The sequence below is a fragment of the Mytilinidion resinicola genome, assembly GCF_010093595.1.
Source record: "Mytilinidion resinicola strain CBS 304.34 unplaced genomic scaffold BDZ99scaffold_36, whole genome shotgun sequence".
Taxonomy (NCBI): domain Eukaryota; kingdom Fungi; phylum Ascomycota; class Dothideomycetes; order Mytilinidiales; family Mytilinidiaceae; genus Mytilinidion; species Mytilinidion resinicola.
The window spans coordinates 71,882-139,046 of record NW_022985472.1 but is presented as its reverse complement, the minus strand read 5'-3'; the positions used below and the strand labels follow the sequence as shown (position 1 = coordinate 139,046).

Sequence of the window (67,165 nt, the reverse complement as noted above, 5' to 3'; positions counted from 1 at the left end):
TAAGGCCGTATATAATACTATATATAAGGCCGTATATAATACTATATATAAGGCCGTACGTAAGGCTATATATAAGCTTATATATAAGCTCGTATATAAGGCTATATAAATTTAGTATAATATAATTGCTTATATTATATATAGTCGCATTTAGAGAAAGTATTCGGAATTAGTAAGCGTATTAAGCGAGCGAATTAAAGGCTACGTAGCAGTGCTCTAAGCTAATTAGAAGGTGGTAAAGCGCTAAAAAGGGGAGGTATATATAGAGTAAAAAAGAGGTGTATATAGAGTTAAAAGAGGGTGTATAATTAGTAGCCCCTAATATTAAAGCCTGTATAAATACTATTTTCCTTAACTAACTTAACGTGTAATATAAGCGAGCCGGCTACCTAAGTAAACCGGCTATTTTATTAACTTTTAATAGCTTTAAATATATATTACTCTATAATACTAATAGATATTAACTTAATTTAACTTATAGTCTATTCTATAATAACTTCCTTATCTTTTTAATATATATAAGTATTATATTCTATCTTACTGCAGCGCCTATAGCGTGCTTACTACTATATACTTCTACCCGGGCGCCTTCTATTTTAACGCATTTCGCCCTTAATTTATTTATTAGCTTCCTTTTAAGCGATTATATTAGACCTCTATACCTTTATTAGGACTTTTTACCTCTAAATTCGCTTTTTTTTACGCTCTCTACGCTTTATAGCGGCCTTATTCGCCTTTTAAAGGCTTATAACCTAATCGCGTAATAATACTACCCTATATATCTGCATTTTAGCGCCTCTAATAAGTAAATTAAGCAACTTAAAAATTATAGTAAAAGAGCTATTTTAATATATTTAAATGCAATTATAAATTAAAGCTAATTAAGAGCCTAGCTTAAAAGTATTGCTTAGTGTTTTTAATTCCTATTAAGCCTCTACTATAGCAAAAGGTAATAGTATATAAAGTATAATATTAAGCTTTAAAAGCACTGCCTCTAGATTAAGCAGTATAAGGCCGGCGCTTTAAAAGCTTGCGTAAATATTGCTTTTTATAAATAAGTTGTTAAATACTGCTTTAAAAGCTAGTAGGAACTTAAGCTTTATAATATAGTTAATATAGTTGCGCGCTAGATCCTTAATTTAGCGACCGTACGCTTTTTTTAACGGCGCAAAACAGCCTATATTAAGCGGCTGTAATAGATATAAGGCGTGCGGTAGTATATATAGCGTGATAATATTATTCTCCTTATAAAGCTCTTTAAATTTAAGCGAGTTATAGCTTTTATAACTATCTAAAATAAGCAAGCAATATACGCCTATAGTGCGGTCCTTTATATACGTATTAAAATATTATAGCTATATAATACTAAGCTTATTTATTATCTAGCTATTATTACTTACTGCTATAGCCTAGTCTAGCAGTATATTGCTGCCCTTATACTATATAGAGAGGTAGTACTTACCTATAAGGATAATAAACGGCGGGATTACCTATTTATATATATTAATAGCTTTAATTATAGTAGCCTACTCGCAATTACCTAGTTATATAGCATTTAGTTAATTTTATCTCTTAGAGCCTATAATAACTACTCCTGTTAAAATAACACCTATCTAAAAGCCGGTTTTATTAAAGTTATAGAAGTTATTATCTATAATACTATACTTTGCCTTTATATTACGCATAAGCTTAAACTATAGCGTAATAATCCTTAGATCTTTATATAGAGCTCTCTAGCAATTATACTTTTAATTAAACTATATTTAAAGCTTATTAGTCCGCTTAATAAAGTTATATAGCTAGTTTTTACTAACTTAGCCGGCACCGCGCTCTCTAAGTAACTTATTAGCTATATCTTTTACAGCGTTTAAGCTAGGTATAAACCCTTATAAATCCAGATTAAGTATATATTTAATAATAACTAATTCCTCTAGCTTTATAAGCTTTTTTAAATTAGGCTTATAATTGCGTTAAGTAGTAGTTCCAGCGCGTTGGTCTTAGAGCGTGCTTTTAGGGATATTATACGTTATAATAGCGCGTTATTCGCTTTAAAGTTAATTTTTATTAATTGCTAAAATAGCTAGGCAGATTCGGCCTTTTTTTAGATTAATTATATATTATATTATTAAGATATAGTAGTTAAAAGCTAATAGAGCGCGTTTTAGTAATAAGGTGGCCGGCTTACTTAGGTGGCCGGCTTACTTATATTATATATTAACTCTAGTTGCCCTTTATATATTAATACCTTTTTTATTTAATCCTGCAGTAATATTAACCCTACTTTCTATACTACTTACCTATGCCGCCTTTACCTTTTTACTAAGTACCGGTCTATATAAGGAGCTTAAGAAGCCTGCTATAGAAATTATAAGTAGAGGGATTATAGTATAAGGTGTAATATTAAGGATATTATAGATAAGCCGGATAAAAGTAAAAATAGTAGTAGGAAGGTTCTTTTAGATAATAAAAATAATAGAAATAATAGTACCTCTAATACCCCTCTAATAATTACTATAGTTTAAAATATAGTTTAGATAATAAATAGGGACTACTAATCGTACACCCCTTAATTCCTAGACGTATACCCCCTTTTCACTCTATATACACCCCCTTTTCTTAGCGCTTTACTACCTTCTAATTAGCTCGGAGAGCTTGGAGCTTCCTCTAGGTATTTACCCTTACGTCTCTCTATATATAATACTATACGTAAGGCTATACGTAATACTATATATAAAGCCGTATATAATACTATACGCGAGGCCGTATATAAGCTTATATATAAGACTATATAAATTAGTATAGCTATACAGCCTCTCTATACTACAGCGTATTTTTTCTAATTTATACAGCCGTATATATAGCTATATATAAGCTTATATATAAGCTTATATATAAGGCTATATATAAGGCTATATAAATTAGTATAATATAATTACTTATATTGTATATAGCCGCATTTAGAAAAAGTATTCGGAATTAATAAGTAAGTTAAGCGAGCGAATTAGAGGCTATAGAGCAGCCCTCTAAGCTAATTAGAAGGTAGTAAAGTAATAGAAAGGGGAGGGGGTATATATATAGTAAAAAGGGGGTGTATATCTAGGAATTAGGGGGTGTATAATTAGTAGTCCCCTAATAAATACCCCTTAAAAGTTAATATAAAATTTAAAATCTTTTTTTTTTTCTTTTTATAAAGTCCTTATTATATAATATACCTGTTATTCTCCCTCTTCTATTTTAGAAGGGCCTATTCCCTTTCTATTTCCTTTTTTTTTTAGCGCATCTAGTAGAGGCTTTTTTTTTTCCTTTTCCTTTAGTATAAAGGTATAAAGGAGAAAAAAAATAGCTTTAGTCTGCTATAGTAAAGTAATAAAATATAATTATTATAGATACTAGTATAATAGTATAAAGAGAAAAGTAGGGGTTTCTTTTCTATATAGGGCGCCGATATCCTATTAGTAGGGTTTTATTAGCTTTTTATATACTTGCTATTAGGGCTTTCTGGCAGTTTAATACTTTAGTTTCCTGTATATTTTTAGTATTAGTTTTAAATAGCTAGGTATAGCCTATCTACTTAACTATATAGGTTATATACTAACCTTTTTCTTTTTTTTCTAAATCTTTTATATAATATTCTTAACCTTTTATTTTTCTTTTTTATCTATAACTAGGGCTGCTAGTTAAGAGTTATCTACTAACTAGCTAGAAAGGGGGTTAGTAGAGGCTAGCCTTAGCCGGTTAATATAGAAGATATTTTCTACTTTTCTAGGCGTGTTAAGTTAAATATTATAGGGGCTAATTACTTTAATTACTATATACTTAGTATTTTTCTAGTTTAGCTTTTTATTTAGGCGGCCTAAAAATATATATTTCCCTAGCTATAGCTATACTTTATCCTCTACTCTTAGCCTTATAATAGGTATATAATATTTATTTACCTATTTTTTCTACTCTTACTAGGCTTCTACTATACTAGCCTAAGCTAGCTTAAACGCCGATTTTAGGGCTTAGGTAATTACTTTACCTTATTTTTTTAGATTTCTTAGCGGCAGTTCTATTAGGCAGGGTTTTTAGCTAAATAATAGTAGCTTAAGGTGGAAACTATAGTATAACGGGTCGTTTCTTCTATACCTTCCAGTGTCTTACACTAAAGCAGGGTATAGGCAAGTCGTCGTCGGGGCGCAATAGTCTTTAAAAGGTAAGGCAATAATTAATTAAGGTATAAAACGGGGTTATTACTTCTAATAGGTAGTATTAAAGTCTTAAGTTAAACATAAGGTTCTTATTTATATAAAGGAGCGTCCCTATATATAAAAGCTCTGTCCTAAGAAATCTATAGCTTAGTCTAGATTATTGCACTCGGGCACTAATCCTCTAGTGCTTACTCTCGCGACCTTACTTCTAAGAATTACTCTCTAATCCTTCTAATCCGTCTAATCTATCGCGTGACTTCTATTCTTAGATTGTTCCTATCTACTAGCAGTCCGTAGGGGAATCTAAGATACTAATACGTTCTATATATAACTCTTTTAGTCCTGTAACCTAGTTCTGTATAATTAGTCTTATCTGCTTTTTTATTTCCGTAAGTGCCTCTGCGCTCGGGTGGTTTATATTACAGGTTATAACACTCGCTCCCCCTTCTAAGGCTTTCGGCCCGAAAGTAATTCTATAGTAGGGTTTCGGATAAATAGCTGGCAATACCCTATCTGCTAGGTTATTATTATACTGTTCTATTTCTTCCTTTATAATACCTAAAGTTCTAAAATCTAAGAAGTCCCTGCAACGTAACCTTTTGTCTAATTGCTCTATAAAGCTTAGAATTAAAATACTATTCTATTCTTGCTATTCTACTAATAGCCTGCTCTATAAGGTTCTTAAAGGCAATACTTAGTATAGGGAATATATAAAGGTTAGTAGGGTATATAATATTTTTAGTATTAGTGCTTCTATTTATAGATATCTTATTCTATCCTATAGAATTTCCTAACTTATTAGTATTAAAGCTAGATTGTAATATTCGCCGTTTTAAGGAGAAGAAAAAGGCTGCAGCCGAGGCGGCGCGCAAGCTTCTAGCTAAATCCTTCCGTCTGCAAAAGCAGAAGCGTTTACTAACTAAATATTGTTCTAAAATACTTTATTATAGGTTTTCCAACTTAGAGGAAATAGAAAAGGAAGACCGGAAAGAGGCTAAGCAAAAAGAATAAGAGCGTGCCGAGCTGGAAGGCTTACCTTCTGCCTCAGGGACTGTCGGGTATTCTTCTTTCTTTTCGGGTGTGCCGGGCACTCCTAGTTGTCTCTTTCGAAGCTATATATTCTAATTATATAACAGTCGCAATCTGTTTTTAGATCCCCTTAATCCTTTCTAGTTAAACAGTGCGCTATTACTGTCTTTTTAGGCTGCTCTAGATTCTAGCGGTAAAACTACTGCAGGAGTTCCTAACAGTTTACTAAACTTTTAACCGGTTCCTATATATTCTTAAAGGTGCTGTATCCTTTCTACTTAATTAGGTACTCCTTTTGCTAACTATATTACCGGGAATCTAGGATTTACTTAACCTTATATTTATTATTATTATTAACCTCTATATTGTTTTCTAGCTTAGTATTAGGTAGTGCGGGTTCTAGTAGCAATATATAGAAGACCAGGTGTATTTTCATCCTGTTAGGTAGCCTAAGCTTATAGTTTACTAGGCTAATAACATCCTATATTTCGAATAGTCTAATTTTAATATAGTCTAACTTTGTGCTTAGTTGTTTTATTTTAATATTTTTATAGAGTAGGTAGACTCTATCCCCTCTTTTATAGGTTAGTGCAACACTCCGGTGTTAATTATAATATCTTGCTAACCTTAGCATTAGGAATTAGATATCTATTAAGAGCTGTCTCTATAGCTCTTTAATATTTTTAACTAATAGCAGTGCCCTCTAGGCCCTTATACTATTAAGTTAGGGTTTTTAATATACCTCTAGATTAAAACTATAGTTTATAAAAAAGGGTAATACCTTTATTATCTCTATAGATACACTATTATAGGCGAATTGGGCTATTAGTAGTAGTAATACCTAATTATCCTGCCTATAATTAATATAGTATTATAGGTACTATTCTAAAGTCTAATTAAGCCTTTCTATTTACCCGTCCGTCTAAGGGTAAAACACCGTGGAAAGCTTATACTTTGTTCCTAGTTGTGCAGTAAGGGTCTGCCAGAATTTTAATATAAAGAGCTTATCTCGGTCTAAAATTATTTCCTAGGGTAGCCCGTGGTTGCTAACAACGTACTTTAAAAAAGCGTAGGCCAGATCTTCTGCTGTTAATACTTCTTAGTAAGGGATAAAGTATGCGTATTTAGTTAGTTAGTCCGTAACTACTAATATTGCGTTATACTTTATACCTGTTATAGGTTTAATAGACTATAGTAGCTTAACTATAAAGTCCTATATAATAGATTTCTATGCTTTTTCCGGTGTAGAGGAACTCTTTATTAGTCCGTACAGTACGTGTTATACCGACTTATTCTTTATACACTCGCATTTATATACAATTTTCTCCGTTACTTTCCGAAGTCCGGGGAAATAGAATGTTCTTACAATTCTTTCCCGTATCTTTTCCACTCCCTAGTGCCCGTGTATTAGTATACTATAGAATTCCTTAATAAGCTTTTTTTATAAGGTTTTAGGCACAAATATCTTATCCTATAAGGTAATAATACCGTTCTAGATTTCTTTGTGTTTTTAGTTTATAGGTTCTGGGCGCAAACTTTACCAGTTATAACCTGCTAAATCCCGGCTCTTTTAATCTAGTTTCTAAGCTGCCTTAATTTATCTATACTACTTATTGTCCTCGGACCTATAAGAAGCTGCTGCTTATACGTGGTTAAATTTAAGGGTTCCTGGACTTCTCTCCCTAAGTATAGACTACCTGGTCTTTCCGGCTCCTTCTATATAGTCCGGCCTTCGGCTAAGTACGTCTATATAAGCGTTTTTAGATCCTTTTTAGTATATAATCCTAAAATTAAAGGTTCCTAGTTTTTCTAACTATTTTACCTGTCTTCTATTCAACTCCTTAGTTATTATAAAGTATATTAGGTTTTTATAGTCTATATACACCTATATTATATATACTGCTCCTTTAAGATAAACTCTCTATTAACTAAATACTTCTACTATAGCTAGCAGTTCCTTATTATAGATATTATAGTTTAGCTTAGCTAGGCTTAGCTTCTGTAAGTAGAACGCTATAGGGTGTAGTTTCCCTTATTTATTTAGTTAGTTAAGTATTGCTCCTAATACTTTATTTAACGCATTACTTTTAATAGTAACTGGTTTCTGTAGATTAAAGATTACTAACACTGGTTTTAAGGCGAATTATACTTTTAACTTATTAAATACGCTCTGCGCTTCTAAGGTCTATCTATATTTAATATCCTTCCTAGTAAGTTCTATAAGTAGCTCTGTAATTTTCGAGTAGCCCTTAATAAACTGCCTATAGTAATTAGCTAACCCTAGAAACAACTATAGTTCCTTTAAATTCGCGGGCTCTGGCTATTCTTAGATAGAGGACACCTTGCCTTCTTTTATCTTAATCTGTCCTGGACTAATAACGCATCCTAGGAATCTAACTTTCTGCTTATAGAACTTATACTTATCCGGGTTTACCGCAAGGTTGTATTCCTTAAGTTTTTTAAGCACTTTTCGCACGTATATCCTGTATTTACTTAGCGTTTCTAAGTATATAAGGATATTATTAAGGTATACTACTATAAACCGATTTAAGTAGCCTCTTAGCGCTAAGTTAACTACTGCTTAGAATATTACTAGCGCGTTAGTAAGCCCGAACAGTATTACTATATACTTAAAGTATCTGTATTAAGTTCTAAAAGCCGTCTTCTACTCTTCTCCTTCTCTTATTCTAATTAGATAGTACCCTTCGCGTAGGTCTATCTTTGTAAAATACTTAGCCTTATATAGTTAGTTTTTAAGTTCGGAGATTAAAGGTAATAGATAGCGGTTTTTAATTATAATCTTATTTAGTTGCCTGTAGTTTATATAAAGGCGTAGCTTACTATTTAGTTTTAGGACGAATATTATAGGGTAACCTGCGGGCAATTCTAATAGTCTAATAAATCCTTGCTTTAGGTTCTTTTCCAGGTATTTTTCCAGCACTTCCAGTTTGCTCTAGGCTAGTAAGTAGATTAGTCCGAACTGCAGTTATTTGCCTAGTACTAGGGGAATATAGTAATCCTAAGGTTAGTGCTTTAGTAATATATCCTAAACCTTTTCTATAAAAATTCCTTTAAATTTATTATATTCTTCTAGCACGTTTAGTGCTTTTACTGCCTTAGCTAACTGCCGGCTGCTTAGGGGTCTAGGCTACTATTAGCTCGCTGCCCTGTCTTCTCCTTAGGCCTTCTTGCCTCTTAAGATATCTATATTAATATCTTATTTTTGCTTAGGCTTATTTTAGCGCGGGGTGCTTTTTAGTCCGCTTTCTAATTAAATCCTTACTTTACTAGACTTCTAATTAACTTAGGGGTTATGCTGCTTTAGCTATAGTATACCTAAGATTATATTATATCTCGCTGTATTAGTTATATCCATGCTAATAGTTTCTCTATATTCTTTAATCTATATAACACCTAGTTAAGTTTCTATAGTTACCTGCCTATTACCGTGTTGTATAGATATACTATCTACTGTATATAGTTTATAAGGTCTATTTTTCTATTGCTAAGGGATCTAGTTTCTCTTAATAAAGTTATAGAATATAAAATTTCCCTGCGCGCTACTGTTTAGTAGTACTCTTACCGGGTTTCTACTAATCTTAACCGATAGGATTACGTGTTTATAGTTCTGAATAGGAATAGAGTTAGGCTGCGTTGCCGGGTTTCTTCCTTTTTCTGCGATATAGGCTTTTCCCACCAGAGTGGCGATAGTCGCGGTTTGCGTTCCTTTGTCCGTGGCTGCTCTATAGAACCTTGTTCTTAGCTGCTCTAGCTATTCTATTACTTAAGCGCCTGCTCGTTTTTTAGCTATTCTTATAGCTAATAGTTTATATGTTTTGTTTTGCAATATACTAGATATAAGTCCTAGTAGTATATTTACTAGTTTTTACCTTTCCTATATTCTATTAGGTACTAAGGGTCTAGAACTATAGTAGCTACTCCTATAAATTTATCTTTCTTACCTCTAATATAGTGCTTTGTTTTCTTAAACAGTACTAGTTGCATAATAATATAATATCTTATCTAATATAGGTACTATTCTCGATATTTCTTATATATTACGTGCTTATCGTATTTATCTTTAATATATAATACCTAAGATATCTGTTTATAAAGTAGGTAGTTTCTATCCAGCCGTTTATTTTCCTTACTATAGATACCTATTTTACTAATAGGGTGTAAAGCTCTATAGATCTCGATCTTAGTTTGTTTTTTATATAGCTCTAGCGGTTCCCGCTCTAGTCCTATACTAAATTCTCTGTTACTAAACTACTTTTCTAGTTCGCGATTTTTATTACTATTATAGTACTTCTTACTGTCTTTAACAGGTAATTTATTATCTAGTTCTTGCCTAATATTGCGGCTTAGGCCTTCTAATATATCTAATCCTGCGCGGGTTCCTGCGCTAATAGTTGCTATTGTTAATATTCCTGCGGCTGCAGCTATTTTCACTTCTTCTTCTCTGGCAAGCTATTCTGTAACTCTTCCTATAGCTTTTAGGAATTAGTAACTAGCTAGTGCTCTTAGCTCTGCGCCCGCTATAGCGTTTTTAGCCTCTTGCGCTTTTTATCCTTTATTAAAGCGTGCAAGAATTTCTCTTGCGCTTTATTTATACGTGGCTACAACTTTATTAACCTGTGCTTCCGTGTCTAGTAACTTAGTTTCGCTGTTGTCCTGTAGCTCGGGTACGCCGGTTCGGGGTTTTAATCGCGGTTTAATTATCTAGAACACCTTATCCGTCTCTAATAGGTAGTTAATCTCTATACTTTTAACTTCTATATCGGCGTAGTAGTTATCTATAAGGTTGCTATTATACTCTTCGTTTCTTATTATAGCAATAGTATATCCTTTTATCCTCTGTATTAGATAGTGCCCTATTACCTACTTATCTAACTAATAGGTAAAGCAGTTGTTATTATAGCACGCGGTCTATAATATAGAATTGTAGCAGTCTATATTTAGCTTTACTATAACTGCTGCTGTTCGGGTATTCCTAGAGCACTTATTCGCGAAGTGTCCCTGTTCTCTGCACAATAGGTATACGCTATTGCGCCTTTTTTCTTGCCTCTTTTTATTAGTAATTAGTCTACCCTTCTAGTTATTGCGTTGTTTTATAATATTAATTTCTATGCAATCTCCGTAGTTGCGGTTGGTTACTCTTAGTTTTGGTCTAGCTAGTTAGGCGTAGGGACGAAGTCCTTTTTTATCCGCTTGTTCTAGTTGTTGTTTATACTGTCGACTATTAATCTATATTACTATTTCTTCGAGTTTATAGAGTATTAGAGGCCTCTCGCCTTATATAATTTTATTCTTAATATTTTCTTTAAGACCTCTGTAGTACTATACTTGTAGAGCTTTATCTCCCTATAATAGCTTAGACGCGATTTATATAAATTCTAAAGTATAGCGGCTGGTTAAGCCCTTCTGCTTTAAAACTGCAATTTTCTGTTCTGCGGTCCGTTCTTTATTAGTGTCTCCGAAAGTTATTTATAGTGCTAACTCGAAGTATCTATAGTTGCTAAATATAATATTAGTTTCTAGTTTCTAATTATCTGCGTCGGCGTTGCTAAGCCAGTCTGTAAGTATTAGGTTAAACTAGTTAAAAGCTTTTTTCTTTAAGAAGGTGGCTGCTATATAGACCTTATCCGATTCGAATTTAAGGTTGCTTTAGTTTATGCGCAGGTATAGCCTTATCTACGTTATAAACGCTCGCAAAGGTCCTTTTTCCCTAGTAAACTCTTCGGGTTTATTTATTTTATAGCCTTTATAGCTAACTACTCTAGTAGTAGTAAGCTCTTTTTAAACAGTCTAGAGATTTCCCTATAGGGCTATAATCTCCTTATTCTTAGTATTACTAGCTTCTTCTAGTGTTTATATTCGTGTAAGCAACACCTGTATATATATTGCTACTTCGGTTATAGTTAGGGTTAGTCCAGCAGTTGTGCTGCCCGAAGGGGTTAGTAGGGCTATTTTAATTAATCGTCCGTATACAACTTCTTTAATATAGCGGTGTTTAAAGTATAACAGGTCGTTTCTTCTATACCTTCCAGTGTTTTACACTAAAGCAGGGTATAGGCAAGTTGTTATTAGGGCGCAATAGTTTTTAAAAGGTAAGGTAATAATTAATTAAGGTATAAAACGGGGTTGTTACTTCTAATAGGTAGTATTAAAGTCTTAAGTTAAATATAAGGTTCCTATTTATGCAAAGGAGCGTCCCTATATATAAAAGCTCTATCCTAAGAAATCTATAGCTTAGTCTAGATTATTGCACTCGGGCACTAATCCTCTAGTGCTTGCTCTCGCAACCTTACTTCTAAGAATTACTCTCTAATCCTTCTAATCCGTCTAATCTATCGCATAACTTCTATTCTTAGATCGTTCCTATCTACTAGCAGTCTGTGGGGGAATCTAAGATACTAATACGTCCTATACGTAACCCTTTTAGTCCCGTAACCTAGTTCTGCGTAATTAGTCTTATCTGCTTTCTTATCTCCGCAAGTGCTTCTGCGCTCGGGTGGTTCGTGTTACGGGTTATAATATATAGCTTAGGAAGAACGGGCTTACTTCTATAGTTATAGCTTTTTATCTATTAATTACTAATTAGGCTATAGGGTAGAAGTTAGCCTAGTTATTTTATTAGTAGTTTACTTAGGTATATAAGTAGGTTTCTACTATACTATTTATATATTCTATAGCTCTATTTATTTAGGGGTAGTAGGCTGTTAATAACTATTATTTAATTTTAATAATTTTATAAACTTTTTTCTAGAGGTTGCCTATAAACTATATCCCCTAGTTAGATATTATAGCTAATAGAAAGCTATAGTTAGCAAAAACTAGTTATATAAACGCCTATACTACTATCTCCGCTTTTATATATAGTAGAGGTTTAAGAATTATTCCTTTTCCTAGGCGGTTAGTAATTACTATTAAGTTTATATATTTTTTACTTTTAGGTAGCTTTATTATAAAATTAGGGGGCTACTAATTGCACACCCCCTTTTTACTAATCGTATACCCCCTTTTTACTAATCGTATACCCCTTTCTTTTCTATTGCTTTACTATATTCTAATTAGCCCGGAGGGGTGCTCTAAGGCCTCCGATTCGCTTGTTTAAGTCGCTTACTAATTCCAAATACTCTCTCTAAATACGGCCTTAATTGCAATTAATTACATCCTTTTTCTCTCCTTCTATAATACACTTACTATAGCCCTCCACCCGCTATAGCTAGCGTACTACGCTATAGCAGAGGTATCGCATATTGCTCTATAAGCGCACGTATTAGCGCAGGGCTACGGCCTAGTAAAATACTGTAGTAAACCAGATAGAATAGATATATAAGCATACCTTTAGAACGCATACTAATAGCTCCGCCGCTAGCACCGCCTATTTCTATAGTCCCTTATCCAGCTTCTATTACTCGGAATACCTATTAGTTAACAGCTACACCGGCTAATCTTTTTTATATTAATCTAGCCTTTCTTAGGCCTATAGCTATATTTATAGCAATATCTACGGCAGCGTATATAGCAGCGCATATAGCAGCGTATATAGCAGCGCATATAGCAACACCTATAGCTAAAAAGCGCGGCCGGCCGCCTAGTGCAAAGGATAAGGTACTATAGAAAAAAGTAGGAGCTTAAAAGTAAGATAGTGCTTAGCCTTAACCTTATATAGAATAAGAAGATAACTGTATAAATATTCTACGACAGATTACAGCTCTAAAAGTATATCTAAAAGGGTTTTAGCGTCTAGCAGGTATTAAAAAGGGCACTGCTAAGTTATTAAGCCGGCCGCTAAGCTATAGAAATATTATAGCGCCTGCAGAGTATAACTATAAAAAGGAGACTAAAAAGTATATAGATTAGTATATAGAGTAGGTATAGGTAGTAATATAGAGGAGCCAGGCTTAATATAAAGGAGCTATAATAAGGTAAAGTTTTAATAGGTTTAGTATACTTATAGGTATATAGGCACTTCTAGAATAGAACTTCTATTCTATACTTAGACTTAGGCTTATATATAAGGCTATATAAATCGGTATATATTCTTTCTAATTTGTATAGCTATATATATAGCCGTACGTAAGGCTGTACGGCCTTATATATAGTATTATATATAGATAGACGTATAGGTAAATACCCGGAGGAAGCTCCGCGTTAATCCGAGCTAATTATAAGGTAGTAAAGCGATAGAAGGGGAGGGGGTGTGCGATTAGTAAGAAGAAGGTGTACGATTAGTAAAAAGAAGGTGTGCGATTAGTAGCCCCCTAAAATTAATAAATAGCTTTTTCTAGATATAGTTAGGAACTAGTAGTAGCTTTAGTAGGCTATATTTCTATTTCTTTTATAGCTTAGTTTATTTATATATATTATAGTTTTATATATACTATCTAATATTCTATAATATACCTAGCTAAAAAAAGTTCCTTACTAGTATAGAATAGAAAAGGTTTTTTCTAAAATATTCTGCTAGTAGGAATATATAAGTTTTATATATTAACTTAGTTTAAAGAGGTTTATATACTAGTACCTAGAACTATTTCCTAAAGGCTAGTACTTCTTTAGCTAATAGTAAGCACTTAGTAATTAATACTTTTAACTTTAATTTAGAAGGAAAAGCTTATTTTTTATTCTATACAGCCTTAATATAGGCCTAGTAGTTTTTATCTGCCTGCAGGCCCTATTACTAGAATACTTTAAGGCTTTTTAATAGGGTAGTAACTTAGGCTAGCCCGGCTACTACGTAGCTAGCTATTATAAAGGGAAGTAGCTAAAATACTTAGTACTTAAGGCGTTCGTTCTAATAATCCTATAGTATATTTTGCTCCCGCTGTAAAAGGGCGCTAGCCCTTTTATTTACCTTGCCCGGGCGGTACTAGATATCTATATTATAGCGGCTAAGAATAAAAAACTATTATATATACTATTCGCTTAACTTTTAGGGTTATATAAAGTATTTAAGGTTTTTATAGTTAGTAAGTACTATAAACTTTTATATAGATTATAGCTTAGAGTTCTATTTTTCTAGGCACTAGATAATTACTAGTATTTCCTTATTATAGATCTTATAGTTATATTTAGCCGGTAGGTTTTTTTTAGAAAAATAAGCGCATGCTTTTAGAATACCTTTATTATCTACTTATAAAAGGGTTCCCCTAACTATATAGCTAGAGAAGTTTGTTTCTAATACTATTATCTAGTTAAAGTTAAAATTTACTAGCATTAGTTTAGTTATAAAGGCTTTTTTTAGTTAGTTAAATACTTTTTATTTTTTTTCTATCTATTAAAAGGTATTATTCTTTCTAGTAAGCTAAATAAGAGGTATTATAATTTTAGAAAAGTCCTTAATAAAGTAGTAGTAGAAGTTAGTAAATTTAATAAAACTCTATACTTCCTTTACTAATATAGGCGCTTACTATTCCTATACTACTTTTACTTTATCTAGGTCTATTTAGGTACCCTTTTTAACCTTAATAATAAACCTAAGGTACTTTATATATATTATTTTAAATTTACACTTCCTAATATCTAGCTAGAGGCCGGCTTTATCTAGCCTACTTAGCACTTAGCGCACTTACTTATAGTACTCCTTTTAGGATCTATTTATATATATTAGTATATTATCTATATATACTAAGTAGAACTTATTTAATAGCTTTTATAGGGCCTAGTTAATATACTTCTAGAAGGTGCTTAGGGCCCCTATAAAACTAAACAGGGTTACTATCTACTTATATAATCTATACTATATATAGAATATAGTTTTCTATTTATTTTTTACTTTAATATAAATCTAGTAGAAAGTTATAGAGATATCTAGCTTAGTAAACTATTTAGCCTTACTAATCTAGGTAAGGATCTCTTAAATAAGTAGTAGTAGGTAGTAATTCTTTTTTATAATTTAGTTTAGGGCCTAGTAGTCTATATAAAATTATAGGCCTTTTTCTAGCTTATAGATAAAAAGCACTAGTGCAGTAGTAGTAAAATTACTTACCTATATAAAGTTTTTATTTAGCAGGTTAGTTAGTATATAATATAGAACTAAGAGTTCTTTTTTTAATATACTATATAAAAGGCTTTAAAAAACCTCTACTTTTTTACCTTTTACTGTATATTTTAGGTTAATTATATATTTAATTCCGGGGCCTTATAGTAGGGGCAGTTTATTAGCTTTCCTTAGCGTATATTACGGCTTAAACGGTAAAGCTTACTATACAGCGTAACATGTAATATTAGGACCCGGCGAGAGGCCTTATTATAAGGGCCTATGCGAGCCTTAGCAGGAGTATACCTGCTAACCGCCGCCCTGCCTTTTTATAGCTCTTTAAGCTACGTCTTATTATTTAACCCGCCTGCCTGCCGTATATTATAGAACACGTAGTAAATTTAGTTATTACTTCTACCTACCTGCCCGAGCTAGCTAGGGTAATTCTACCGCCTAAGACTGTAACAGCGTAAATATAAGGTATTTATTTCTAGTTTAAGTAGGTAGCTTCTTCTAGATCTTTTTATTGCTAAGCTTTTTCTTTAGTTAAAGTGCCTTAGTAATATCTACTAGGCTAGCTATAAAAACCTTAATTTTACTATTTTTTTTAGCTCTTCGGTTCTATTATATATAAGCAGCTGCTAATATAACCTAGTAGTTATAGCAGGATATAGCTTTCCTTTTATTACTCTATAAATTACACCCAGATCTTAACCTTACTAGAGTCTACGTCTATTTCTCCGAGTAAGCGTGGCCGCTTTAAGGGTAAGCAATAGGTAAGGCGAAAGTAAGCAGGGTAAGGTAAGGGTGAGCTAGATAAAGCAAGGGTGAGCGATAGCAGCACCGGTATTAATACTAGCCGCTTATTCGCTAGGACTAAAGCATAGCCCCCGGGTATACTTACTATAATATACGCGGCTAGGCCCTTTTCCGGGCACTATTCCTAAATTAAATGCCTTTCTAGAAGAGAATACCGAAATATATTGCCTTTACCACGTCTATAGCTTCCCCCTATTTTCTACCTTAGCTTTACTTGCTAAAATAGCAACTCCTCCTCTATCTATTACGGGCAAGGCATTACCAGGAACCGCTTATAAACGGGGTGCCTTTTCTATCTTACGGAGTTCCGGCCCCTAAGCCTTAAGTAAACTTGCCCTCTATTCTAAGGTTATAACTAAAGGCCGACGTTTCTACAGCACTTATTAGCGTTTCTAATACACCTCTAACCCTTTATAACGGAACTACTTATAAAGGGTTCTATCCCCTTTTTTCTAGTATTATAGCCCTTTTTTATAATAGAGCGTGCCCCTTTAGAGCCTATATAGGCTAGCTAAGCCTACTGCTCTCTATTACCTTAAAACTCCGCCTTAACTAGGGCTAAATCCTCTATAGTATAGCACTACTGTATTACAGCCTAGAGCATGCGCCTTTAGAACAGGCTCCTATTTAGAGCTAGCTAAAGCTAAGCCGGAACAGCCGACCTTATACAACGGTATAATATTACAGGAGCAGAAGGTGTTAAAATTATTAAGTAGGAAAGCTTATATAGCGTAGACTTAATATAAACCCTAATAGCAGGGTTCTAAAGTAGTAATAAAATAGTATAAAAAGACCGGTCCGGTATAGATTTTCCTAAATAGCTTATAGGTATTAATAACTCCACACCTTACCCTAGCAGACTAGACTACGCGGCGCAGCTTACTATTACTAGGAGAATCTATAATCGAAGGGATAGATATTATATTTATTATCTATTAATATTCCTGAAAACTAACAGGGTAACAGGTTCCTTTATAATGCGGGTCTATGCAAGCACTGCTAAATCCTACGGATTAATCCCCGGAGTCTATAGGCTCTAGTACTAGCTACTTACGGAGATACTCTCGCGGGTTTATTAATAGCTCCGATAGCCTATAATTGGATATAGAAAGGGAGGGTAGTAAACTTGCACCTAGACTACTGTTTACCGCAGGCACTAGGTAGCGTTAAGGTTGGGCGGATATACGGACTATAAGTTCCTATAAAAGGATAAGCCTATAAACACTACTATCTCGAGAATACGCAGTAATAGACGTAGACGGAAGTTAAAAAGAATTTTTCCTAGGTTTCTATAAGTTAAAAAGGTAATAGGAAGTAATAAAGTTAATTTACTAAGCTCGACAGATATATCTTTATCTAAATTAGGGTAACTTCTAAGGGGTTATATCGTCGTCGCAGGCTAGGATCTAATCCTGCTTTCTTAGACCAAGGACTAAGTTATATAAAAACCTTAGACTAGTTCCGGGGCGGAGTAGCAATAAGGGCTTTAATTAGCTAAAAACACATCCGAGCTATATTAGCATCGGAGTGCCAAGGTTATACCCTTCCTGCTGCAACTCTCCCAACGTTTATATAAGATATATCTCCTCTCCCCTCCACTTCTATTAATATAGCTCGCGATTACAAATAGCAACAGTTTATATAAAAGGATTAGGGTATATCTTATCCTAATACACCTAATACGCGCTACTAATCTATTAATAGGGAAACACTAAGGTGTTACTAAGTAAAAACCGCTTTACAGGAACCTTGCCAAAGCGTACCGAGAATAATTATGCCGAGAACAATTGTGGACGTGTCCTCTAAACATACTTGCACCCGTGCAAGAACGGAAGCAACCGCTACCTAAAGATTCGACGAAACCCCTCCGAAAGCAACCCTAAAACACTAAGCCTACCTCTTACAACTAAGCAGATTATTTATCTAACTTTAGCAAGTCGGATTTAGTTAAGGCTTAGCTAAACTCTTTACTAAAAATATACACTAAAAGTATAGATATAGGGTTAAATACTTTTTTAAGAAGTAGTAGAAAGCGGATATAGGCTTCTAGTAGGGTATTATAAAGTTAGTCGCGGCGTTCTTTATTAAGTCGAAGCACAGCAATTAATAACTAAGAAACGTCGACGCAGATATTTTAGAAGACAACCTGTACCGCTGCAAACCATCGCTTTACAGATCTTAAAAGGGCAGGAATATTTGTTAAGAATATGCCTTTAAGTAAAATTTAAGAATAAATTAACTTAGTAGTAGAACGTGAAATTCCCTAAAATAGGGAGAAAACCGTAGCCTATCTTGCCGGCCAATTCTGCCACAACTTTTCATATATTCTACCTAGAGCAGCCGGTAAAGATAACTGCGTGGAACTTCTCTATAAGACTCTTTCTACTATATTTCCTCTAGATAAGATTATATATATAAGGAAAGCAGGTATAGCATAATTCTCCTCTTATAATATTAGTGGCAATTTATTTAGTTCTATAACCCGCTAATTTATAATATCTATATAAAGATTAGCAACTAAGCCTTAAGCCTTATAATTGTTCTACCTAGGGCTTTAGTTTCCTGGATAAGCCTAAAGATAAACCCAAGAATAAACCCGAGAACGAACCCGGGAATAAGCCTAACAACGCTTATAACACTTCTAATCCTTCCTCTTAAAAAGTTATTCTAAGAAAGCAACCGCAGGCTAAGTACCTTTCCCTATAATATTCTAATAACTTAGACAATATATTTATAACAGGCGAGGTATATTTGTTATTATACTTATTTAAGACTGTTAGCTAAGTCCTGCAAGGTAAATAAAGCTATACCGCCACCCTAACTCCCCTGTTTACAGCCGGAGGCAGATACAGATAACTTTTATATTAAAACGCCTTATCCGGATATTACTATTAGCATTTCCTACAACGCATTAGTGCAAGGATTATATTGTACCTATAGTTTTAACCCTAATTAGGCAAGCTTTTTCCTTAAGAACCTTTAAGAAAAGACTATATAGCAATAGAAATAGGAAGAACCTATACTCTGCAATAAGCCAACTTAAAAATTACTTTAAATTCGATTTCTATTTTTAATAGTAGAGGGCAAATTATATACTACCGGCAAACATATTTTTAATACAGAGAACTAAGCCGCAACTGCAGGCGCCTGCGCCCTTAAAATCCAGCGCAATCTTAATAATCTAGTTAAACGGGCATCTAAAGGTATCCTTCTATAGAGGGCTCTCGTCTTTTCTATCTATACGCAAGAACCTTATTATAAGCTTTAGGCTTACTATACTATTGTTAAAGGTACTATCCGTAAGTTCTATATAGTACCTATTAAAACGTGCCGTGCGCCTATAGTTAAGGAAGTTAAATAATAGCTACTTTTAGTTAATAATATTATAAAATAGGGGACTGGTAAGTTCTTAGAAACTGTAGTAGAATAACTAGGAAAGTTAGCTAGTCGGGCAGATAAAGTGGCTTAGCTGCGGCTGCTAGTTGGTTTTAGTCGACTGCTTAGGTTTATTAGGCGCTTGCTTATAATAGAGAGAAGCTAAAGATATTTAAATATCTAAGCCAGAGGCAGCACTATTTTAAGCTTAATTATACTGCTATCTATATAGACCGATCTTTTATAAACGCGCTTTATTTTCCTAAATAAATATTACTATACTCTAGTCTACTTCCTTGCAATTCTCCCTACGAGCGCAATACTAAGTTGCTAGCGTTGCGATACCGGCAGTTAGGTACGGCCGCTATAGAAGCCTACTTCTCGTCCTGCAAACGCTAGCATAAGCTGTAGACTTTAAGAGTCTAGGTTTTTAAAGTTTTTGGCACAGTATTCTATAGTTAATAGTAAAGGTACGGCAAAAGCTTACTTCTGTATAATAGAAACGTGTTTTTAAATATCCAGGTAGAAACTAAGTAGGAAAGCCTGGACGGATATAGTACGCACTTCTTTAAAAATTCTTAATACTCTGTACTACTCTATTTGCGCTATTCGCAATACTGCGTTGCAACCCCTATTCTTATCTAATACTCTTTACACTTGCAGCCCTGCTGCCTAACCACCTTATATATAACCTTTTATTCCAACTTCTCTATATAATACTTTTATTCCCTACGCGCGGTAATATTACCCTAAATAATAGTAATATTTAGATGCATAATTTGGTAACAGAGAAAGCTATTCTATCTATATCTTTTCTATTAATAACTAGTTTATAATTAAACGCGCTAATGCTAGTATTGCTGCTTATATAGGGCTAGAAGAGGTATAGTAGGAGCAGGTGGACCGGAGCGGGTTTACGCCTAGTATAAACTGGCTGTAGGGTGGTATTTAGGTCTATAATATCCTCTAGTACCGGCGCTTTTACTTATATTCTCTGCCTTTCTTACTATAATTCTGCTTAATATCTTTAATAGCAACTGTGGGGCCTGTAATACAATAGGTAGATGTATTTACTTATTATTGCTTGCGCGAGCGCGGATTATTTAGAGGGTTAATTTCTGCAAGTAGTATACCTTTAGTTAGGTTGGAAAAGAATACGGGTAGAAAAGGAAAATAGGAGAATAGAAGTTAGGTTTACTTAGATAATACCTTTAAGGCTTTTAGAGGCAGTCTGCGGAGATTTAGTTTAATAAAAGTAGAAGCGTTAGGAAGGAGTAAAATAGGTTTGCGACGGCCTTAACAAGAGATATTAGATAAGTTAGGGTCCGCTAAGCGCGCTAGGCCCACCAGTTATTCCGCGCCGGAATACCTAATTTTAGCAACTTACCTAATTACTAGGTTAGTTTTATATAAGCTATTCGGTAGAAGGCGCAGTAAGTAAGGTGTGCGTTGCCGTATTAATAGTTTCGGATTAAAGGGCGGAGCGGAAAATACAGCTTAGTAGCGAGTGCTTTTATAGCGTGGTAACCTTGGAAAGAATTCTAACCTATAGGCGTTGTATCGGGGTATATAGATACCGGCCTTAGCTGCCCGAGCTTATTTTGCAACATGCTTATTTATCTAATATAACTACGTCTCTAACCTTTAATTATTCCTTAAAATAACTTATTTACTCCGCCTTTTAAAAGGGAGCATTATACTAAAGAAAGCACTTAATAAAGAAACTAATATCCTTTATAAGCTATTATACCTATAAAAACAGCTTAACTTTTTCTCCTACCTTTTAGACTATTATAAAGATTTTAAGAAACTTATTTTATTTTACCTAGAAGTTCCTGTAGAGACCTGTAAAACTGCAAAAGATTATTAAAAGTAGGTTTATAGCACCTTTAATGCCTATATACCTGTCTATATTAATAATAACTCCTATTCTACCTTCTCTTCTAATAACCCTCCCGGCGACCCTTTTAATAACGCCCATCTCAACAATATATATCCTAACTCCCCTCCCCGCGACACGGCCAGGAATAGTGTTAAGAAGGTATTTATTAGATTCCCTCTGCTATATAAGGTTGGAGAATTAACATATCCCGGTAATATAGAGGAAAAGCTCCGCTGTAAAGTTGCTACCTATATCTAGATTAAGAGTAACTATCCTAATATTCCTATACTATATCTTAGAGGGTTCGGCTTTCCTAATAGTTAAAGTATATATCTACTTAGTAATATGCCTTCTTCTATAGAACAAGCTAATATAACTCCGCTTAGTTTATCGTGTCGGAAAACGCGTCCCTTTTTGCGTAAATTGTATAGTCCTTTCAACGCGCAGTATTATAGCTATTTAGATATCCTACTCTATCCCGATATATCCGCTAATAATCACCAGTTTCTATAAACGCTAGATATCTAATTATAGACTATATTATAGAGGGTAAGATGCTCTCTATATTTTAGGACTTACTGTATAATAATAAGAACTAAAGAGCTAACCTTTTTACTAGCCTATTTTAAATTATACTTTTATTAGCTTAGGTATAACTTCCGTATATTAGATCCTTTATAATTAATAACTATAGCGTCCTAAGCCTTACTAACCGGCCCCTAATATATAACCTATAGCAGTTAAAGAACTACAGTATCCTAATAAAGATCCTAAGAAACCTAATATATACTACTACTAACGCGTACTTACTAGATTTCCTTATATGCTATAATAACCGGATTTAGTATATGCCAAATTCTATACTCTATACAGCGGACGGCTAACAGCAGCTTTTGGCTTTAATAATAATGCGAGCTCTTTATCGGTATTTTACTAATCGCAATTTCTAAAGTAGACTATTCTTTCTAATACTTACTAACCTATATTAAAGTAATATTTTCGTTAACAGTAACTAGTATATTACAGCGATTATTAACCTTAAGTAGGCCTGTGCTCTGCTAATAGAAATGCAATATCCACTATTTTAGTTAACTAGGGTATTAATAAATAGGCTTATTAGAAAGGAACTTAAAGCTTTTAGAAGTATATATACTAAGTTTATAGCGGCCTTTAAAAAAGAAGAGCGCTTATTTATAAAGGACAGTAATTTACGTTCTTAGATTATGCGCAAAGGCTGGGAATCTGGAAATTTCTAGTACTTTTTTACCTTAGACTATTTAAACGGGCTCTACAGTCTCTATATATTATATATTTAGGGTATATTCACGCCCCTTAAAGATCCTAGCCCTAAATTTAACCGGACTGTGTTGGCGTTTTAGACCTCTAAAGCAGCTAAGTTTATTAAAATAAAATTAAGGAATAAGGAGGTGTATTCACGTCGTTTCTGTAAAAAATTCGCGGCTAAAGTTAACAACTAGACTAGACTATTTTAGCCTAGAAAGGACTAGGCTAAAATATTTTAAAAACCTAAATATACCTCCACTCTACCTAGTCTCCCCTTCTAGCCTCTTAGCTTTAACTTTCTTAGCCTCTGCTCTCTTAGCCTCTGCCCTTTTAGCCTCTGCCCTTTGCTTATTCTGTGCCCTTACGGCTGCCCTCTTATCCTAAGCGGCTGTTCTTTTATCTTTAGCGGCTTATCTAGAACTTAAAAGTTACTATATAGTTGCCTAGTTGGTAAAAGCTAAGGTAAGCGCTTTTATATTTTTATTTAATATAATTACTAAAAACTGTATAGAATATTAGAACGTGTATAGTAAATCCTATTATAGTACTTATATTTATAATATTAAAAAATTAGAGTAGTAATATCTAGATATATATAAGTAAGATAGTATAAGGCAGATTACAGTAAATATTGCTTACAATATATATAGATAATAAAGTAAGCACACTCTAATAGTTAAAGAGGTAAGGCGAGTATAGAAGGATATTATACATATTATTTTAGTGCTTAGGTTATTCCCCGGGCTGCTCTATAGATAAGAATATTCCTGCATACGGCCGTTTTAAGCGAAGGGCATCGATATTAGAACAGGGGTATTAAATATTGCGTTTTAAAACAATCTACCTGCGCTAATATATAATATATGCGAGTTTAGCGAAAGGGTGCTGCATGTAAAGGCTCGAATATATAGCTCTTGCAGATATAGTATACCTGTCTGCATAATAGATAATCTCCTATAGCTCCTCTTATATATATATAACCCGGATTAGCTACTTATTACGCCTTACCTTTATACTGCAGTAGCTTCTTATATAGATAGAACTTAGGTTAAAATTAATATAAACTCTAATTTCTATAGACGTTTAGCTAGTTATATATATACTAGGGGAAGGAAGAAGGCTACCCCTAGGATAGCGCGCTAGTAAGTTTAGATAAGCCCTGCATAGCTAAGGCTTTAGCTTAGTTTTCTATAGCTAAGATTTTAGCTAGGTTCTCTATAGCTAATATTCGGAGAGTAGCTTTCTAGTATATAAGTTGTTAATCCTAGGTTATAGTACTGCAACCTAAGTATAGAAGATACTGTTTATAATACACCTATATTAAGGCTATAGGGCTATACTCTGTAAAAATTGCAGCTGTATAGCGATAAATAAGGCAATACTAAGTACACTATTTTATATATACTACGCCCTATCGCTTCTCTAATTATAACTAGTAAACTCTAGGCTAATTACTGCTTACCTAGTCGAGTAGTAGGCCCGAAGCGCGGCTAAGAGTTAACGTCTGCAGTAAAGTAGAATAAAGCAAGGCTATTTAACTTCCTACCCGACCGCCACCACCTACGCTTGCAGGCTTCCAAACTTTATTAATAGCCAGCGCAGAGCTTAATCTGCTTAAAGGTGCATACTTAACCGGTGGTAAAGCCGGGCTGTTTATTATGCAGCTTTAGGCTTACTAAAAGAGCGCAGCCGCAGGAACCTAAGAGATAAATAGGAGCAGGGCCTTAAATCCCTATATAAGGTAAATAAGGGTTGATTATATAAGTCTCTATAAATTTCGGAGCGGGTTAAGAATCTGCAGGAGCGTGGTAAGCGTTTAATATACAGCGCTAAGCGTCCAGGGCCTATATAGCGACTGCGGCCTTTAAGCAGAGGTATACTATTAGAAGTAAGTAGGTACTTGTTTTTAGACGGGTGTATAATAATACTTAGGGAATTATATATTAAAGGCTAGCAACAGTTTATCTACTTCGTCCTATATTAAATTAAGGAATTAAATAAGCTGGCACCTTAATACTTTACCTATATTTGCACCGGTTATGCTGGTTAGCAAATATAATAAAAAGGCAGCGCACTAACACGCAAATTAGGATGCCGGTTTTGCGGGAGGAAAGGCTAATATAAGCAAAGCTTAGCCTTGCAGAAGGCAATATTTAAGTGGCCCTGCCCGGGTAGATATATAAATTCGTGCGTAGTGGCTGTATATTAAAAGCGGTATAGTTTAAAACGCAGTTCTAACTCTAGTATTATATCCCTTTTTATCCTAGAGTATACTTCTTTAGGGCCTATATAGTCCAACTAAAGTTTTAACTAAGCCTGCTACTATATAATAGGAAGGGTAGACTAGAGCATCTATAGATTAGCAATAATATTAAAGGGGCTACTAGGGAAGAAGAACTAAGAGGGCCACTTACCTTCTTAAGCACTGCGCTCCCCTAATAGCGTACTTCTGCATTTTAAGGGCCGTCGCTATGCTGGGCTAGAACCTGGACGCTTAGTTCTCCCGCTATAGGGAATTAAAATTAGCTTCTAACTTTATCTTTCTATTAAGAATTAATTAGTCTTGCGCCTTTGTATAGCAATAGTATAGGACGCCAGCAGCTGCGGCAATTTTGCTTGTTATATCTAAAACATAATCCGTCTTGCAAAGCCCTAGAGTCGAAAAACGGTTTTAAAGAGTTGTAGGAGAATAGAATAAATAATATGAAAAGAAATAAAATAAAATGGAATAAAATAAGATAGAGGCTGCCGCAACCCCGCAAATTCGGATATAATTCTTAGCATTTAATTAGGGAGTAAGGTAGTTATTACGCACGTAACGCTTTGCCTAAGCCAGGCGAAAACTAGCTGCAGGCTAGGCAGGCTGTCGGACGTTAGGCTATACGCTTTATTAATTTATTAAGAAATATAGTTATGCGGGTAATTAAGGTTATAAAGTTTAGGGTTATGCGCTTTTAGAATGCATAATATTGCGGGCGCCCTAATATTCTGTTGCCCCGCTAGATGGCGCTAATAGAGGGGCAACGGAAATACTGCTGCGAAAATTAGCCTAGTCGGGCACCGATACCAGTGCAGGGGTGGTACTTACCGGAAATACGATTATCTAAACAGTAAATACAGCTTCTAGAAATATAGTATTATAGCTATAAAAGGTAGTCGGAAGTATATTAGTAGACGTGCGCAGCGTACGCTTTAAAAGGAATATACTACTTATCTAGGTTCTGGTTTAGACTAGTTAGAATAGAGTAACTAGAGCAAACGGGTTTTTACGGATTTCCTGTATACGTGACGCGCTGGTGCTCTTCCTAATATTAGCAAAGTACGTGTTTTTTCTAGAGTATAAATGTCTGCAAACCCTATCTCTTATATTATCTATTATAGAACTTTCCACCCTTAGGATTAAGTTTTAGCTTGCTATATTATAATATAGCGATCGGATTACCCTTTATAAATAAAAATAGGCCACGACTATACAGTCCTTTAAGGTAATTATTTATTTATATATAGTAAAAAGGAGCTATATATAGCCAGTAATTCTAATCCTATAGACTAGCTAGAATACGCGTTATAGCGGACGCCTTTCCTATTCCGCTGTTTAACAGGTCGGCTTATTACGCACGTAATACTAAAAAGATGCTGGTAGGATAAGCTTAAGCAAAACCGGCTGCAGCCGTCGGGCACTAACGCCGGAGAGTAAGCTATATAATTTTATTAACTTAGCAACACATCTATATCCCTTACGCCTATAAACTCTACTTTACTAATTTCCTATAGCGCAGTTTATTAAAGTAGCTCTGTAAATAAACTTATAATCCACCTTTTTTATACTTCTTATTTTGTTTTCTTTAGGCGCACCCATTTAGAGGCTATATTCTTAGAAGATATTAAGGTAGATATTAACTGTTCTATTCTATTCTTAGCTACTAACGCGCTAACAGATCTTTGCGCGAATTATAGCTTTCCTCCCCAGCCGACTTAGTATCTAAAAGGCTTCTACTAACTCTTAACCTCGGCTTTAGGCACTCTAGAACCTTAAGCCTATTAATATTAAGTTATAGTTAGAAGTTAGTAGTAAAATAAGCTGTTTCATCCGCAGTATATTATATTTAGCCGGTTTAGCCGCTAATATAGTACTAAAAGTAGCAGGCCTTATATCTAGCGCATATCTAAATTAAGTTGTTATTTAATCGAACCACCCCTCTGTCGAACCTTACCCTAATCCTAAAAATTAGTATATTTCTATAATCTGGGACCTTCTTAGCTCTATAAATTATATACAACCTTTATAATTACTAAGTATTATTACTAGAAAACCGCCCTTAGTATCTAGCTATTACGCCAGCTCTCTACTAGGATTATACACTACCTTTCTTTTTCTAAGCCTTATACTTTAGCGGATCTAAATATTTTACAGGGTGAGCTTAAGACTCCCTATTAGTTTCTAGTTAGGAATTTAAATATAATACCTTCTATTTCATCCGCCGGGCGTTATCTAACTATTTTAGTATAGAGCTTGCGTTCTAAACTAGTCCTACGGGCAAATACCTTATAAGGATCTATTTTAGGACCTGTAGAGGAATGCTAATAATATAGGATAGATCTTTTCTTACCTACGCGAAACATTACCAGTAATTTAGCATGCTTAGGAAGGTGTGTTAATATTATTTAAATTCTTAAACTTATTTAAAGCTAATTGGAATTTACATTTAGGAAGACTATAAATATTTCCGCGGTCGAATATTTAATGCGGTAGATTACGAGAGAAGAATAGAATGCAGCGAAGGTACCTTAGTCACGGTCTATAATCCTAAAGCAGCAAAAGGCACCGAACTATACTAAAAAAAAAGAAATATTACAGAGTATATAGACTATAATATTCCCGCTAAGTATAAGGTTAAAGTAATTAATAGCTGGGTAAAGCTTGCTAAGTAGGCTGCATTCTAAAAGCGTTAATTACTTTAAGTCCCTCTCTACAACCGGCCCAGAAAGTAATAGAGATATCTTCGCTCTGGCCCTTAGCAACTACCGCGGATATATATATTATTTCCGTATCTTTTACACTATCTTCTATTTTCCATTAATTGCTTGTCTGGATTGCATTATAAATAGGGCTTCCTATATCGCCTATAAGGTTTTTAGGTCCTCTTAAGAATATATATTAAATTTCTAAATTAAATATTATTAGCAGCGCCTTATATATAATAAAATCTACCCTACTTACGCCTACCTAAGGAGCTTAAAGATAGCTTAGAGTTTAGTAGATAAGTGCTTAATAGACTAGCATAATCGCTCCAGGATAAATTTTGCTCTATTAAGAATTAGTTATAAAGTTGCATCTATAATTAAAGTAGGGGCACCTACCTTCTACAGAATATATATAATGTTTTTCAGCAAGCAAGCTTATATCTGTCTCCGCACCTTTCGCATATTAGTTCCAGCATTATTATTTTAATTTATACAACTTTACGATCTACCTACCTATAAGCTTTATTATACCCCTATTTTCCTCCTATCTAGTTATTAATAATAGAGAATATCTATAGCCGAGAATAGCTCCTTAGGTTATATCTTATAGAGTATTTTCGTTACTACGCTGTTCTATAGTTAAAGAATATTAAACGCTGAAAAGTAATTCTAAATCCTTAATAAACCTGTGCGGGGGCGCTTATAAGGGCCTTCGGTATTTAAAGTAGCCGTACTATACTCTAGTTCTTAATAATCTTATTGCGGGTAAGCTAGATTGGCCTCCAACGGGGATGCTGATATATACTTCTCTTAAATTAAGAAATGCCTGCCTTTGCTATCGTGACCTTAAACTCCTGGCAAAATATCTAACCTAGAGGGGGTGGATTTGTTTACAGGTACTTAAGGATATTTTTAATAAAGTAGTTAAATATATTTCGGTGCAATTTGCCGATAGTATAAGAAGTATAAGATAACCTAATAAATAGAAGTATTTCGCAGTTTAAGGAGCGCAATATCTCCCACCGTTTATTTTTAGCACTTATGCAGTCGACTTTATAGAGAATATTAAGAAGCTTTTCTATTTTTTAGGAGTTTATAAAGGTACTATTTTCCTATAATTGTATTACAGTAGTTTTAAGCGCATAATACACCTTAATCTGTCCTAATAATTTTAATATTCTTATTTTCAGATTACTAAGCGCGGTATTATAGAGATGGACTTCCTAAATATATAAGGCGATAAGATCTAATTCCTTATATATCGATTTAACAGTGCGTATAGCTAAATAACAGAGAGAAAGAGTAGACTAACTAGACTAGGGCGATAGAGATTCTCTATTAGCGGGGATAATAAAAATTTTCCATTAATAGGGGGTTATAGAAGTTCTCTATTAACCGGGGGCTATAAGAATTTTCTATTAATAGGGGGTTATAGGAGTTTCTTATTAACAGGAGGCTGTGGGAGTTTCTTATTAATAGGGGGCTATAAGAATTTCTTATTAACAAGGTGCTATAAGAATTTCTTATTAATAGAGGGCTATAAGAACTTTCTATTAATAGGGGGTTATAGGAATTTCTTATTAACAGGGGGAATTCTCTGCCCTTCCGCCAATCGAACTATAAGCTTTGCCTTTTTCCAGCCTTATCTTTTTGCAGATTCTATAATAAACCTGCAAGTTAAAACATCGTCCACAGCCCCCGCATATACTATGCAAATAAACGATATACACTATTTTAACGCTACGCAAGCATATTACTTATATACTACAATTAATATAAATACGCTAAATAAAAGGCTGTATATCCTATAGCCTAACTTAATTAAGCTCTTAAGTATATTAACAGTATTAATATATATAACCTACCCTCTTGCTATAGATTATTAAGGGGGAGACGAATACTTTAGGATATAATGCTTTAGTTGACAAGAGGCTTGCAGGGAAGCAAGTTCGCGATATTTAGAATCCTTCGAGGCCGATTCTAGTTAATCGGCTTACAAGTTCTTTATATTGGACAATGCTGCGGAATACAACACCTATATTACCTATATAGTCTTATTTAATAGAGCGGGATAATATATAATAGAGATATGCTAGCTATAAAGTCCTATAATTATTTAGAACAGTTTATTAGCAATTATCGGTTAATAGTTACCTTTCTAATTTATTCTTTACAGCTTAGGTAAGCCGAAACTTTTACTTACTCTTATTTTCTAACTAAGGTAAGTATAAGTACCCTTTTTCCAGACAATATATTTACATTTATATAAGCACTATCTTCACCAACTCTTATATTCTTCCCCTAACCCGCTTATCTATTATATCCAGCAGTTAATTAAACACTACTTCGAACACTTTAAATCTAATAAGCTAAAAAGGCAGTACTATAACTATTAACAGAGAAGCTGAGCGTAGCAATAGCTAAACTTAAGTTAGCGCTCCAGCCCCTTAAGGCTCTGTGGCTATAATTCCTCTGCGCTCTTTACCGTTATTAAACCCCTCCGAATAGTATACTACGGATTTTAGGCCTTTCTCCGAATACTCTAAACTAGATAAAAAATCTAATAGGTTAGAAGACTAAGCATAAGGGGTTATTTAATATATTTCTTCTTAATTGCTTAGAATAGGATAGGATAATTGTTCTTCCAAAGCGTCCACGGTTACGTGTTGTGCCCCGCATGCCTTACTAGTTCTCCACGCTCGCTGGGTCTAGAGAGGTCTATGTTAAGCATTTAATAGGAGCTATATCTAGTTATTATATTTAAAGCCTTGCAATTCGCATTTTATAGAATATTCTTATATTGTTAATATAACGGGTTCTAATATTTCTATAACTATATAAACTCCTAACCTTACTATACCCTTATATAAGGTTCTAGCTACAACACTAAGTATCTAAAAGCTTACCTGCGAGGTCGCGTTGCTTCTAGAGACTAGTTTAGAAAGTATAGCAGTGCTATTTATTAAAGATAGTATAGAAGTATTTAAGTATAAGTGGGTTAAGGAGATTAATAATCTTACTAGCGAGATTGCTAGGACTATAGTATATTAGATAGTCCAGTATCACTATAACTGTATTTATTAAATTATATTATAGTCCGAGAATATAAAAAAGAGGGTAGCTATAATTGCGGGAGCGAAGATTAGGGTACTAAAACCTAATAAACGTAGTCGGCCAGCGATTCTTTTACAGAGTGCTGGCATACTTAAGACGTTAAAAGGCGAAATTATTCTCCTTCTAGCTTTCCCTATTTCCAATAATATATTTAAAGAAATTCTCCGATATACTAAAGGAATCCTCTAACGCATCTAAACCCCTAATCTTCTTTAATATATCTAAGCCTTTGATCTTCTCTAAACTTCTGCCGATATACTTAAGAATGCGGAACTTCGGCTGCAAAGTAAGGAAATTAAGACGGCCAAGTATAAAACAAAATTACGGTCGGACTCGATTAATATAATTTTTAAAAGTGTCGGCTTTTAAATAGTACTAAAGGCGGTTCCTTTCCTTATAATACCCTTATATATTTTTATAGAGACGACAGAATAACAGGACTGGCCTAAAGTACTAGAGTATAGCAGATAAGTATAGAAGGGCCGTTAAACTGTATATTTAGCGCTAATTAAGATATACTAATATTGGTTTATCTCCTATATCTAAATTATATACAAATAGGAATAAGAGGTTGTTATCTACCTATCTTGCTTTATAAATTAGAAACTAATCTTCTTATATTCTCCCAGGGGAATCTATATTGGCCTGGTGGGAAGTTGTATTCCTTTTATAATAATAGCCGGAACTGCTATATACTAGTTTACTAAGTATATACTCCTAAAATCCTACTAGGGTTAGAAGAGGGATAATAGGCTAAGGGTTAGGTATAATATTGCTATTAACGAATACTTTGCGAGCTAGATAGACCTTATCTATATTATTAAGAGAAACGTTATTAACTATATATCTAAGGGCTAAATATATAACCTTAAGTCTGCGAACTAGTTAGTATTATCCTTCTTATAAGAGAATAAGGCTATACTAGATTATTTCCTTCTTTATAATATGCAAGCGCATTACGGATATAATAAGACTTAGGATAGAAAATTAGGGCCTAAGGCAATTATTATAGTTATATTTTATATAAGAGTCGTCCTTAAGAAAGGTATAGATAGCATTCTAATCCTTATTCTTTAACTTAATTAGAGAGGTTGCAGAAAAAGTGTCTATAATATATTAGCGCATGCGATGCTAAAAGCAGCTTATAGTACCTACTAAGAAAGAGTAATTCCGAAGTATAAGAAATAGACTAGCCCTTTTTAATAAGTCTAGCAATTGCATAATTCACTTTTAAGGCGCCAGCACGTAGTTTATTATAATCCTTCCTATTCTAGAGAGAAACCAATCCTATAGTTTTATCTATAATATTCTGTTCTATCCTAATATCTAGGAGAACTATATATAATAAAAGTAGAATAAGCGCCTAAAAGTTGGAAACTAATATCTAAAGCCGCGTATTCTTAATTAAAAAGTCTGTAATTAAAGCAAGGTTAAAACCGCTAGTAATAAGCTTGTTTAAATATTAACTTTTTAGATTGTTTTTTGCCGTGTTCTAGGTTGCGCCACTAATAAGAAAACGGATAATCTTTGCGTATAACTCCGTACTAGTGCCGAAAATTTCGGCCTATTATCTACTCCACTTAGTAGCCTTCGGTATCTTCTGGATATATGCGGCCCGGATAGCTAGAACGTATTTTCTTAGTCGTTTTGCCTGCGGCTTCCGCTTCTTTATAATCTTAGGCGAGATCCTATTATTAGTAAACTGCTATTTCTTTCTAAACTTAGGGCAATTTTAGCAGTAGTTAAGCAGAGTATTATACACGCTATTAATTACTATCTCTAAATAGTGTACGTTTGGTTTAGAAGCTTAGGAATTGCATAAGTAAGGCTAAATGCGCTAATCTATATACGCTAACCGATTCGGTCAGCGTATATAGATTAGCGTATTCCCTAAACACGGGATATACTCTACCCTCGCCACTATTTTGCGCTAATTAAGCTAAGCTTTCTTAAAACTGTGCTTCGACCTTTTGGAAAAGAAAACTAGTTAGGATTATTTCCTATATCCCCAACGGATTAACAAGGTGTGCCTAGGTCGGAGGCTGCACTTAGTGCTCTATCGCCCACTAATATATTAATAACGCTGAGATAAGGATTAAAAATATTAGTAATAAAGTGCTTAAGCTTATATAGCACTTTACGCCCGACACGGTTAAAACGCCCTTTAGCTCGTTTCTTTTAACTTGTTGCCTTACTATATTACCCCTTACTAGTTGCCTTTTTTAAGCCTAATATAACTGTTATAGATTTAAGTTTTTTCTCCCTTCTAACAGGCGGCGATAATTAAGGCTTCTCTCCTCTATTAGATAACAAACGCAAGTAATATATTCCCTATACGCCCGCGCCAACTCCTATAAATATAGTATATACCTCCCGGCCTATAATTAATTAATCTAACTATTTATAGTATATATTTACAGTTACTACAGATATTAAGGTTGTAATTTTAAAACTTTAGAAAGGAGAATATTATTAAATTAATAAGACTATAACTACTACTGCCGTCCGGGCCAAACTGTAAAGGCTGGTTTCTATTATTTACCTTATTATTTGCCTTGTTTTTTACTTTACTAGTGGGCGCCGACAGGGTTAGGGTTATATATACGGGTTTTGCTGGCGATAGCGAAGGTGTATAAATACTTAGTTTTCCTATAATACTTTTATCTTGCTCTAGTAAACCCTTACTATAGAATGCTGTAAATTTATCTAATATTTAGCTTGCTAAAATACGCAGATTCTTGTCCTCTCTATACTATTTTAAAGTCGTCGGAACTAGATAAGTAATCCTCTGCTGGCTAAACCCGCGCGTAAAACCCGAAATCCTAAAGTGCTTATTTAGATAGATATACACAGTGCTAGGTACCGTAGCGCCCGGGTAAGTGCGGCTTAACCTAAATTATATACAGTCTCCCTTATAACTTAAGCGTTTACGTCCCTAATATTAAATATAGGAACTTCTATTAAGCTCTTAACTACTGCATATCTAATTCTAGCACCCAACTATTAATAATTCTCCGAATTATTATCTCCTGCTATTTTAAAACTCTTTTATATAGTTTAAGAAGGAAAAAGCAGCACTATTAGTTATAAAAAGGCTGGCCTAGAGCCTATATTAGCCGCTATAAATATTAATCTACTGCTTAAGCCTTAAGGCTTTAAGTCTCTATTAGTAGCTTTATCTATAGGAATAACACTGTTTCTCTTATATATTCCTAATTCTCTAATATATCCTGCTCTATTAATATAAGGTGGACTAGTACTGCAGCTGTTAGCTGTTTTCTAGCAGTAATATACGCAATTTAACCCTTTATAGTATTCCTAGAGCTTCTATCCGCTCTACTCTAGTCCGCTAGGCACAGCACCTCCAGCGCTATTTTATAGTTCGCCTCCACTCCCACCTATTAAGCGCGTAGCGTCGCAAACTCTATTACTACAGGAAAGTCTAGCTAAAAGACAGTTAAAATAGGGTTAAGAAGAGGATAATCTAATTATTAAGCTTAGAGGAACAGGAATAAAATAGGAGGATATTGCGAAGCACTTCCCAGGATAATTAGCTATTGCTTGCCGACTCCGATACCAGAATTACCTTAAGAAGCGCGCAGTCTAGAACAAGGAGAAAAAAAATAAGCTCGCGAGGCTTTACGCTTGGTAGGTACCTCCTTAACCACTGCTCTTCGAAAAATATAATACGCGCAACGCTGTAAATATTGTGTTTTACAGCGTTTTTAGTCTACCTCCCTACTTTTTTACTGCCCCTTTACTAACCTATTAAACCCTAGCTAATATACTAAATAGATTTAAGAACTAAATATAGCAAAAGGTTGCTTCGGAAATGCAGATCCCATGGAGGTCCGCTAAGAGCATATACTGGCAGCTGGGCGAGCAAGAAATAAGCGCCCGTGCTAACGCTCCCGTTTTCCAGCTCCACCCTTCCGCTACTAGTATACCTTCGCCTCCTAGCGGCCGTCCTGTAATGCTGTATAGCACGCCGGCAAACATCCTGCAAATGCAAAGCCTAGAACCTAGGCAATATTATTATCCGCACCTACTATACTATTAACCGCAACCTTATCTCCATTACCAACGCGCTAACAGCAGGCCCGCGCCCCGCTTACGCCGCTACAGCTCTTTTAGCGGCCGCCGCTCTAACAGTTTAAGATTATAATCTACCCTGCTACTACAACTGGGTCCGTAATTGCCGACCCGGTTGCCAGTGTCTAAGAGTAATTTAGCAAGTAGTAGTGGCGCTAGGACAGCACCGGTGCTGGAGACGGAGCAGAAGAGGAATTAAGAAAGTGTTGGCTTTATTAAACCGTATTTTAGAAAAAGGAGGAAGATTAAGAGGCCTGGGTCTGCAGATATAAAGGGTGGGCTAAGAAGCCAGCAGATAAGGAGCCCGGAGAGTATATTGCAGCGCAGTAAAATAGAAAACAGGATAGAGAGTAGGACGGAGAGTAGGACTAAGAGTAGGACGGAGAGTAGGACAAAGAGTAGGACGGAAGAGGAAGAGGTAGAGTTAAAGAAGAAGTAATATTATCTGGCTAAGTTATACATATCCTCCTAGTCCCTATTCTATATCTAAATAGCGTGCTGCCTTCTAGTAATATAGCTATTCCGTTTCTATTTTGCTTTTATAACTTACTATACTTAGTCTTAAGCCGTTAATATTAGAGGGTCGCCTTCCTTAAGCACTAGACTACCCCCCTAGCGTTCTTCTATATCTTAAAGACCCTTATTATACTCCTATATTAACCCGCTCTAAAATTCCTGTCCGCTTGTAAGCTATATATATATGCATTTTCTTCTCCTATTAATAAGGCCACGGATATCTATTCTTAAGTTTCCTACCTTAATCCTTTCTAGTATAGAAGGCCCTGGTGCTTTACTATATATATATATCCTAAGTCTTGCAAGGCTAAATCTCTTTACGCTCTACTTAGGTTGCTTTCTATATTATTACCTAAATCTATAATATTACAGGATACTACAGAGCTTAATCAGCTTTAGGCTTTAGTACCTTAAGCCCGCATTCTAAAAACATCCTCTTATCTAATCGATATTCGACCTAGCAAAAGCTTAATAGGAGTGAAACCTTCGTCCGGTTAGGCATTAGTATTTAGCTCCGCCCCACCGAAACAATTCGCTATCCCGAGTAGTTGTATACTTTTAAAACCTAGCAGCTTATTTATAATATAGGATAACTTAACACGTTGCAATTTTATTAGCGATGCAGACCTTTTTCTTAACAGCGACAAAGCGCTTATTCTAGAGGAGGCACTATTACCGCTAAAACTGCAATTACTAGTTATACCTCTATTAAGAAGAAAGTAGATCGGTCGCGATACCGTATATTGCACAGCAGAGTGGCAAAGAAGGCACTACTAGAGATTAGCGAAAATTCGAAAAAGGGGGCTAAATAAAGCCAGAAATGCGAAGTATATATACCTTAATCGAGGACGTTGGAAGCCACTGCAATAGGAATCGTATAAGCAGGACGTGTTTTATATTATAGCATGTGCTCGGACTTATTACGTGATGGAGGTAGCGTAAGGCTTAGCACTACTTTACTCCTTCTACTCGGAGACTAACTACCTGCTTAACCTTGTACACTTTCTTAACCTGCTTATTTTTCTTTGCCTACTTAGCTGCGCGCTGCACAGTATATAATAGCTGAAATTCTTCTTTAATCTACTTAAGCCCCGCTATAACAACGCCTGCATTTTTGTCTAAACCTATACTATTTCACTTACAGTCTTTTTATAACTATATACCTTATTACTTAAACCTTAACGCAATAAGAATTAAAACTGCAGGATAAGTCTCGAAATTAAGACTCGCTTTTAGTATATTGTCTAGCTTACCACCCTCTATAGGTGAAACAAAGCGTGTTTAATAAGCGCCCGCCTAGATTAAAGTCGGTGACAGAAGGCCGCTTATTGCCTTTTACTTTGTCCCCGCCTATTTATAAAGGTCGCCCTGCCTCTAGTAGTTTAACCTATTAACCCAGCTTAATATACTATTTCTTCGTCGTTTTATTAGATTTTAGGAGCGACTACTAAATTGCCTCGAAGGCTAGCCTCTTCTTATACTCCTAAGCACTATATATCCCTGTTAAGATTAACCTTATAATACTAATAAGCTGCAGCCTTTCTATTCTATCGTTACTATTCTTAGATAGACCAGCCAATTCCAATATCTTACAGGCCTTACCACCGGCTTCGCCCATTTTAAGGGACTGTATTTAAACAACAAGTGCCGATATAAGTGGATTATTAGTCGGACGAAGGCTTACTAGACAACAACAGGAACAGCAGATTACAGGATGTCTATTCTAAACCTGTGATTAGTTACCTTGTCTAGGACCGCCAAAGCATGTGTCCGTATCTCGTAAACCACTCCGAACCGGTGGAAAGCATTTAGGCGGGCGAAGCCTTTACACCCTCACCGCTCCGCCGACGAGCATTTTTACCAACATCGCGGTCCGCTAAACTGTCGGATCGGTATATATACGCTCAGCAATCCTAACAACTAGATACAGGAGTGCGATATATGCAGCAGGGCGGTTAGTAGCAGCTTACAAAGCTTACTACACGGGTGATTTTTAGTATATTAGTGGTTTATAACTTACAGAGTAATTTCACGGTTTCTCTGTCTTTTTAATTATGCTAAGCACACCTAAACCAATATAGTACTTTAAGTATAGCTACCCTGCACGCGCTATGCATATATAGTACCTAAACTTCTTTCTTAATCTGCTGCAGATTAAGCTATACTACAGCTGCGTTCTGCCTAAACCTGCTCTATTCTATTTCACCTTACAGTCCTTATACAACCGCACGCCTCGTCCCTTAACCCTTAATCCACACCAAATCGCGTAACTAAGCAAACGCTCAGAAACCCTAGCAATGGCAGGGTTACTGCGTTAAGACCAGGTAAGGCGCAGCTAGCATCCCTAACCGCCCATTATTATCGCCCGCAAACTAACCTAATTACACCCAAGCCAGGTCCCTAAGAAAGGGCTAACGCCAACCTTGCTCTAGTAATGTATAAAACTTCAACACCCCTAGTTTTTATAATAGATACGGGTAATATACTGCACCTAAGATTCCCGTCTAAATAAGAAGGGGAGCTGTCCTATAGCTCGCATTTAAAATTACTTAACTCTTTCCACACTACTAGAGATATATAATTACACCTAGGTTTACTATAAGTGCTCTTATCTCCGCTATATAGTAAGAGTATGGTGTATAAAATACTAGGAGATATATAAAAGATACCCAGCAAATATAGTTGCTATATAAAAGCAAATACCCAGCGCATTTTCGTATAGCTAACGCTTTCTCTAGAGAATACCGGCTTAATAAGAACTGCGGTTCGTTACAACTGTCTAAATAGCAACTTAAGTAAACTAATATAAGAATTCCTCTAAGGCGACTGCAAAGACACGGCCTTAAAGTTAAAAGCACCAGCAGGCCGAGCCTCAGGCAAATAATTAAGTCTCTTTGCGCTGGATGGGAATTGGTAAGCTCTAATAAGACATTGAAATCTAGCGGCTAACAAGGCTAAGGAATAGTGCTAGAGCAAAATTATTGATTACCCTGCTGTGGCCTAGATGAAGGCCGCTGAGCCTGTAAATGTGGTCGGAGAACTAGTGTGGCATGCACATTGGGGTGAATTTCGCGATGTGTATTACGTAAGCGAGTACGCAAGGCTTAGCACCACCTCACTTCTTCTACTCAAAGATTGCCCACCCACTCAGTCAACCTTGTACACTCCTTCAACCGCTTGCTTTGCTTTGCCTACTCTGCTGCACTGCACAATACCGTTTCTGAAGATGCGGAAAAAGAGCCAACCCTTCTAGCTCCTTCGATCTCGGCAGATCTGGAACGTCTGCTGGGAGAACTTGACAAAAAAAAAGAAAATTGTCGTGTTTGCAGGTGCAGGAATGTCGGTGTCCGCTGGAAGTACGTCACACTTTGTCGCTATTTCTAGCATGCACTAATGGTCGCGTAGTTCCTGACTTTCGATCTTTCAAGGGAGTTTTTAAAACTCCCTTCGGTTCTGACATTTTCAATCGTACTATATACAATACCGACGAAGGTACGGCTGCGTTCTATTCAACGATTACGGATCTCTATGCGCTTTGTAAAGATGCCAAACCGACCGCATTCCATCGCTTGCTAGCCAAGTTGGCCGAGGAAAAACGCCTTCTGCGCCTGTACACGCAGAATATCGACGCTATCGAAAGATTGCTACCCCCTTTGTGGCCTATTACCGTCCAATTACACGGCAACATTCTAAAAATGGGTTGCACGAAGTGTAGCGCAATCTTGGATTTCAATCCAACCGTCTTTGAAAGCACGTCTCCAGTCCCGTGCCCTCAGTGTAGTAAAGTACAAGAAAGTCGGGTTATAAACAAAAAGCGTCCCCGTAAGTGTGGTTGGTTACGTCCTCACATAGTGCTCTATAACGACGACAACCCGGACGAAGAGAAGATCAAAGCGGCGCTGAAAATCGATTTAAACCAGCGACCGGATGCCCTTTTTGTCGCCGGCACAACATTAACAATCCCGTCCGTCATCGAATACACACGGGTAATGGAACAAGCTATTCATAGAAATAAAAAAGGGCTCACCGTATGGTTTAACAAAGACATAGCACCTCCCAATTGTGGCGTTGAATGGGATCGAGATGTGCGCATGGCATGCGATGATATCGCCAATATAATGCTTTAGCGTAGGCGGGCTCCGCGGCCTTCGAGGCTGTCATTTGAGCCACACCATCAATACACCCTGTTCATTTTGCGGCCAACAAATGACGGAGAACTTTATATCCGCCCACGACTTTCCTGCGCCGCACTGCTTTATCGCTGTCTGTACTTCTGACCACTCTCCTGCGGCGCTCTCCACTCTCCCTCTCCACTCTCCCTCTCCACTCTCCCTCTCTACTCTCCACTCTCCACTCTCCACTCTCCACTCTCCACTCTCTCTCTCCACTCTCCACTCTCTCTCTCCACTCTCCACTCTCTCTCTCCACTCTCCACTCTCCACTCTCTCCACTCTCCCACCCTACACCACCAAACAATCGTCCATTCACTGCCCCAGCAACATGGTTCGCAAGACATCCGCCCAGGCTTGCGCCACATGCAACGCGTTTAAGAGGAAATTCAAGGCGTCGGGACCACTTCATCGAGCTTGTGCGACAGGTAGTTGAGGCTCTCCGCTGTGGCGGCCACACCGACATACAGTGTTGACTTTGGCACTGGCCATGGAGTGGTGCCGGCCGCCACCCAGAAGATGGGCACTGGACAAGGGATTACCGCCGGTGTCGACGTGGCTGCCGCCGTCCTAAATCGCGACGGCAAACATCTCGTCAAGAAGACGGGTTTCTCGGCCCTCGGCAACATACCGGGCAAAGACCGCGTGTACCTCATCCCTTCGGACGTCTTCGGATGTTATAGCACTGCTACAATCTCCTTCGATACGGTGGATAGGGCAGGCAGGACGGGGCCAGGCAGTTTCAGGGGAACCCGCTGAGGCTGCACAGGCTCCTCGATCGCAGGACCAGCGTTGGACTCAATGAGCCAGACTTCTTCACCAGCGAAGCTCGCAGGTGTTGTTGCTGGGCGCATAGGCAGGTCAGCGAGGCGGGTGGAGCGGCGGGTGCCTCCAACGCGAGCCTCAGGCGCCGTCTGTCGCCTTGCGCCCCTTTCTCGATCGTTGTTGCCATCCATCTCGACCGTCTTCTGATTGTGCTGGATTTCACCCAGAATGTGGCGGCGTTTGCGCTGGTGGGCAGGATGAGCATGGCGGTCGTGCGCGAGGGATGCACCATCAGGAGGCGGGGTCGAATCGCACCGCGACAGCTAGGCAGCGATGTTGGACCATGACTGCTGGGCGGGAGCATGCAGGCGATCAAGCGCGTCAGCGCGCAGCCTTTGCCTCTTTCGGGGGGCGATTGATGCAATTAGGGGGCTTGTCATAGTGTGTGGAGGGTGACGGATTAAGCATCATTTCAACAGCAATGCCGATCTGGACGTTGCATTAACAACAAGACTTACAGAAAGAATTCGCCAGGAAAACGGGGAGACGCAAAGCGGGCTATATTACGTGAATAATATTAAAGGGAATTAAACCCCTGTAAAGCAGCAACGATTTTGCTTAGAGATTGCAAGCAAGAAAGTATTATAGCCGCCGCATCCCACCCAGCTTTCATTCCCTCTGTTAAATCATCTTCTCAACTCGCACTCTCTTAGTTAAGATCTATTAGACGTTCTTCCTTTCCAGATCCTTCCTTCTGAAGTTCTTCCCCCTTAGGCTTAAAATTAAGAAAGGATTCGGCTGTTAGATAGCGGAATATCATCTTAAGTATACTGTCCAATCTATTGTGCCTATCCTCCGGTCTGAAGTGCAGTAGAATATCTCTAGTATTTATATTAACAATAAAGGCTTCGTATTTAAGAGCTTGGTTTCGAAGGTATCCTAGTCTCGGCTTGCAACTATTCCACTGCAGATTTAGGATAGTGGCAACCTTAAGCTAATCTAAAATGCGTTAGCAATCCGTTAAAGAAGGGAAGATAAAGGCGAACCTTTAATTAGCTTGCAATATATATCTGTTTCCTTACTTCTATAATCTTTTGGAATATAACTTATTTTGTTGCTTAGCTTAAGGGGATAGGTAGAATAGAACCAATTTATAAATGAAGAGCGGAAGAATAAAAGGTCTATAGTGCCTACTTATCTCTCTGGCTGGGAAAGGACTAGAGCGCGGCCGCAATAAAACAAGAACTATAAGACCAACTGAAGGAAGCTTTATATAACGGGGCATTAAGTTTTTAGCCCGCTATGTGGCTCGGCAGCCGTTCTAGTAGGACATTACGATATAGAAACCCTTCTGCAGACGAGCAAGGATTGACCATGCAAGTGGGTAGCCACGAATTTTGGAGCGGGTCGCGAATCTGCAGGAGTGTAATAAGGGTCTTCGAGATGCAGCAAAGGTACGCCGATGGTTAAGTTAGCGACTATGCTCAGGGCATTGTGTATTACGAGCGAGGAGTTGAACAAGCTAACGGGTTCCTTTCCCTTCATATAGCAGGCTTGGCCAGAGGACAACGCGCCGACGGTAAAGGGAGGATGACATACTTCTTAGCGCGCTAAATCTACCACTTCGACTTCCGACGGAACAACGTTTACCTATTTAGATAAGGCGAATAGGAGACGTGCTTCCAGTACACCAGCATCTCAGCATCACCGTACTCTGCAGCCACTAAGATGGAGCCAAGCTGTACTAGGCTGGCAAAGGACACTTACCGTAGCAATCATAGCTTTCGTTGTGGGAGATTTCATGTGGTTGTTAACAGAGTAAGGTTGGGGAAATTCCGCCACCGTGCATATTCGGCATAGCGTCGAAGTGCTCGGCTCGCTGATAACCCCGTCTTATCGTCGCCGCCGTCTCCTTCTCTCATCGCCGCCGCCGTCCCGTCTCTCATCGCCGCCGCCGTCCCCCGTCTCATCGTCGCCGCCGTCCCCTTCTCTCATCGCCGCCGCCGTCCCGTCTCTCATCGCCGCCGCCGTCCGTCTCATCGCCGCCGCCGTCCGCCGTCTCATCGCCGCCGCCGCGGTCCCTCTCTTAATGACTCGCGAGGCGACGTTCGTGCGGTGGTGTCGCGGGTCGCGCGAGCTGTAAGTTGCAATAAAGGGTTTTTGGCGTGTTCAACACCTGCACGGATACTGTTTATGCAAGCAACAATATCAAGATTTAAAACTTTCTTATAGTGATATTGCAACATGACTTCATGCTTTTCGAGGGCAATTCCGGTAATATAACCGCGATTGACGGTACATCTATAAAATCTGATAAGATTTAGATGGTGGCGTTGTTTAAGAAACTCCAAGACCTTTACTTCCTTAAGAAGCATTCAGGGCAAGAGCTTTGTCTCTTCTTTATTGTCAAGATATAGTAGTTTGGGACGTTTAATAAAGAGATTCTGTCGATCTGCATCTAAGACAGTGGAGATAGACAAGGTCCCTTAGCGGATAGATTTTCTTATTTGGAATTTGTTCCAAGGGTCGATTTAGATCTTCAACAGTTAAATCTCAAATCATACTTTCGTATATCGGGTGTCTGACCAAACTATGCCACACCCTGATCATCAACATAGGTAACTCCCGCTCTTACGATTCTCCTATTCGCACAATCCTCTCAATCGCACGGTTCTCTCGATCGTATAATCCTCCCGCTCTTACAAGCCACCTTTAGTTCCACCAACTCCACCGCGCCGCAGTGTTCGCAATGCGCCTGTGGAGACTTTGATTATAACTCCTTCTATCTCTAAACAATAATAATAAGCCGTGCTGTTGGGTCCACGTTTATAGAGTTTGCATAGACGGACCAAATAAGAGAAGTTTAATCGAAGTATAGTTTATATTCACGCTGGTAATATATTAGATATTGTAATGTTAGATCTAATAGTATAGACTTATAGATGCAAGCAGATGGCCATATTATAGTATCTGTTGTCTCCTTAACTTTACAAAAAAAGCCTTCTCTAACCTCCCTATTAAGGCTTCCTTAGAGAACTGCTCTTTACTAACAATTGATTAACTCTAGGCTTGTCCGCGTATAAGGTAGTCTTCTGGCAGAGGCTAGCTGTCGTCCTCTTTGTCGTCCACGCATGCTTTTTACAGCGCGTTTAAGCAAGCTATAATATCTTTCTATAGAATACTGTGTGTAACAAATAAGGAACTAGGAACTTTGCTAAGGCTTAAGAAAAAAGTAAGAAGAATATAAATATGCGGAAGTATATTTCCACTATTAGGATTCTAAAGAACTACTTTAAGCGTTAAAAAGGTAAGATCTCGCGCAGATTTAAAGGGAGAACTTAAGAAAAGGAATAACTTCGGCTTAGGAGCTCTTGTGCATATAGACTTGTCTAAACCATAGATAAAAAGGCCGGTAATATTAATAATAGCAATATATGCCCCAATCCCTATGCTTAGGAAGTGCCCTATACTTTTGTAAAGATAGTTAAGGAATGCGTTTTTTAATGCTTTAAAGTTTCCTAATATATTTCCAGCTAGAATATAATAAGCCTGAACTAGGCTTATAGATCCGGGCCAACTAGATTCTGGAAAATTGTACTGTTGAAAAGTTTCCCACGCAAGTGTAAATAGCTAAATACTGGTTAGAAAGCGAAATAAGTAGTAAAGCTTCTCGGTAGGTTTGTTTGCCAGAATAGCAAAATAATAGTATAGCCGGCCGGTGGAAGGACTTTTATTAGCCACTTTGCAGTACTAAGCGCGTGCGATACCAGCCTATATCTCTCGTGCATCGTTCTTATTCTCCATGCTCATGCGCCACTAAGCGAGGTCTCCTAAGCATTTAGCCTAGATATCCTCGAATCTTAGGATAAGTTTATAGAGGGAAGATATTATGCTATATATAATCTGGATAAAGAGTTGTATATATTTGTAAGACTAAGGAAAGCACTATAACTATTAGAGGAACGCCTTAATACTATTATTCTATATTCTTTTCAGTATTAAGTGCTTAATTAGAAGATTACGCAGAGATGCTAAGGCAGAGGGATACTAAGTTGCCTTAAAGAAATCTATATACTTATACAGTAAGGTGCAATATAGAGCAATTCCTGCTTGCCAGTAGTAGTTTGCCAATTTAGGTAGAGCGAGAGCAATAATGCTAATACACTTTATCTTAACTATTCCCAGATTAGTGTATATAGACTTGGCTAGAGAGGCCAGTTATTCCTGGGAGAGCGTGCTTTGCTCTGTTTAAAGGAAGTCTGGGTAGCATTAATTAATAACTTATAGCTTGGAAAACTGGGCTAGATTAAGGGTTAGAAGATTAGAGAATCCGGTGGGATTAAGGGTTTAGAGCAATAGGTCTAAGCTGCTTTTAGTAGGTGTGCGGTTATCTAAGTAAGCGTTATCCGTGGAGCCATGCATAGATCCTTCTCGCATGGATCCTTCTCGGGTGGTCCTAATAGAATTGCAACGTGTTAAGTTATCCTATAAGCTGCAGCTACTCGGGTCGGATAAAGGTTGCACTTTGGTCGAACTTTCGTGAGGTCGAATATTAATTAGAGAAGACAATATTTCTAGAATGCAGGCTTAAGGTACTAAAGCCTGACACTAATTAGGCTTAGCAGTATTCTTAGACATTGTGTATTTAGATAATAAGGTAGAAAGCAACCTAAGCAGGGTTAGCCTTGCGAGACTCGGGATATATATATAGTAAGCACTACGGCTCTCTATACCTGTATAAAGTTATTTTCCCCGCTATAATAGAGAGGTTGTAGGAAAGATGCGAACCGGAGGTTTAGGATAGGCGATTGGAGTCGCTGTAACTAAAGGCAAACGCGCATTCTTAGCCTTGCCGGGCGTAACTAGCTCTATATATTACTAAGTCGGTCTTCTCCGTACCAGTGCACGCCTGTAATAACTATAAACCGCGCCTTTATATATATGCATGCAATATGCTTATAACCCTCTCCGCCGTTGGAGCTTTAGAGAGGTCTGCGAGTGAATTAGAGTGCCCTTGTAGCAGTAAATACCTTCCGCCTCCTAGCCCTTTACGCAAATTATTGCGGACATTAACACCAGCGCCTTTATCGTGAACGATTTCGTAATAGTGGTACTCTGCCATATTCTTTACGCCCGCATCTATTATCTTCTTAAGCAGAGGCCCCTCTTCCGGCCTTTATACTCCCACAGGTATATAGGTGGCTGACCGTCCGTCGACGAGCTCGCCGACAGTCTGCATGCCTAGCTTGCCAACAGTCTGCATGCCTAGCTTGCCGACAGTCTGCATGCCTAGCTTGCCGATAGTCTGCATGCCTAGCTGGCCGATAGTCTGCATGCCTAGCTAGCCAACAGTCTGCATGCCTAGCTGGCCGACAGTTTGCAGGCGTCGGCAAGCCTTAGCATAGCTTGCAGTTAAGCTAACAATCCTTGTAAATCACCTATGCACCTCCACAATTCTCTTCAAGCAGTAGTTTTATACTGTTCCCTTTTTGCGAACTACCACTCGTTTGCAAAAGAGAGATAGAGTCTTATCGTCTCAGGCAGGCCGCCAATTAGGCTATAGATTCTTCCCCGCTAAAATGGCTCAATCGGTTACGTGAACTTATGCTTTGTTTTGATACTGATTTTAATTGGAATCTCAGCTTATTTAGGAGCCCTGCGTTATATCAAGCATATGCAGGCTCCTTTAGCTTATTAACTTACTATTATCGGCCCTCGCCTTTTACCTTCCTGCAGTTCGACATTTGCGTCCTTAAACCTAATTATAGATCGCCTATATTCGCATCCACCTTATAGTATTCTAGGGAATTAACTCTTAGGTTATAGCGAGGTAAAGTTAAATCCGCCACTTAAGAAAGACGGACCCTAACTATTACAGGTAGTATATAAAAATAACAAGGTTGTATACATATAATGCTAATAAACATTCTAAGATAATATATTACAGTTTAACAATAAGGTTATTTAGAGCTAATATAAAAAGGATTCCAATAGGAAGTGCAATTAAGGATAAGTGGGAAGATGAAGACAGCAATATGCCACCTGGCGTAATAACGTTGGAAAGGTGCAACACGTCGCCAATATTCACACGCCTTTCTCTACTTACCAAACTATTTCACGACCACGGCGCGCAACTAATGCAGAACCCGTTCTTACAGTCAACTCCTAAACCACCAAATAGCCTGTTCACTAGCCACTTCCCCCAGGAAGATAGCAGCCTCGTGCGACCTTATGTTTTCCGACCGATGGCTACCTTAACTGTACACTTGCGTGCAACATCTCTATATACTACTCGCCGTAACATATTAGAGATGGAGTTACCCGAGTTGCTGCATTGGAATCTGCTCCGGGAGCAGGAAGAGAAAAAAGCTACAATTAACGCTGTGAAGAAGCGACTCCAGACTGCAGAACTAGCGGTACCGAAGACGAGAAATGAAATCGAAGGCGATTATTATTAGAAGGGATGGTAGTAATTAGAGCTAGCAGAGTGGCAGGCAAGATAAATAGAAGGAAGAAGCAGCTTGATAAAGTGTCGAAGAGACTAAAACTTACTTAATAAAAGTTAAGTGTAGAAGAGAAAGTATATAGGCGTAGGGCAGGGCCTCTATATACCCCAACTTGCCAACAAATTGCTCCGGATTACTTTGCTGGATCACCACGCCAGCCCCGGATTACCACGCAGTCTCGACGACACGTCGGATCACAGGTTCGCTGCCAGATCACAAGGAGAGCCTTATTAGATTACTATCGCAATGCCTATTGGCTATGGCGACGTTAATTGCTTATCGGCACGAGCAGGACAACGCTCGTGTAACCTTGTGACCTCCTATCACAACCCTTCTCTTTCCCCCCTCTTCCAATTCCTTCTTGGAAACGTGCTCGCACGCTCGCGAAGTCTTTATCAGCCAATAGAAACCTCCCTCAGCTATTACAACCTCCTCTCGATGCATTACCGCCTCGTCGCCGCCCTCTGAATGCCTATCTCACGGCCTTATATACCCGAGGAAGCCTTAGCTTATAATGCCGATGGCAGCAGTATAACTGTGCCGAAGATAAAATGCCCGAACAACGTGTAGGCAGGGCGATTTAAAGGCAAATTGGGTTTAGAAGGGGAGGAGGCGTTCCTACTATAGATCTAGTTTAATTAGAGGCCGTATAGGCCTCACCTATATATATATAGCCTAGCCAGATTCCTATATAGAATTAATATCTATTGTCCTCCGAATTTTTTATCACGTGACCAGAATTGATTGGCGGGCACGTGACGGGCTCGAAAACTTGCCGAGCCACCCATCTCCGCAATTTCTATCGTGAGAATTTTAATCTCCGTGCCACGCTATCGCTACTATCTACCAAATCACTCCTTATCCTATTCTCGCAATTCCGACATAGCAGATCTCTATTGGTTTCTCAAGCTAGTAGAGCTCCTAAAAAATACGGAGCGCCGTAGCTAGGTTATCCGCGGCGTTCTAAACCCTAAGAGTGTCTGCGACTATATATACCGTATAGCACTTATATACTAAGCAGTTCCTGGAGTTAGTTACAGCATGCCGCTAACTTTTCCTACTAATATTTAATAGTTCGATAAAGAGACGCGGATAAAAGCGGAATATATAGCGTTGGTTCACGATATAGGAGAAGCATTAGTTAGGGATATTGCTTCTTCCAATAGAATTAGTGCAGGTATATAACCCTTGTCCCCTTAACGGATTCTATCTAATATTTAAAAGAGGAGAAATACACTTAAAAAGAAATAGCTCTTAAGTTCCTTACGTGCACTATCCGTGGTACGAATTTAGACTTCGCCGATATAATATTAAAGCTATAGTATAAATACGATAAAGGGAAGACCCGAGCTGCCTTACTAGTAAAGCAAGTTAATAAGCTGGAATATATGCAATAAGCTATAGTATACATGGAACGGACTAGTTATAATATAGATAATTTCATGCAGTTAAAAAAAAAGATTACTCTAACGGAACTTATTCCTCTGCGTAACACCTGCTTACAGAAGTATAAAGAGTTAAAAGCAAGACAATAAGTAGATATTAATATTGTGTTTGTTATCGGTATATCCTATTAATTATTTCCCTAATCTAGCTAATATATCCTTAGGAGGGCCTGGCGTTGGGAAGGGAACACAGTGCGCCCTACTTGCTAAGGAGTTCAATTTCTATCATATATTAGTGGGTGATTTATTGCGAGAGGAAGTAAGGAGCTCGACGTCTCCTTTTCGGGACTTTATCCCGGAAAGTATACAGAAATCAGTTTTGCTCCCAGCTTAACTAACTACGCAGCTCTTGAAAAAGGAAATAGATAAAGCGCAAATGGAAGGAAAAAGCAGATTTCTGTTAGACGGATTTCTAAGAAATATAGAACAGGCGGCGGACTTTAAGCTAAAGGTACTTACTTAATTACTCTTCTATTAAACTTTAACTAACTTATAGCTTAGATCTGCAATTATTTCTTTATACTTTTCTTAGACTGCTTGGAAACAGACATAAAAAAATATTTTAGACACCGATCCGACTTATTAGATAGAATAGATAACAATCCTAAATCTATTATACGGAGACTTGCGACCTTTAAGGAAAATAACGCGCTAATCCTATAATACTTGCAATTATATGGACTAGTATCTCCTGTAAGTAGGCACTCTCGGCAGTGGAATATTACTAATTACTTATAGATTAACTATCGCGGCTTAATTAAAGATGTTTATAACTCTGTCCGCATAATTATTTAAGATAATCTCCAGATGCTAAAATAAGTATAATATAGCTGCTTTTTAGCAGCCGAAGTCTTGCTCTTTCGCTTACCTTCCGAATTTCTCGTTGTTTAGGTCGAACGCTAGAAAGTATAGAGAAAAATCCACACTTCTTTTGTTTATCTAATTATATTAAGCATAAGCCGGTTTAAACTAAAGTAATTCCAAGCTCTCTTCGGTGCCTTTAAACTCCTGGGGAACTTCTCTAAAGAAATATAGATAAAATAGAAGAATATTGCTAATATGCACGCTGTTACTAATAAGGGTAGCCGCCTTATCGGGGTGTTGCTATTTATAGCGCTGAATTCTGTAAGTTATGGAATAAGAACGGACTAGCGCGCAGACTTACTTTATTTAGGTGTAGAACCTAATACTGCAATCTCTAAATATCCCTTTCTCTTATATATAATAAGATAAGAACTACTGTAAATACTATAATCTAAGCTGTTTTTTAGGTTTTTTATATAGCCTTTTAAAGGTTTCTTAGATATAACACCTCTAAGTTAGCAATAAATTATTCTAGCTTCCAGTCTAGCTGGTATTGCAGTGCTAGAGGAGCAGGAATTATATTAAAGAGTAACGAGCAATAGTTTAGAACTCTGGACATTCTAAGTATCTTAACCTTACTCACCTCCCAGCCCTTTATAAGCAGACGATGCGCAGCCTATAATCTTAACATATTCTATATTAAACTATCCTAGAAAATATTAGCGTTTTAAAAATACTATAAGAAATAATAATTACCTCTAAATACTTTTTTACTTCTGTAAAGATCTAATCAACCTATAAATTACTATTTCCTACTTATTAGAGATAGAAGCGTGTATGTTTGTTAATATATATATCTAAAAAACCTGGCGTCCGTAAAGCAAAGGGAGTAGACTATATATACTCCTAACTCCAATCTTTTTTATAGTACAGACGGGTTTAATTAGGGGAGTTGGCTTTAAATTTACAGCACGTTGCTTAAAGAACGGGTCCCTGCTAATTATGCCGAAGAAGAACAGGCCTTAGGGTGGATGTACACGTAAGCTCCTAAGCAAGCTTCTGCTTATATTCGGTGTTTTTCCCTTATTAACTTAGCTTAAAAGATAACCGTGGGAAAGATAACTTATATTTAGCAAAAACCGGCTGGTTAGCATATCGAACACGAATGCAAACCTGAAATGGAATGTTGGACCTCGCGCAGGACTGGCATATTCTATTTTCGCTATATTTGCACTGGAGCTGTTAGTATCAGCGGGTTAATTAATATATAAAAGCTTATACCGCTTTTTTCAATTTCTAGCAGCAGATGCAGGCCTTCGGTTCCCTTTGGGTTAAAGGGGGAGTAATATAAGCTATTTATATAGGCGCAGGTATTAGATAGGGCGCAGTATTACTCGGGCTGGGGTTTGCACTTCTATTAAAGAGTATTATGTTCTGGAAGAGAGGACCGTTCCTAAAGACGTTAAAGCCCTAATCTAGGACGGTGTTATTAACTATATTACCTAAGTTCAACGCTGTAGAAAGACCTTTAATATAGTTGTTAACCTAAAAAGGCCAATTAAATAGGTCGATCTAGGGGTTCTATAGGCTGTTCTATAGATCGGATATAAAGTTCTCTATAAAGGTTTTGCTATTATTTATTAGCTATAAAACGGACAGAAGTTCTATATACGCTCTATTGCTAATAGTATAATATTATTGCCAAGTTTGTAGTATTTGTAGTATTTCCTCTATTCCCGCAGTTGCTAGCTGTTGTAGCAACGTTGCTCTTCGAATCGCGGTAAGGAAACCCCGCCTTATGGAAATATAATAATCTATTCCGAAAAAGTTAGGTAACTTAGTTATTCCTCTGAAATAATAAGGTTAAGCGGCGGTTCCTGTTTTAAAAATCCCGTTCCGCGTCTCTAAAGTACGCCAGACTACCTAATCTAGTTCTCTAGTCTACGTGTCTGTATATAAAGGTAAGGTAGAAAGCTAAGCAACTAATATACTTTCTAATTAACTTTCCTAACATATTATATTGCAAACCACCTTTCCCATAATATGCCTTGTTTTGATTTACGCAAGAACTTCCGATATATCTTCTTAACGTCGACAAACGACTACGCGAAAGGGGTATCTAATTCGTTTCCGCCGTTGGATCTTCACGTGGGCCGAGAGCGATGCCAGCGCCTTATTAGTTCTAGAGCCCGAACTCCCTCCAGCTTATAGCATTTATACTTATTTAGAGATCGAGACGGATGCCACTTCTATAACTAGCGCCGATAACGCTATAACGATTAAATTTATTGCCGAGCTGGATCTTTCTCCGGCATTTAAAAGTAAGAATGTTAGTAAACTCACCCTTCGGCCGAAAGATTACCTAATAACGGTATACAGCTTTGCTGGAGTATTTAAAAGGGAGGAGAGGGACTAAAGCAACTAGACGGATTATAGACAATATAGCTTAAGGGTGTAGGCGAGGAGTTGGGAGATATATTGAGGCAGGGATTGTAAAATGCTAGTAAAACTGCTAGTATTTCTCTTTTATTCTCCCCTACTAGTGTTTTATTAACATGGTATTAACAGCTTAGAAGAGCGAGATGCTCACGCTTGGCTGCCTTTCTCCGCAACTTCTACTTTGTCGGCAACGCGCTTATTAGGTATACATCTATACCTATAGATTCGCAAAAGGTTGCAGCCCGGTCGAAGCTGAAGAAAACCGCACCAGGCAATTCAAACCTTATAAGCTCGGGAAAACCAGCGTCCAGGCGGAACACGGAGGAAAGCGAGAAGGAATATCGGCTAGGCGGCAGTTTAAGGAGGGCTAATAAGGCTCGGTTCTAGGTCTTTCAGTCTAGGTTAACCATGTTGTTTTATATAAGCGTTCAGTATGGACATATAATGTGCGATTATCCTAACCGAGATGCATGTGCTTAATTCTATCTGCTGCTCTTAACCAACTAAATATTATTTCAGCGTGGGGGCGATGCCTATTTGCAACGTGAGCGAATAGATCCCTAATATAGTATAGTTGTTCTATACTGCGGACCGCGAATAAGTCGTAAAGAGTCGCAGGATATTATGCGATTGGCTAATTATATTTAGCGTCGCTTAGCGGGTGCAGCGCAGGTATGCATTATTTCATCCCTATAAACAGGCTAAGGGGCCATCTCTCCGTTTCCCTTTCTCCACCCCCCTTTAGTATTACGTGCTTTTCTTGCTTCACCTTTATTCTACTCTTTAGTATTAGGACTTTGGTCAACAATTTTAAAAGCTAGCCAGACGGTAAAAATATAGGCGAGACGGTACGTAAGTAATATAGTATGCGCGCGTTATACTAACTATAGATCTGGTATAAGTATATACTACTCGCCCAGATAAGTAAAGTAATCTACTACTAATCTATTAATATAAAGATATAAGTAGCCCGGACAAGTAAAGTTATAAGAGTATAATCTAAATCCTTTATATCCTCTACCACCCACTTTGCTCCCAATTCACGAACCGTGGTAGGTTTTGGTTGAACTGCCCTTACTAATCTACGGTTTATTAGGACGTCTACTATCCAGTCTGCAGCTACTCTAGCATCTGTATATTCTTAGGCCTTCTAAGAATATAGAATAGGAGGGATTTATAACTGGCATAGAATAAAGATATAGGTAACTTATAAATTACCAATCGAGATATCACACTAATCCCCTTGTAGACCATTTTATTACTGCCCTCTTCTCCTCCCCTATTTATCCCCCTCTTATAACCTCTCGGTAGCTAAGTACACTAGCTATAGATTTAGATAGAGGGATCTTGCACTCCAGCTTACTAAATAATAGACCGTAACTATTCCTAATTATGCCTGTTTTCTTCCCCTCTTAAGTATATCGCCCGAAACTACTTTCTCTCGATGGTATTAGGTCCTAGTTCGGACTAGGGGTGGGCTTAGAAGCAGTTGCCTTCGGAACGGACTAAAGTAATAGTTATTCGATAGTGCTTAGAAGGGTGGGAGGCAAGGGGGCTGCGGCTTAATTCTTAGGTGCTTCCTACTAAATGCCTTGAAAAACTACAATCTCCGACTAAAACACATACTAATATAATATAATCGAACGCAGTATAATTTCTTACCGCCGGGAAATTAGGAATTATCTATAGGATTAATCTTAAGTAAGTGCTGAAAGAGTTTCACGATAGTAACGCGGGTGAAATTAAACGTTAAGTATATCAGCGGCTCGGTTCGCACCCTAATATTGCAAAGCTGCTGGATACCCGAACGGATGGCTCTATTATTCTCGAGCGAAGCAACTCTATGCCGAAGATCTGTTAAACTTCCTCCGTAAATAAGATACTAATTAGAGCGCTTATGCTTAATAGGCTAGCAGAGTACTCTACTAGCTATTAAGCAGGTTTCCGGGGTAAAATTAGAGGGAAAAGGAGATTATTATAATAGAGGACGGCTATAAGGTAATATAAACACCGGATTAGGTCGGGCTCGCGATCTTATAATAAGCAATTAACGTGGTAAGGAGCTAATAAGATGCAGAAGAAAGATCTAATAAGATTCCTTATAATCTAACGGAATATTAGTAATCCGGTAAGGTAGCTGGTAATATAATAAGCTATTAAGGAAGATAGCAGAGTAATTTAAAAGAGGCTTATAATCTAATAGTAATAGCTATAATCTAACAGTAACAGCGCTGTTACTTTAGAGTATATAAGTAAGCTATACAGCGCCTTTACACCCTTCCTTCTACACTCTACTTATTAATAATCTTCTATTAAGCCTCTTTCTTTTCTTACTTTACTTCTATTCTCCTAATATAGTAATAGTTAATACTTATCCTGGCTTAACGGCTTCTGGTCTTCTAAAAGGCCCTAGAAATAGAGGCGATAATCCGCCGGGCCTAGGCCGTAGTTGCCGCCTTACTTATTTGCACAAGGCCGAAGGCATATTAGAGTATAAGGTTCTATAGCAGTTTAGTAAGTATACTTTTATTATCTTTAGCTTTTTTATACTAATAATAAATAGTTAAAGATAACCTTAATTAAAAGGTAAACTTAGGCTTAATCCGTTAACTATAAGATATCTTGCGCTAATAGATGCATGCTATAGAATGCGAGCACACTATTCTAAAGAACCTTCGGCCGTATATAGTAACTTTTAATTATCTAAACTACGCTCGATATAAGCCTATTTTTAAAGGCCCGAAGGGAGTTCTAATTAATCTTAGCCTCCAGGAGTACTTGCGGATTAACCTGTCTAAGCCTATCTCTAACTCTAACCGCAGGTACGCTTTAAGGCTCCCAGCTCTCTTTAAATAAACATCGGGCAAGCGTATTACCTACTAGAAAAATGCTAAGGTAAATATAAACACCCAGCAGGCTTATAATAACTGCCTGGCGGAGTTCTCTGGCCTATATTAATAGGCGGACTGCGTCTAGGCTCGGAGCTCTACGGGTGTACTATAGTGAGGTGCCTGTATAGAATACTATTAGCAGGGTAAAGAGCAGACTTACTTCTTTTACAGTATATTGCTCTAATAATTTCTTAAAGACTAAGCTAACAGACTGCAGAGGATTAGGAGCCCGGTACAACTTGCAATACTAAGAGATAGCAAACTAACGCTGGGCGTGCTTTTACTTGCTCCCTTTAACCTAATCTATAGCCAGTTAACCTAGATTACCTTACTTAGGCTGTTAACCTTCCTGCGCAGTTAATGCGGCGTTGTAGCGCTACTATAGGGTTCTAAGGCTTTTCTTCTTCTTAGCCTCCCTTCTTACCTTTTTAATAGACTTGCGCTACTACCTATAAGTCTTCTACACCTGCTAAGGCTTTTTTTAACCTTTTAGTCTCCAACTAAGGCTTCTAGAAGGGCTTTTCTAAACTAATATCTCTATAAGATTTTTATTAAGGTTCTCTAAACCTATTTACTGGCCGTGGACCGCTCGCTTCCTTAGGCGAGATGCTAAAGGAGGATAAAAGTAGGAAAGTTAAGGGCAAGAAGCACGCTCGCAATGTGTTAATAGCGAGTGCTACTCTTAAGCACCCGAAGAAAGACAATTATAAGGGTTCTAGCGGGTCGCGTGGTTATAGGCGCCCAGGTGGTAGAGCTGGAGGTGTTGCGGGCTAGGCTCTCTATTAAAGAAGCATCGGTGACTCGAGGTGCTGGAAAAGTGTTAATTTAACTTAGTTTAGACTCCCCTTCTAGCTAAAGCTAGCAGTATATAATTGCGATAAGGTAACGAAAAATCCGAATAATCCTTTTACTTAATCTTAATAACATCCCCCTAAGTGGCGTATAACCCCCTGTGCTGCACGAAATATATTGTTTTATATAAAAACGGAAAGAAGCTAAATTTAGATATAACTGCACAACTTCTATACTTAAACAATACTATTCTAATATATCTGCTAGGGCCCTTTATAGCGTTCCTAGGGCCGTTAATAGCTTAATACTAAGCCGACCGTTAACTTCGCTAATCCGCGTTACTTTGTCCTTTAGCACCGATAAACCCGCTTTTACCTCTGCCTCTGCCTCTAGCGCAAGAGTCTTGCGCGGACAACCGCGTTTTTATTTCCCCTTGCCCTTAAGAGCTTTTTCCTTTATAACACGCTTTGTTTTATAGCATTATTATTGTAATATAGCTTTCTAAAGATACGGCCTTGCGGGAGCCTCTGTTAATAAAAGCATATTACTACCCTAAGTCTAGTCCAGTAATAAAACTGTTTTCGGATAAACGGGCTTACAGAGTATAGAACTGATTTTCTATAAATAAAATGCTTACTTAGGAGCAGCTTACGTTTATATCTACCCTAAGGCCTGTTCTTCTTCGGCATAATTAACAGGGACCCGTTCTTTAAGCAACGTGCTGTGAATTTAAAGCTAACTCCCCTAATTAAACCTGTCTATACTATAAAAAAGATCGGAGTTAGAAGTATATACAGTCTACTCCCTTTGCTTTACAAACGCTAGGTTCTTTAGATATATACGTTGGCAGTCTAACCTGGAAGGGAGAAAACGCATATTTAGAGATATAATATATTATTAATAAACTACTGTCTGATTTCGACTTCGAAGTCCGCTCTAAAAAAAAGGCAACTAATTAACCGCTTCGCAACAAATCCTTAAATTACCCTATATATCGGGAGCTTATACACCTCCTAGACTATTAATTATCTATATCTATATTTAGATTGTTTCACAGCCTTAAATATAAACCGCTGTGTCTAATTATATTAGTAAAAATAGGGGAGGGCCGCACTTTTAGGTCTCGCTCCGGTCCACCGTCCCGATAAGCTTCGCTTGGTCGTTACAGTATTCCGCCATATATATATCTTTATTGGAAAGACCTCGTGGTTAGTATATTGTCCAGCACACGGTGAGAGATCTATAAGCCTATAAATATATAAGCTTTAATCGGTATTGCCAGCAAGCACGAGTTTTACTGTAATTATTATTAAATAGTAGTTTTTCGATTTGCTTCTTACCCTAATACAGGTATAGAGATCCTAAAAATGTTAGATAGAGCTGTGTTAGTGGAGTAAATCTATTACTATAACTTTAGTATAGGTTAGTAAGAAGTATATCTTTTCCAGGATTCCCGCCTCGTTTAGCTGCTATCTATTCCCAATTAACGCACTTAACTTAGCCTTTACTTTAATTTCGTCTTATCCTTCGGAAATCTTTGGTTGCATACTTGCGGTAGTTATCTGCTTAGTTGTAGTAATGCGTGCCAAACTATAACATGTTTAACAGAGCGGGGTAGGACTAAGGCCGCGATTTGTATAAAGCAACTAAATAGTACTGGTTAGCAATAATATTATTATTAAGAAAGCAGTATTAGTAGACCTCCTGCGTGCTGGGGCGAGAGTATGCGGGATGCTGCTGGCAAAAGTAAACTATTAGAGTTAAAAGTTTTATTCGAGCTTAGAAGGCCTTAGGAAAATCTCGGTGCTTGTCCTATATTAGGGAAACGATTTCACGTAATACTTTGCAGCAGAACCCTATTTTCTATTGTAATATACTATACTACATCTATTCTAAGAAGAGTATACAGCTGCTCTTTTCTTAAGCAGATACTCGCCTGTATATATAGGGCCCTATTTTAGCTTTTAGTTATTATAGCAGTTTAGAAGAGGTTTAATAATTATTACTATATTAGGAAAGCTAAAAAAGGCAATGCTATATTTCTTAGGAATCGTTTTAAAGTTACTAATCTTTTAACTAATCTTGCTTTTAGCAGAAAGAGGAGGTTCTAATACCCTATGCACAGTGTTTTTCCACCGCCTATTAGTCCAGCGTATTAGGAGATACCTAACGTTAACTAAGATTGTTCCAGGGCTCGGCTTAATATATATAAACTTCCCGCTTTTTTTAACAGCAGCACTTAATATCTTGTTTATTAAATTTATATCTGCTATTTTAAGACCGCCTATATTCTGCTAAAAGAGAAGTATTAAGGTGCTAAAGTTGGAGTGTGCCGGAATTTGTACAACTTTATCGGATCGGACGTAAGGGGCAGATATAGCAGGGTAATAAATAAGGCTGGACACGAATATAGAGCCTGTATAGTAATTATCCAGTAATTCCTCCGGGGGTAGGTTAAGTGCAATTAATATACACTCCAGCAGTTTGGCTATAAGCGCAGTATAGTTCTAATTCTTAATTAGAAAAAAGTAAGCTCTAAATCGGGAAAGAGACTTACCTTATAAAATTCGTTAGCAAAATCTTAAAATCCTGGCAATTGCTGTTTATTTGGCTAAGAGCCTAATAAATAGTTCTTTAGATCGCCAAAATCGAAACTCTCTTTTATAGATATCTGGCCGCGTGTTTCCTCCTTTTCTACTCCAAAGTATCCCTGCTTAAATAATCGCGGCGTTAGGCAGAGGGCTGCTTTATTATAATCCGAAAGGTTAAAGAATCGTCTAGTCTTTTACTATTATATATTAGTCCCTGCAACGTTTAGAGATTAAGGGTTAGCTTACCTATTTAAAATATGTGTTAATTTTCCCCTGCTTAATTCTATAATTGCGAAGATAGAAGAAGCTAACAGTTCTTAGCGTATTATTAACTTCGGAGACAGTTTGTTAACAATCCTTAATAGACCTGTTAAGAAAACGGCTGAAATTAATAGTTAGAATACTTAAATCTATTTAATATACCTGGATCTTAAGAATTGTAATAATAAATAGAATATAAGATTTAGGTAAATAAGAGATAGCTTTGGTTGCTAGGAGCGGGGTTAACAGCGCGGAAGCAAAAGGTTTTCATCTGGTCGGCAAAGCTTCGGCTATTCTATTAGCCTAAAAGCGACTTTAGCAGATTAAGATAAGTAAGGAATTAATATTTGTTAAGACCTAAGACCTATCCAGTTTATAATTCTATTCTTAATAAAATATTATCGGCCTAAGCTGCAAGGGTTAGTATCTAGTAGTCGCGTGCCCTATATAAAATCTTCTCTGCGCATTTAAAGAAAACTATAGCTTTATTATATTCCCTAATCTTAAGATATGCAAGCAATTTAGAAAGATAAATTATAGTATAGGTAAACCCCTCCCTATTAAAACTGCTATACTTCTATATATAAAGTAATACAACTTCCTATTTCTTAATAGCTTTAAGGAACTTTAAATAGAGATAACAGATTCGAGCTAAAGCGACTAGTGCACGTACGTGTAATAGTTAGTTGCTAATATCTAAGTTGTGTAGTTAACTATATATGCCTTTAAGTTTATTAATAATCGTGCTTGCGTTATTATAGAGCTGTTGTTAGATATTAGGGTTAACTATAGAAACCAGAAATTGTCTAAGCGCCTTTATTATTATAACTTTTTTTCTTTCTCTCTCTACTTCCGAACGTATTAGCTTGTCGGCCTTTTCTAGTAAGTTAAGGTCGCAATATATATCGGCAAGCTCGCACAGAATTCGAGGTCGATTTAGTTCTTAACGATTAAGATACTTAATATATAACTTAAGCCTTTGCCGGGTATCTAAGAATATGCCCTATAATCGAAAAATCTTATATATAGTAACTGTCCTAAATAGCATAATATATCCTTCTAGAGGTAAGAGAAATATAGACGCGGATTGCTAATTATCGATCTTCTAGATAGCAAGTCCGTATCTCTTATATTATACTAAGTTCTCTAAGTGCGAGCGGTAAAGTTGTCTATACCAAGCATGCATTTTCTTACTTATCTTGTCTAACTAATATTGCTGGTAGGATTTTAGCATATATTATTGGTTATAACTTCTATAACAACAACAGAAATCGTGTAGAACGCGCTTAGACTCTTCGAATTTTGCGTTAAGGCGCAATAAAATACTTTGCTAGTAGATTATTTCAGCCTGTAGATATAGGGGTAATTTTCTATTAAAAAGTTCGGCTATAGTTAATAGGGCACTTCGCCGCACTTAGCCAACTTTAGATGCTGCTAATAAAGCTCCGGATACCTCTTCTCTAATATAAATTAGCAGGTTAGTGCGATTAACTTTTTAAAGGGCATAATTTAAGAGTAGGAAGAAATACTGCATAATAAATGTATAGCGGGGATATAACTCCTAAAGCTCGTTCCGTGGTAAAACAAAATAAACCCACTTAAGGGCCTGAATAGACTATAGTTCTTTTTCCTAACTAGTTAGGCTTTAAGATAATTTAGTCTAGAATAAGCTCTAAAGAGAAAAGGCTAGTAAGCCGGTTATTATACTGGCCTTAACAGGTAGCTTATATAATCCGATGGTTTTAAGCACGTAACCTAAGAGAAAATTAAGTAGTTATTAATTAAGGCCAGCTTCTAGACCTGTAATCTGGTATATTATACCGGAATCGCTCTATCGCGCTTGCGGCGACTTTGCACGGACAAATATAAAATCGGGAATTAGAAAACCACCTAAGGCGTGCAGAAGAAGGATAAAATTTTTAATATCTGAAAATCCCTAAGCGTTTAGAATAGGATGTTGCTGTCGCTTCGCTATAAGGTACACTAAACGTAAATCTCTAGTTATAACCACGGGTTGTAAAATCGCGTTTAAATCGCGCCTTACTATATTAAATATGTTTAATATATCCTGGACTACTATTATAGCATATGCCTCGCCCTTTTTAATAGAACCCGGGACTCCGCCTTTAGACGCAGAAGTTTTTTTTAGTCTATTACTTTTGTTACTTTTAGCGTGTCGCTTTATTAAGATAGTAATAGGCTCTATATTAGGTTAGCAACACCGCTAGAATATGGGCTATAATTAACTCTACCTATTTTAGCAAACCTCTTATAGTAGAGAGACTGTTTATTTGCAAAGATTTTAAGTGTTAATTATGCAATTTCTTGTTCTGTTAAGTTCGCCAGCTTTATTCTACTAATACTATGCTTAACAAGGCGCGCTTAAGCTAGGCCGATAGTTTTAGTAAGTAAGCGGAATATATTATTAGATTTTCTGTTAGTAAGCTTTGTATACTTCGATTCCTTATATTTAAGCCGCTCGCGGCGGGCCACACCAGCGACCGCCTAGGAGGCATGGCTGCCACTGGCGAATCCTAATACCTTATCTCGAATTAAAGCAGCAGAATCTAGGAGCTCTTTTAAGTATTAACTAGGTTCTAGCTTATTCGGTTCCGTCCGGCAACTTTGTTCGTCTTATAAAGAGAATAATGCGTAGCGGCATATTAACTTAAAATCGTTAAGCTAATTATTAGGTACACCGTTATAGCCCTCGAGCCATATTTATATAACACCCTCTGGTAGATAAAACTTAATTTGGATTATAGCGACGGCGGAGGATATTAAATTACAGTGCGTAGCTGGATAAGTTTACAGACTTGCTCGAAAGAAGAGAAAAACTAGATAAGTTTAGTAACTTAGAAGGAAAAAGACTAGGAAGGAAAAAGACTAGAAAGGAAATAAACTAGGCAAGTTTAGTAACTTGCTTAAAGGGGAGAGAAACTAGACGCGTTTAGTAACTTCTTAAAGGGGGAAAAACTGGACGCGTTTAGTAGTTAGGCGAGGTTTCCCGTGCGTTAGCTTCTGTAGACCCTTGCCCTTATGCAGCTATATATCACCTTCCGGCTTTTGGATTTATTTAGCCTATCGGAACAAGCAACAGCTAATTATATAAACGCTATACTTCTATTATAACTAAGTAAACCTTAAAGAGATAAGTATTACCTTATACTGTAAGGCTAAGCTTTATTTGCCTATATTAACAACCTGTATCCAACTTACGCCCTATTATAAGGCTATCTTATTAGATCTTTTTATTCCGTCGCTATAGAAGTGCTACTCGTCCGTTTCTTAATATATATAGGAGCTGCAGACTATTAGGAGCCCTAAAAGATAACCGTACTTTTAATTTTAAAATATATAATTAAACTCCTTTCGCATTTAACAACTCTAAAATTACCCACTGTTATAGTGCTGGAATCTAGTGGCGCTGCTACTACTCCAGGGAACTTTTATCTAGTTCTACTAAGCCGGTATGAAATTTTAAGCCTTATTTTCCTCGCGCTAATACTTTATAGCGGAATTATAGTTTCCTACGCCTTTACCTTTAAAATAAAGATTATTAACCTATCTATTATAAATCCATCCGTTATAAAGCTATTTATTAAAACGATAATCTACTTAGATGCCCCCTAAAAGCTCCAGCCTTCCTATTTAGTAAATATATTAGCGGCTTTAAACTCCAGCTTTAGAATATAGTAGGTTCTATATATACTATTACTAAGTTCTACTAATAAAGGTCTAGGGTTAAAGTCACGCTTAATAACAAAGTGTTTCAGCTCGTAGCAGCGCTTATTGCGGCCCTGCTATATTCTGTTAATTATGCACTTAGCTATTACTAGAAGAAGGGTTAATATCGCTGCTCGGAATCTAAATATTCAAAGATTTTCCGATATCTCGCCGGCCAAGGACTTAATAATCCCGATCGTGATCCCTAAAATAAGCTAAAGGACGCCTTCTTTCTCTACTCTTTCGGAAGAAAGATAAAGTGGCCTGAAATTAGCAAAGCAGCTGGCACTTTAATACGCAAACAATAGTTAGGGAAATAGGATTTAGACAGTTACAGTACTATCCTCCTTTAAGCTAGAGAAGCGGAAAACCGAAAGTTGTATAGTTTTTTAATGGAAAAACAGGGGTTCCCGCGCAAGATTTTTCTAGTTAAGAACTATTCCCGGCCTTGCTCCGCAAAAACCCAGATTAATAAGGAAGCTTCTAATAAGGAAGCTTCCGATAATATACCTTCGAAAGCTGTTAAGTCTGCTATACATTTTCTAGATCCGGAAGATAAGTAAAATATAATAGCTCTATATAGAACCTTTATAGATCGTTAGATATAAATAGATAGGGTGTGGGCACAGCAATTGCTTTATATAGAAATTTCGAAAAATATTGTTGTATACGTCCAGCTGCATCCTAAATATATACCTTTCGTTAAATTTAAAAAGTAATCCACTCGCTTCCATCCTCTTATTACAACAAAACCAAAGGTTACCGGAGAGGCGAGCAAGGCGGGCGCAATAATAATACCTCCGGTTAGCGCCCTACTATACCTTAGTAGAATACCTATACTACCTTTAAAGGTTGTAATAATAGCCTTGTAAAATCTTAGAGGTATTAGGTATAGTGCCTAAGGCAATGTTTACTTTCGCCTTAACTTTAGCCTTAAATTATTCACCCTAAAGCTTAGAACCTGTCCACCTCGCCCTATAGATATAGTATTACTTAACCTAGAGCAGAAGCGGAAAGCGGTTAAAAATATCAACAAATACCTACACCCCTCTAGCCCTTATTAGTATACTATTTACGGTATTCTCTATCGGCGCAAGTACCTCTTTTATAGGCCCCGGGTACCGGTAAAACCTCCCTCTCCTTCCCTCTTGCAGGAATCTTCGGCCTTAATATCTTCTGCATCTCCCTCCTCGATCTAAGGCCGTTAACTACGCAAGCAGTATTAACAGTATACTCGACACCCTTATCTTTTCCTTCCTGCTAAATCTAGCAACCCTGGTTTTCGCTACAGGTGTCCTATCCACCCGTTTCGGGTTATTTATAACAGTTATTATAATATATATAACTACTATTTACTGTATTCTTAAGAAGAGGGGCATATTATAGCTTGTTACGACTGATAATTGCACCCTTTCCTAAGTTAAATTTTGTGGAATCGAGTAAATTAACCTATTGTTTAGGTTAGGTAGATATACTTCCCGCATTCGTTTGCTTTATCTAGAGTTCTGCATACTTACCGCCTATTTTAAGTAACTTATAATGCGTGCCTCGCTTAATAATCTCCCTGTTTTCTACTACGAAAATCCTATTAGTATTAACAACCGTCGACAACCGATATACTATTACTAATATAGTCTTGCCGGATATTAAACTTTTAAAAGCTTTCTAAATCTGCGTCTCTATAGTTAAGTCTACCTGCAAGGTGGCCTTATTAAGAATAATAATTAGCGGATTCTTAAGCAGAAGTCGGGCGATTGCAAGCCGCTGGCGTTCACCTCCGGAAAGCTTAACGCCTTCCTCCCCAACTATAGATTTATATCCATCTGGGAACGAGAGAATCTTATCGTGTATAGCAGCAGCCTTACACGCTTTTTTAATTTCTTTATTAGTAGCTTCTAAGCGTGCAAAACGCAAATTCTTTATAATAGTTAAGTTAAATAGATGTAATTCCTAAAAAACAATGCCAATTGCATCCCGAAGACTGGATAGACTAACAGAATATATATCTTAACCGTTAATTATAACTAATCTACTAGCTATATTATAGAAACAGTAGATTAGCTTTAGGATAGTAGACTTCCCTTCTTTAGTTATCCCTATAAATACAACCTTTTTTCCTAGTATAGCAGCAAAGCTAATTCCTTTAAGGGTAGGTTTGCGCTAATTATAGGCGAAGTTAACATCTTTAAATTTAATTCTAAATAATATACCGGAGAGCTTTTAAGGCTGTTTTTTTTTTAATAATAGAGGGCTTTATATTAAGGAGCTTAAGAAGTCTTTCTGCACCAATTAAAGTAGTTAAGACACTTTCGAAGGAACCTATTATATTGCGGATTAGACCTATTAAAGAATTCCAATATATAATAAAATTCAACACCCTTCTAGCTGGAATATTTCTAGAGGTCGTTTGCAAAATAATAAAGGAAAGGCCTCTAACAAACCTAAGATGCATTACTAAGTCTTAAAGTGTATGCTTAGAATTAGAGAGAATATTCCACGTATATTTCGCAGAGATAGTAGTTTAGATACTAGTTAAGTAGCGTGCGTATTAATATAATATCCGGTTAAAGGATACAACTATTAACTAGTTTAAAATTAACTTCTTCGCTGTTTTATAATCTTTCCGGGTGTTTTTAAAGTATAATTTCTTCTTTAGATTTTTCGAGGCAGCAAATAATATTTCTATAAAAATATAGAGGATTCCGATAAAAGGGAAGGTAAAGGCCAGGTAAATACTAAAAAAGTAGTAGAAGTACTACAGCAATATAAAGAGGTCGAGGATAATTAGCAAGATAGTAAATAGTATTAAGTCGACAAGATTGCGGAGAGACGTGGCTTGCCCTACTGCTGAATTAATTTCGCTAGTATTATTATTAGAGTAGAAATCTATAGAAAGATTTATAACGTGTTTAAAGGCCAGGCTAATAATCCGCTTATACGTATAATTGGAGATAAAGTCTCCGGCAAGGTTATTTACTATGCCTGCAAAACTTTCGAAACCTAAGGTAAGGGCGAATAGTCCGATGTTCTTCTAAGGAACAACGCGAGATATAGCTTTATCTATAATAACTCCTAATTAATAGGGTTTAAAAGGTTGCAAGATCCGCCTCTATAAGATATTTAAAAGTCGAATAATAAAGCAGCCTATAACTCTCTAGTTATCTCTTAGCTAGAGGTATAGAAAGAATAGCGCAAACCCCTTAATATACCTAAACTACCCGCCTTTTTACTTTAACTATTTCTGCCGTTGCTCTGTAATTTTACTAGATAGAATTAAGCCGTAGCCGGTATTATCGCGGAGAAGGGACTAGGCTTCTTTATCGACGTGCTGCTCGTGACTTCCGAACTGGACTAGGAATCCGTGAACTATTAAAGCAAAGGATAGTAAAGCTTTTAATACGCCTAATATAATCGGTATATTACCTAATCGATTATATATAGAAATCGATATACCGCTTAAAATATAAAGGGCTTCCTTAAATAGAACTTAAATAATAAAGGCACTATAGTAAGGCTGCTATAGCGTAGATTTAGTCCTCGAAATTATAACTAGAAGTAATCCCTAGATTAGGATAGAAAAGAGGATGTTAAAGACGCTATACTAAGGAGGGCCGACCGTGGAACTAAAATAATATATGCCTTAAACGATATAGCTTATAATAAGGGCAAGCATAAAAAGTATTAATATGTATCGTGCCTTAGATCTAAGCGGCATCGATTTTTACAGAGTATAAAAGCCGACGGTAGCAGCTCTAAGAAAATAGAGAATAATAGCTAGGCTATATATATAGTTAAGGACTTATATAGCACTCGGCCGGGATTTAAAGATAATAGCTATAATAAGGGCTAAGAAAGTGCCTCGGCTTTTAGTATATAGAAAAGTAAATATAAAAAGGGATATTTATATAGCGCACGTACTTATAGGTTTCGACTTTATTAGAGGAAGTTAGTGTATTTTAGACTTTAATAGATACTATACAAGCCTTAAAATAGCATATAGGCGGGTATAGTAGTTAGCCTATAGAGTTCGATAAAAAGCAATAGCTTTTCTAGCGCTGCACTTACCAGGTGCAAAGTCTTTAGTATAGGCTAATAGAGCTAAGATAATATAAGACAGCGAATAAATATAATACCTAAGCTAATACAGCTAAGAACTAGAGATTAAATAAAATAATAAGCAGTAGATAGGCGTTCGGCTAGGTTAAAACAAGGCGAACATGCATACTTAGTAAAATAGGGCGAAGGAAGCCTTATATATAATATTTGCGAGACTATATATAGGTGGCTAGTTAGGGAAGAGCGGAAAGGTAGGATTACAGGGTCGGGATTAATAGAGGCAAATAATTAAGTTTAACGGGCTTAATTAGTTGTATATAATTAGTGCAATTAGTATAGGTTGTTAAGTTTAACGGGTTAAGTTTAACAGGCTTAATTAAGCTAACGCATATGCCTAGCTAGTTAGAGAACAGCAATTAGCGTGGGTTATCTAGTTTAATTAAGTTAACGTAGTTAGTGCATACGTCGTATTCTTATTCCAGCCCCGCTTCGGCGGTAATATAACTCCTGCCGAATCTTATTAGTTTAACGCCACTACGTATAATAACCCTTAAGCTTAGGGCCACGGCTTATAATATATAGACCTTTGCTAGGTATAACTTATTTTAGTAGAGGCGGTTTTTAGTAAGCAGGGATATAAGTATAGTATAGTAACGTAGCCTTTTAATAGAAACCGGCAGGCCTTTATAAAAACAGAAGCTAAAAGGCTTACCGCGAATTATACTAGTTGGAAGGATATCCCTGCAGATACTACTGCGGCAATCCTAGAGAATATAAATACGCAGCTAAAGGTTAAGAAAATCCCTAAAATAGATAGTAATCTCCTTAACTGGCGCATGTTACAGGCCCTTAGAAAGGTCCCTTACTATTAGTTTTAATATTATAACGGTTATTATACTATTTCTAAGTAAAGTATTAGTAGCAAGAACTACTATATTATATAAGGAAGCAAGCTAGCTAACCGATTAACCCCACGAGCAGCAGCCCCCGGCTAAGCAGCTATTAGCTTTAAACAGCGCATATAATCCTGTTAGAGTAAGCGCTGCGCAGAATAAACCAATAGCCTATATAAATTCCTAAAAGTAGCTATTAGCAGATTGTTTTTAAACCTAAGTAGTCCGAATATAATACTTATACCTTTCTAGTAGCCTCCGCTTTCCTTATCTTGTATAAATATGCAGGCGTGCGCAGGCCGGAGGCTGCACGCGGTGCCCTAATATATTAATAGCGCTAAGATAAATATTAAAAACAGCAAGTAATAAAGCGCTCTAATACTTAAGTTAATCCTCGCGAAGTTATAGCCGATATTAGCCCCGGCCTAGGTTATACAGCATATATAAGCCTATCTAGTTATTATTATTTGCTGTATAAGCGTTATTCTCTTTGTTTTATTATACTTACCACGCTAAAGGTACTCTCCGGATGCCTCCTCGGCCTTCTCCTTTTTTAAGATACGGTTCTGTAAA

At 36.9% G+C, this 67,165-nt stretch overlaps 5 protein-coding genes across 5 annotated transcripts; 4 read left to right on the top strand and 1 right to left on the bottom strand.

The window, feature by feature from the left end:
• Positions 1–27,491: 27,491 nt before the first annotated feature.
• On the bottom strand, positions 27,492–27,644 carry BDZ99DRAFT_402634 (uncharacterized protein; the record flags this gene model as incomplete). The annotated part of the gene is made up of 1 exon (XM_033716298.1): positions 27,492–27,644. A coding segment is annotated over one exon (153 nt), but the record flags the coding sequence as incomplete, so codon positions are not given.
• Positions 27,645–34,463: 6,819 nt separating this feature from the next.
• BDZ99DRAFT_402534 (uncharacterized protein) lies at positions 34,464–34,706 on the top strand (the record flags this gene model as incomplete). Its single annotated transcript, XM_033716292.1, has 1 exon — positions 34,464–34,706. A coding segment is annotated over one exon (243 nt), but the record flags the coding sequence as incomplete, so codon positions are not given.
• Positions 34,707–38,258: 3,552 nt separating this feature from the next.
• BDZ99DRAFT_504287 (DHS-like NAD/FAD-binding domain-containing protein) lies at positions 38,259–39,381 on the top strand (the record flags this gene model as incomplete). Its single annotated transcript, XM_033724032.1, has 4 exons — positions 38,259–38,339; positions 38,508–38,610; positions 38,660–39,076; positions 39,107–39,381. The coding sequence occupies 4 exons, from the start codon at positions 38,259–38,261 to the stop codon at positions 39,379–39,381; spliced, it is 876 nt and encodes a 291-aa protein (XP_033568752.1).
• A 2,109-nt stretch (positions 39,382–41,490) lies between these two features.
• BDZ99DRAFT_504286 (uncharacterized protein) lies at positions 41,491–42,601 on the top strand (the record flags this gene model as incomplete). The annotated part of the gene is made up of 4 exons (XM_033724031.1): positions 41,491–41,642; positions 41,875–42,006; positions 42,049–42,327; positions 42,421–42,601. The coding sequence occupies 4 exons, from the start codon at positions 41,491–41,493 to the stop codon at positions 42,434–42,436; spliced, it is 579 nt and encodes a 192-aa protein (XP_033568751.1). The 3' UTR covers positions 42,437–42,601.
• A 3,622-nt stretch (positions 42,602–46,223) lies between these two features.
• Positions 46,224–46,646, top strand: BDZ99DRAFT_483339 (uncharacterized protein; the record flags this gene model as incomplete). Its single annotated transcript, XM_033722566.1, has 1 exon — positions 46,224–46,646. The coding sequence occupies one exon, from the start codon at positions 46,224–46,226 to the stop codon at positions 46,644–46,646; it is 423 nt and encodes a 140-aa protein (XP_033568750.1).
• Between the last annotated feature and the right edge of the window lie 20,519 nt (positions 46,647–67,165).